At 38.8% G+C, this 72,089-nt stretch overlaps 1 pseudogene; it reads left to right on the forward strand.

Moving 5' to 3' along the window:
• The first annotated feature begins 8,722 nt into the window (after positions 1 to 8,722).
• On the forward strand, positions 8,723 to 53,780 carry LOC149141501 (pyrophosphate-energized vacuolar membrane proton pump 1 pseudogene; annotated as a pseudogene).
• Positions 53,781 to 72,089: the final 18,309 nt, after the last annotated feature.

The raw sequence follows: 72,089 nt of genomic DNA on the forward strand, positions 1-72,089 counted from the left end.
GGACAAGGTCATGGAGGAGTATGAGGACATCTTCACCTCCCCCGTAGGGGTTCCTCTACACTATCAGGTCAAGCACTGCATCAATCTGACCCCAGGTGCACCACTGCCTAATGGACCAATCTATCGGCACTCCCTTCTGGAGATCAATGAAATCAAGAGGCAGATTCAAGAGCTGCTATAGAAAGGTCACTTCCGTTTGAGTTCATTGCCCTATGGGAACCCGATCGTGTTGGTACAGAAGAAGGATGGGACTTGGAGACTCTGTATTGACTATCGGGTGCTAAACAAGATCACTGTCCATAATAGGTACCCGATCCCACGGATTGATGACCTCCTGGACCAACTGAAGGGGGGAAAATATTTTAGCAAGATCGATTTGAAGTCAAGATATCACCAAGTACCAATCGAACCCTCCAATGTGTGGAAGACTGCCTTCAAAGCCAAGGAGGGCCTTTTCGAATGGTTGGCTATGCCTTTCGGATTGACGAATGCTCCTGCAACCTTCATGAGGCTAATGGATGACATCTTATGGCCATTCACCAACTCATTTGTAGTGGTATACATGGATGACATCCTGACATCAGCCAGAGTTGGGAAGAGCACATCCGACAGGTTCTCCAAACACTGCGGCAACACAAGTTATGTAACAATTTAGAGAAATGCATTTTTGGCATGACCCAGGTTCAGTATCTGGGATACATTATTGATGAACAGGGAGTGCATGTGGATCCAGCCAAGATCCAAGTCATTTGGGATTGGCCCTCTCCAACCACTCTAACGGAGCTCCACGGCTTTCTAGGTCTTGCCAACTTCTACCGTAGGTTCGTGTTGGGATTTTCTCATATCACTTGGCCCTTGAGTCAAGTCACTAAGGGAGGAGTGAAAGCAAAATTCTTTTGGTCTGAATCTCAACAGAAGGCATTCACAGAGTTGAAAGATCGCCTCTGCTCGGCACTAGTGCTCGCATTGCTAGACTTGCAACAACCATTTGAGGTCGAGACAGATGCCTCTGACTATGCTATTGGGGCGGTCCTTACTCAACACAGGCATCTAGTGGCATATCACAGTTAGACACTTTTAGACACAGTCCGGAAGTATCCCACTTATGACAAAGAGATGTATTCCATTGTGCAGGCCTGCTGACAATGGAAACATTACATTTTGGGGAAGGAAACGATCAGAGACACAGACCACCGACCCCTCCAGTTCATACATACCCAAGGGAAATTACACAATGATCGCCATCAAAAGTGGTCCACATACCTGCAATAGTTCCATTTGAATATCAAGTATAAGAAGGGCAGAACCAATAATGTTGTAGATTGCCTTAGTCGACCACCGATCATGTTATTAACCATCGTGCTCAACTCTTGTGGGCACGAGACTTCTGATTGGCCACTTCTCTATAAAAGCGACCCAGACTTTGGCCACACATACCAGGCACTCTTGGAGGGTCGGCATGTTCCAGATTTTCACCTTCGAGATGCCTTGTTATGCCACCTGGGTCACCTTTGTGTTCCTTCAAGCGAGCGTTCCAAGATGATTTGGGAAGCACACTACAATCGGGATGTTAGGCATTTCGGGGTCGAGAAAATGGTGGCAGTACTATAGAAGTATTTCTACTGGCCGAATCTTCGACAGGATGTCGGGAAGTACATCAGATCATGCACTGCCTGCGTCATTGCCAAACTGACAGTCAAGAAGCAAGGCCTCTATACCCCGCTGCCTACCCCTAGTCAACCTTGGGAATCCATCCCCATGGATTACATGTCAGGCCTTCCTTCCACTAAGCATGGAAACGACTGTGTTTTTGTGGTCATCGATAGGTTCTCGAAGATGGCCATTATGGTGGCCTGCAAGAAGAATATCACATTAGAAGCCACTGCTAAACTCTTCTTTGAACGAGTGTGGGTGCACTTTGGGATCCCACGGTCTATCATCTCAGATTGGGATAGTAGGTTCCTCAATACATTTTGGTCCAGTCTCTGGTCGATGCTAGACACCAAACTCACTAACTCCATAGCCTTCCATCCTCAAACTGATGGCCAAACAAAGATTGTCAACAGGATGATTGTACACATCCTGCGTATGTACAACTCAAAGCATCCACGCACATGGGATGAGAGCCTTCCCTATGTTCAGCACAGCTACAACCGAGCTCTCCACAGCTCGACCAACCACAACCCTTTTCAGGTGGGCTTGGGATTCCAGCCACTATGTCCCATTGATGTGACCATGCCATTTGCAACTACTCACGCATATTCGGCTTATGTCCAGTTCAAAACAAATAAGGAAAACAGCTTCATTGAGCACATCCAACATATACGCCAACAAGTCCATGACATTCTAGAGAAATAAAATGCCAAGTACAAGTAGCGACATGATCAACATCAGGTGCCACACAAGTTTCAGGTGGGTGACAAAGTCTGGTTGCATTTGCAAAAGGAATTCCTTACCGAAGCCTATCGGAAACTCAGACCACTCCGATATGGTCCTTACACCATTACCAAGGCTGTGGGAGACAATGCATTTGAGCTTAGCATTCCCCCATTCCTTGGCCTACTCCCAGTTTTCAATGTGGACCACCTTCGACCATACTTTCCACCATTACTAGACACATCCGACATTGTAGAACAGCTCACACCCACAGAGTTAAATCCAGATTTCATGGAACAAGCTGCAACTGATCGGATCATGGACACACAAATCAAGCACACTCGCCAGCAGAACATCCAACTGTATCGAGTTGTCAATGCAGGCCAACTCCTTCACCAGGGACCAAGTTCAGCAAAAGTTTCCTCATCTCATGGAGGAACTCAACGCAATGGGGACCATTGCTTTCTAAGGGGGGAGGAATGATCCAGGTGGATATTGTTGGCCACCCGCAAAGTCCACTTGGACCCCCACCATTGTTTCTTTTATCTTTTCAGTTTCCCTAATTATAGCACAATTTATTGTTTTTAGCAGTTTTTCGGGTCCTAAACTTCCGGAGCCGTTTTAAGGCCCTAAACGACGTTTTTTGGGAAAATTGTGAGCAACATAGATCCATGGACCGATGTTGCTCTTGCCAAAGTTGTAGTTCTCGGATAGATCTTTCTAACGAGATATTGTACGCATCAAACGGAGATCGTATGCCAAAGTTACGACCCCGAGAAGTTGATGTACCAATTTACCCAAATGAGGCCCATAGTTTGGTGTTTCATCTTCTAGGATTAGATTTTTGGATGTTTAGGGTTTTCCATTGTTTCTCAACAAAAATAGGCCTTCTAGCCTCATTGTAACATAGTTCAGAGGCATGTAACCATCACATCTCTTCTCAGAGATAAGCTACCATTGCCCTAGCTGTTTATTTCCATTTTCTGTTTGTAAGCATATCTCAGTATTTTACATTAATGAAATGAAGTATTATTTCCGCTACATCTTTGTGTTTATGGTAATCTCTATAATTTGTTGTGTTCCTATTTAAATCTGGATCAGTCACTTTACAAAGCTTTCTAGATAGGATTTGAGCCAGATTTCAGGGATTTGAATTATCTTTTAATTAATTCAAGTATTTAGGCTTAGTTGAGATTCTTGAGGAGAATATCATGCAAATTAGATATTATCTAGGATTAAGCAGATTCGATCCATTGATTTAGGATCTGATTGTTGTATGTACAGGTATTTATGTAAGTTTTGAATTAGTAGAATGGGATTTTCGCTGAGGAGGATTGGAATGTAAAATTTGGAATCTTTCTGTATCTCTTGAATATTGTGCATGGATGGTCAAATCCTGGGTTCTCTAAATTTCCTTCAAAATAGTTCTGAAGTTAGTTGATTTCAAAATTGAACCTATAGGGTTGAATTCACATGAACCCTGTGATGTTATTTCTTGAATTTTTCAATTACAGTGAACCGTTAATAGTCTAGATATGTTTCAAGATCACAGAAATACAATTTAGAGATGGGATAAACTTGGCGTAAATGCTAAGTTTTGCGGAACGAGGAAACCTAACAAATTAGCAAGAAACCCAGGAGAAGATAAAAATCGTCCGATCGGACAGATCCAACATATATAATGGTCATCGCGTGCCAACAAGAGCAGATGTTAATTCCAAAATCGGACGCGATAATTTATAGAACTGAGTTAATAGCTCAATTAATCGTGACCATCTGCTTGAAGGGGTCAGATCTGATGGTGATCACGTTGGAAGATGCACGTGAGTTAATCTAAATTTCGAACGCGATAAGGTTATGAACTGGGGTTTTAATTCCTTTTGGTTCTGTGGAAAATTTGAAGGTTTGCGATATACCAGGTAAATTAAATAGTTCTATTATTTTAGCAGAATAACTAAAATTGGAGGTTGATGGTTGATACTCCAAAGGAAAACTGAGAATAAGTTCCACCTAAACTTGAAGGAATAGTTTCTAGTTTTGAACGATTATCGTTAACACCTACAACCAGCTCACCAGCTTAACTATAAATTACTTAACAAGGGTGGTTTATTAAGTAATTTCTCACAGTGAAAGCAATTTTACTATGGTAAAATTGGCTTTACATGGTGTACTTCGACCAATCTAGTAAATTAGGCTAGATGATCACTTTTTTGGTGATAAAAGTGCATATGAAATTTGACCAAATGAATGGCAACATCATCTCCTTTTTCATCTTTGAATTTTGGCAAGTAGGTTTACCAATCTACACTGGGCATTCAATTTGGAAATCCTGGAATATGATCTCGATTCATGGGAGCATACCTTATGGATTGTGAATTCATATTTGTCCAAGGGAGTTTCCAGTAAAACCCTAATTTCTAAATCCTACTGCCAATGGAGTCTTTGGATCACGTTGAAACTTGGTTGGAGTCGATAGGTGAATCGTACAACCTTTATGTGTCTGACTGCTATCCACCATCAGCAATTAGATATGAAACTTTGATGATCTTTCCCAGGGAAGATGGAACATTTCACTCCCTGGAAATGGTGCTAGAATGTTAGCACTCTGTAAATTCCCTAGGGTGAGGAGAGAAATTGCAGAGGTGTCCACAAACCACTTCTAGGTCGGAATCTAACTCTTCTGTCCTTGGACAAGGATCTCTCACTTAGATTATTCAATCTATTTTATATTAGGCTAGGTATAAAGTTAAATAAAGGTCTGTTTTCAAAGGTCTTTTAATGAGAAAGGAGACAGATCCATTGGGCAGAGTCATGTCAAAATATTTTTTTCCAATGATATGATGGAAAAAGAGAGGGTTTCTCCACAAGGGCAAGGCAGGAAACTTTGGTGGTGGAATTAGGTTCAAATTTTTGTAGGGGGTGAATGTATAAAAAGTGAAAGACAACACATTATAGCATCAAACCGTGGATGAATTCTAAAATGTTGCTTTAAGCTGAAAACATTGATAACTTGGCAAGACTAAAACAGAGCACCTTTAAAATGAATTGTGAATCAAATGTCTGGTTTTTCACAAGCAAGAAGATACACATTTAAGGGATGTAAACACACAAGATAACTTACAAGATCAAAGGATAACAAACCACCAAAATTCTGACACATGAATCCCTACAAATTACCTTCTATTTCATTGATTCACTGGTAAAGCTTTCAGAAAAATATCGTGCACAAAAGTATTTCTTCTCTAATCTAACCAACAACCAACCCTTTCTACATTCAAATTCATGAATTATATACAATATGATCTTCCTAAGTCTAAGGGGGTTGAAATCCACCTATTCCCCTAATAGATAAAACTAATTACATGAAAATAGAAAACAAAACCACTTTCCTAGGTACTAGGAAACTACCTTTGACCTATTTATTATAACTTTCCTAATACATCATCAACTTGGAATATTTGCAAATAAACATTAACTACACCTCCTAAGACAATAATCCACCTATCCACATGATCTAAACTACTTCTAGAAGCCAAAAAATCAAAATTTGAAATGAAATGGTGTTGATTGTCCAGACTTGCAATGCATTAGCTAGATTCGCAACAAATTGAAGTAGCCCTCCATGTTTTGTATGGTTGTAGCCTTCCTTCATCGAAATGGAGCAAATGGGTATGCTTCAAATACCTATGTGATGGTATTGAACCTCTTAGATAAGATTAAATTTTTTTGCAGACCTCCTTTTGGACTATCCCCTACTTTCGCAGCAAAATTGTCAACTTTTGCAGCACGATTGATATTTATTTAATATATCCTAAACGGTGAATCATATTGAGGAGAAATTTGGATAGAAGATTAATATCATCATAATGCTTCTCCACACTAAATTTGAGACAAATCTGACTCACAGATTTCGAGAAAATCTTAAAAATGGTTGTAGGTGACAGTAGCTTGTTTCTCAAAAATCGTGAAGCATTTTGGGCTGAGGTTAACTGATTTTATTCATCTCATCTGCATACATCTCTTGTACAAATTTTAGGGAAAATTGGTATAGGCTCTAAGAGATATGGTGACTGTGTGAAAACACAGTGCAAAAGCGCAACGCTCCATGGTTGAGATACCTCTGGTCACTCCCTAAGTTGCTTGATGACTTCAACAAGTGTAAAAAGGCTTGAACAACATCATCTTCCTCCTTAGAAACTTTATTTTATCTTAGAAAACATAGTTACCAATCAAACGGGAATTATTACCTCAAAATGGGTACTCTAGCCCAAAAACCCCAAAAAAATATGAAAAAATAGGTTGAAAACGAAGTGTTGATGCTAGAATAACATTTTTTGGGGGGGTACATTTTCAAAAAATTTTAAAGATGGTAGTAAAAACCAACATTTTTTGTGCAAAAAACACCCTGAAAACGAAAAGTGTTGATGCTGGAATAACATTTTCTTTTTCAGGGTAAATTTTCAACATTGTTTAATAATGATGTTAAAAATAAAATATCATGACTCTGAAAAACTTTAAATTTCCAACTATTTTCAAGCATGACATTAAAGATAAAATATCACGTCTTTGAAAAGCCTTAAAATTCCAACGTTTTTTAGGCATGACATTAAATTTAAAATATCACATCCTTGAAAAACCTTAAAATTCCAACAATTTTCAGGCATGGTGATAAGAAAAAATATTTATCATTGTTTTCAACCATAACATTAAAGATAAAATATCATGACTTAGAAAACATTAAAATCTTGACAATTTTTCAACCATGGAATTAAAACCAAAGATTATGACTACAAAAAAATCTTAAGTTTTTCAAAATATTTCAAGCATAACATTATGGAAAAAAATTATCACTAAAAAACCTTTAAAAATGAACACATGAATGAAAGAGTTATTATACCAAGAGAAATATATGTTTTTAAATCCTAAATGTGTAATGATTTTAAAATTTTAGCCTAAAACAAATTGATACGTTGCAAAAAAAAAAATTAAAAATCAACTATCAAAATTGACACATGGTGTAGGTGAACTCGACCCATTGTAATGAAAACTTAAAGACCAACCATGAAATTGACACATTGTGGGGCAGACTCGATTCATTATAACGAAAAATTTTAAATCAACTATCAAATTGCACATAATGGGATCGGCTTGCTAAACAAGCATTGACACGGACCCTGCAAAAAAAATTATATATCTATATATATATATATATATATATATATATATGAAAAATACAAAAGAAAGTAAAAATTCAAATATAGAAAAAAATAAATAAAAACAATAAAAAAACACAAAAAATAATACAAAAGAAACAAAAATTCAAATATTGATCTACAACATCTTCCTGGCGCCTCCTCCTTCAAGGATATGGTCTCTGGCTGGTCGCCAGACCAAGCTTCATTCTTCACAAAATTTGTCTCCAACTCTGTCTTTTGTACACCACCAGGAGGAAACTTTGATAAAGAAGAAACTACTCATCCACAACAAAACAAGCTGCCAAAAAGGAACGAAGACACACTGAAAATATCAACCAAGGATACTCGGGCAAACAAGGGCAAGGTCGCAAACTCACCCTTCACTACCAACATCAGTCCTTCAAAATCTCAAGAGCAGACGCAAGATCAGGGGGGAAATACCAAGAATAACTATAATCCAAAAGCCAAGAAAATCCCAGAACTAGAAATCCAGGACCCTGGGGTAGCTGAATACAGAGAATACACGCAGGAGCATGCAGCTATATGCAAATTCATGGGAATATGGCCAAATGAAACAGTCCTGAACTGGTGGATTCAGAGAAAATGGAAACCCAAAGGGGAGATCAGACTTCAGTTGGGCTCCAAAGGATTTTTCACAGTCATATTTAACCTCTTAGAAGATAGAGACAGAATTTTTGAAGGACCCTATTTCTACAATTCAACCAACCTATACATGAGATTCTGGAGGGAGAACTTCACACCAGAAAAAGAGGATTTCACTAGGGTTCCAGTCTGAGTACACCTCTACTCCTTACCAAGTAATTATTGGGCTCCTTTAGTCTTAAAAGGAATAGGAGACCAGCTGGGGCAGTACATCAAAATGTCTAGGCACTAGAACAGGTCACTATGTTTCCTACGCTCGAATCTGCGTATATATAGACGTCTCTTGTGCCCTGCTAGAAGCAATCAAATTAATCTTCAGGGATAAACTCTGGATGCAAGGTATAAACTATGAAAAAATTCCCTTCCGATCCAGAAAGTATCATGAGCATGGGCGTCTTTTCCGAGACTGTCCCATGAATAAAACCCCTCAAATGCAAGAGAAGGAAAATAAACAAAAAGACAGCGAAGGGTTCACCCAAGTAATCTCCATGAATAAGAATAACAGGAAAAAAGTTATCCCCAAGAAGAACTTATTCAAAGAAGCAAGCCAGAATCAGTTCAAGGTACTTAACAGTACCCAAGAGAAAAGAGACGCTAACGAAATGATAGTAGATGAAGCAAGAGAGGAAGAAATGCACCCAGTAGATAGCGAACAAGATGAAAGGGATACAGGTAATACCAACATAGGAAAGGAACAGGCACTAGAGGATACAGAAATGCAGCTAGTAGAAACAAAGGACATGCTAGAGGAAAATGCAATAGAGGGAGCTTTGCAGGGTTAGACCTTGCAACAATCACAGAGGAATGGAAACAAAAAGGGATAAATGCCACATCAGAACAATAGCTACAAAAAATCAAAGGAGCTTATCTCTTCCATAAAGAACTAAAACTCAAAGCTCATTATCCATCACAAGAAAGTACAGCTTCAAAAGGCATATTAGCCAACATTCCAGTAGAAGGACTCAACCTCAAAGGCTCAAGAAGAAAGCAAGGACGAAAGACCACGAGTCAGCTCCTTCAAGAATTGGGAGCCAAGCTAATCAATGAAGGAAAGGTAAAGGATCTAGCTCTATACCCATATCCATGTCAATGAATTGCATCTCTTGGAATATTAGGGGATTTAACAGTCCTGAGAAGAAACGCATCTTAAAAAGCAGAGTCCTATCTGATCATCCTGACATCCTTCTCATTCAAGAAATGAAACTAGATTCGACTCACCCTCCCCTCCTGCTTCACTCATGCTTCAAGCCTTACAGCTCCTTGGCTAATATGGCTACTGGCACGGCGGGGGGCATGATGACTTTTTGGAAAAATTCCAAACTTGATCTTATTTCCTCTCTGGCCACTCACCATTCCCTAATAGTGATCCAAAGAATCATAGGCACCAACAAGACCTTATGTATAACCAATGTCTATGCCCCGCACAAGATGACAGACCGCATCAAAATGCTCCAAATCATATCCAATCTCCTTGACCCTCTGCACCACCCTATCAGAATCATAGCAAGTGATTTTAATATGATAACTAACTTATTTGAAAAGAAAGGAGGAATCGGGAAGTTAGATAAGGACTCTGAGGATTTCCTCGCCGCCATTGAAAAACTCAACCTCATTGACATTCCCACTAGCAATGGCTTATTCACCTGGAATAACAGAAGAGGAGGAGACCGTTAAATAGCCTCCCATTTAGACCGCTTCCTTCTTTCTGAGGCAACTTATCTCACCTCCTAGGAAACAGAGGTGAGAATCCTTCCACAAGCAAGCTCTAATCACTAGCCTATCTCTCTCAAGATTCAAATTTCCTTGAGTCTGAAGAATAAGCCTTTTAGATTTGAGGCCTTCTGGTTGAATCACCCGGATTTCATGGAAAAAATGAAACAATGGTGGACTTACTCTCCCATCAGAACTAGAAACAAAATGTATACTTTCAAACAAAAGTTAAAACACATCAAAGAGGAAATCAAAAAATGGAACAGAGAAACATTTGTAATATTTTTATGGATAAAAAAAAATTGGAACACCAACTAGAACTTCTTCAACAAATTATAATTGAAGAAGGGCTAATGGAGACTAGTAAGCAAGAGTAACAATGACTACAACAAAGTTGGGACGAAAGAACCATTCAAGAAGAAAAGTTATGGCAACAAAAATCCATAATAGATTGGCTGAAATGTGGGAAAAGGATCACGACTTTTTTCCATAAATCAATGATACAGAACAGGAGTAACAATAGAATTCTAACTCTGAAGAACCAAGAGGGTCATCTCATTCACTCTCAAGAGGAATTGGAAACAGAGCTCAACCATTATTTCAGCTCTCTACTCAAAGATCCAAGCAACGATTAGGATCAGAATATCAAAAAGACCACCAAGAATATTCCCAAAATCCTCACGGAGGACCATAACAAAATGCTCCTAAGGAAAGTCTCCCTCCAGGAAGTGGAAGATGTGGTCATGGGAATTCCCAATGGAAAATATCCAGGGCCGGATGGGTTCACCATTGATTTCTACAAAGCTTGCTGGCCTATCATAAAGCTGGATGTTTATACCCTGGTGGAGGAATCCTAAATTCAGAATTCTGTCCTCAAATCCCTTAACTCCACCTTTCTGACTCTGATATCCAAAGGAATCTTTGTGGATTCCCTGGACAAATTCAAGCCCATAGCCCTCGGCAATGTCATATACAAAAAAACCTCCAAAGTTCTTGCCAATTGAATTAACATCATCCTCCCTCTCCTCATCTCCCACCAACAATCTAGCTATGTGGAAGGAAGACAAATCATGGACAGTATCATGCTCTCTCATGAGCTCATTCATTCTCTCAATTCCCAAAAAATACCTGGTATGATGATTCAGCTTGATATGTCCAAAGCCTTTGAAAAAATTATCTAGAACTATAAGAGACAGGTATTGGCTGCATTCGGCTTCCACAAAGAAAGCATCAAGTGGATCATGGCTATGGTGTCAGGAGCATTCTTCTCCATCCTCGTGAATGGATCACCTTCACAACATTTCAATCCTACTATGAGTATCAGGCAAGGGTATCCAATCTCTCCCTTCCTCTTTGTTATAATGGCAGAAGGAATAAGTTGCTCTATCATTGTTGCCCTGCATGACAATAAACTCTTTGGTCTCCAGCCCCATGCCTCTGCCCCCCTACAACTCACCAGAAATTTGTGGATGATACTCTCCTCATGGGGGTCCCATCTATCAAACAGGTTGCCTCATTCATGTCCATCCTGATGGACTTCTTTGCTGCTTCAGACACCTCCATCAATCCCCTTAAATCCAAGTTGTTTTTCTTTAACACTCTGCTGCCCATTTGTAGGAACATCACCAGACTCCTAGCCATTCCTATTAGCACTCTCCCCTCCACCTACCTTGGTGTTCCCTTACAGATAGGCCTCTCTCCTGGGCCACTTGGTAGGACCTGATAAACAATTTGGAGAAAATAATGGCCAACTGGACCTTCAGATCTCTTAATCTGGCTAGTTGTCTTATCATGGTTAAATCTTTCCTTTAGACCATTCCGCTTTGATTGTACTCGGCTCTGGAAGCCCCAAAATTGATTTCAAACAAAATTAGAAACCTTTAGAGGAACTTCTTATGGAAGGGTGCAGAGGTCAAAAAAATGGGCTCTTGTAGCATGGGAAAAAATATGCAAGCCCAAAAAAGATGGCAGCCTCAGTCTTAGAGACCTAGACCTCCTGGGAAAGGCCCTAAGAGCCATTAGATATGGATTCCGAACCCCACCTCCCCCTGGGGTACCCTCTGGAAAGCAAAGTACACCCCCTCCTTAACACAAGAGCAAATCATCAAGCTCAATGGGAACATCAAAGGTTCAGCCATCTGGAATCGCTTGGGAGAACAGGGACATCATTCAAAGACATAGTTTCTAGGAAATAGGTAGTGAGAACAAGACCCTTTTCTAGGAGGATGCCTGGCAACAAAGGCTGGAACTTGATCAAGAAAATTTTCAACATATCAAGGCTGAAATGAAAAACAGAGGGAAGATCAAAGTCAACGAAAACTGCAGAAAAAGTAAAGAAAATGACAGATGGAAAAATTGGATTAATCAGGAGGAATGGACTTCCCATATGAACCCCCAAACCTGGTTGGACCTCTCCTCAAAGTTACAAAAAATACAAATCCTCCTTTACTTTTCCGAGGATAAACTTAGATGGGAGAAAAACTCAGTAAGACACATCAACTTAAGTTAAGCCTACAGATACATAGCAAAGCACGACCAACTCCAACCAAATTCGAAGTGGAATGCAATATGGGATAGGAAGCACTAGCCAAAAATTTCTATCTTCCTTTGGTTAGTCATGCACAGAAAAGTTTTAACGTGGGACAATCTAAGGAAAAAAGGCTTTATTGGCCTCTTGAGATGACCCCTCTGCCAGCAAGAAGAAGAATCCCCCAATCATCTATTAAATATCTACCCTTTTGCGTCCAATTTATGGAATTGGTTTTCTTTGGTCTTCAAAAGCTCTGATCAGGACCCCTCTTCCATCCAAAGTACCTTCGAGAACTAGAGAAAAGTCTTTTCCCCTCCTCCTCTGGTTAACCGCACTTGGAATTTAATTCCTGGTTTGATTTGTTAGGCTCTGTGGAAGGAACACAATGCGAGAATCTTTCGCAGCCTCTCCATCCAGGAAGAATTCGTTATCATGAAGATCAAAAGCACGCTCCACGAAACAATGACCTCTCTACCCACTCATGTTGTCAAAGCCCCTCCCACCCTCTTCAAAGTGATAATTCTCTCAATGCTGGATCTCCTTCATATTAAGGTCTGCGAAGTCACTCCCCTCCCCAGGCATGAAAATAAAAATAACTCGTGGTGGCCGCCAAAGAAGGGGACCTTCAAGCTCAATTATGATGACACAGATAAAGGGAAACCGGGACCAACAAGTTTTGGAGGGTTCTTTAGAAACTCCAAAGGTGAGATAATCTGGATTTATGAGGAAAATTTAGGCTCAACCACCAACAATGTTGCAGAATTTCATGCCCTGGAACATGGCATCGCCATAGCACACAACCTAAACCTCAGTCCTCTGATAGTTGAAGGAGATTCCACGCTGGCCACCCAAATCAAAGGAAAAAAAAAACAACCATAAAAAACAAAAACTTCAGCAGGGTATCGAGGGTAGCGAATGATGGTATAGTTGGTACCCTACGCTTGGAGTCCCGAGCGTGGCAGGATCTAGAGGAAGGGGAGCTTCGTCAGCAATGCACATCAATCAATGAAAAATATAACTACTCTATTGAACAATAATTGTTCGTGTACCTTTCATCATTACCAGGTTGATTCTCTTCTCAATGGGAAGGACAGGTGGAGGGCGCCTGAGTACGGACTCATCCTTGGCTCGTCTATCTCCAGATCCCGTGATGCCACCTCCCCTCTCCCTTGTGTGACTGTCGTCTCTCAGTCTCATCCTCTCTGCTCTGCCATTACTCCTCCTTATATCTTCGCATGCTTCCCCTTCCACCCCCTCTCCCTCATTCTGGTCTCCCTCCTCCTCCTAGCTTTTATAAATTAACCCCTCCCCCTTCTCCCCCTCATTACTCTCACTAGCTTTGACCTACTATGTTGGCCCCTCTCTCTTTGGTTTCCCCTGCTCTCTAGTCCATCTGCTTCTCTCAAGGACCCCGAGGCATGGCTCCACCCCTGGTCCAAGTAGGGGAGGTGCATGCAGTTGCGCTGCCTTCCGCTGGCAGTCTCTGGGCTCGGCCCCTACCACTTGCGTGGAGACTCCTGCTAGGCGCACTATTCTCGGCTACGCGACAGCGGTTAATCTGGCTACTCAGCTACGAATTTTAGACTTAGAGGCCCAAGAAAATATTCTCTGTAGAGAGGTCACCATGGAGGAGGTCGACACGGAATTTACTTGGATTCCGAACCCTGCTCTCACCCGGGCACGCGAAAACCTCTACACACGTACCATTGAAACATGGTGGCAAACGAAGTCCATCATGGGGCTTTCTATGCAGGAACAAGAGGAGCGTTCCAAGGCTCTAGAAACTAAGATTGACCGGCTCACCGAAATGTTTGTAGTGTATGTAGAAGCCATCCACCATTGCAGATTCATCAGTGGGGACTGTTATAGACATTTTTGGGCACTGCAACCCCAAGCATAAATGTCCATAAACCAAGGGCTCCTAAGTCCCTAAAAGTGTTGTTCTAACCCCTAAAGGAACAAGGTCAACTGATTACAGCTTCTCATAGAAGTTCTCCTTGAAAAACTGCTCAGAACTGGTCAAAACAGCATCATTTCACCTGTTCCATAGACAAAGTGCATTGCATCTCACCTAAGTACACTCTGTGGGTGCGTTGCATTTCAAAAAGCCCTTCTATGGGGTGCGATGGGTGAGAAGTGACAAATGGCAGTGTCATTCCGCGAGGTGGAGAGGCATGGAATCTTCCAGAAACTTCTCCTGTGACACTTGCCTCTCTGAACTCGACCAAGGATGAGTAAGAGATCATCAATCTCCAAGTGGAAGCAAGAACTATCAGAGGGAAGACACTAATCAAATCACAAGCTGACTCATCTCCTTACAGAGATCTATATATGGATCCCTCATCTCAGAGATCCAGGAGGCTGGAATTTTGCATCTTGTAAGGAATTGTTGTTGGTTTCTTGAGGCAACATCATAGTGTTGGGTGATCTAAACTTTGCATGAGGTGAAGAAGGGCTTACTTGCTGAGAGGATGATGCTGGGTCAGAACAACTGGTTGTAACTCTCTTGGCTCTTTCTTGATTATCAATAAAGCTATTCAAGTTTTCCTCCATACTCTTGTGTCGTTTATGTTTTATGCATTTGTATGGTCAATTTACATCTGATCCTAGATTGTTTATGATAATAGATCCATGTTCTTGTATAGTGTTATGCTACTTTGATTCTACAGGTACTCTATGAAGCTGGGTGTACAAGGAAGCAAGTAGCAAAGGACTATCAGAAGAGAGAGGAATCGAACTAGGAGCCAAGCGCAAGACAGAGGTTGGTCTCCTTTATTCTTCTCTCATCTATCTTTCATAAAGGAAAACGAAAGTAGTTTTACTTTGTTTGTTTCTAAGGTAGCTACCACACCTTAGTGGGATTAGCAGTTCTGCATAGACACTTTTCCCTGTAACAGTGACGCTCTTAATTACACTGTCATAAAGAAGAAGTCGACGACGAAGGTACATTCAACCACTAAAGGATCCTCTAGTATCAATAAAAAGGATCATGGGGCATCCACGAGTCATCGGGTCATCACCACGCAGCAGGAGGGAAGCTCTCAGGAGACTCCCATTCATCTGGATGAGGATCGGGTCACCACCAACCAGGAGTGATGCAGTCAGTTTCCTTCCCTATTATTCTTCCCTTGTGTATGTTATTTTGCCTCCGCGAAAGGTTGTCTATCGCGGAGGTCATCATTATCTACATGGTCGGCCGCCATAAGGCGCTCTTCTCCTTTCTCAGCTTCTATTGTCTCAATTTTGAAAATGTTGTAATGAGAGCACCTCTCGGCTCCACTTTTGTACTATGTTCCCTCTTTTGTCTGGGTAGTACTGTAAATATAGCCTTTTCTATGACCAGCACTAGCTCTTCGGTTGGGTCTTGTGTCGAGTTCCTTCCCACACAACCCTTTTTGTAATCTGTCAGTTTACCAAGCAATATATTATCTTATTTACAAAAAAAAAAAACATAAAACACATGACAAAAAAAAAAATTAACTTGTAAAATTTAAAAATTTAAACAAAATATAAAACAAAAATATATATATATAAATAAATAAATAAATAAGGGAAAATATTTCAAAAATACACATAATTTAATAAAGAAAAAAAAAAGTTAAAAATTAACCCAAAAAAAAATCAGAAAACAATTTTTTTAAGTTAAAAAAATAAAAAACCAAAAAAAAAAAAACAAAAAATTTAAAAAGTTACAAAAATAAAACAAAACATTAAAAAAAAATTAATAAATTAAAATTAAAAACCCTCAAATTATATATATATATATATATATATATCGCGGGCCAACGGGTCGGTATCTGCCCTTGGCCACCCCGGACTTGTTAGGCCACGGGGTGGGCAGGGAGGGAGTTGCAACTCCCTCCCCGGAAATTTTTTTCTTTATTTTTCATTTTTCAAATTTATTTATTTTATTATTTTGAGTTTTTTTTTTTTCGTTTTTTAAATTTATTTTAATTTTGTTGGTAATTACTTTAATTTTTTTAACTTTGAAAAAAATTGTTTTGGAATCCCCCCCCCCCCCCCGGCCTTACATTATGATTTGTTTGTTCGTTTTTTTTCTTTTTTCTTTTCGGTAAGCTTGGTGGGGCTACATCTTTAACATGTCCAATATATCACCCTGATCGGGGCGGGTAATTGAACTGGTGTCTTCACATCAACGAGTGCCCTAACAAAGCACCCAATCATCATCTATCCAAGACCCCGTCGAAAAATTATATGTTTTTTGAATTATTTTCCTTTTTTATTTTATTTTTGTTTTTATTTTTGTTTTTATTTTTATTTTTATTTTTTTAAAGTTAATTTTTTTTTATTTTTTTACATTTTTATGGTTTTTTTCTTCTTTTTTATATATTTTTTATATTTGATTTTTTTTTGTCATTTTTTTTTACCAACATGAAAATGACCAACATTTAAAAAAAATATCCACGCTCAATACATTAGAAAATTTAAAGTTTAAAAAATAATCCCTCTAAACAAAAAGGGTTGATGTTGCATCAACACTTTTTAAAATCAACACGAAAATCACTAACAAAAAAAAAATTGTTCATACTTGATACATAAAAAAATTTAGTGTCAAAAATAAGTGATCTAAAAAAATGTGTTGATGTTGCATCAACGCTTTCAAAATTAGCATGAAAATCACTAACATTTAAAAAAAATGTTCATACTTGATACACAAGAAAATTTAAAGTGCCAAAAATATGCTCCAAAAAAAAAGTGTATTCTGAATCACCACTTTTCAAAATCGAGTGATTTTTTGCTACCTCAAAAAAACAGGTACTAGGTAATTTTCTCGTTTTATCAGTAACTATGTTACAAAGCCCCCAACTCTCTAAATTTCACTTTCATAAAAAATGCAACACCACATGTCCTCTATAGGTTACAATCAACAATAATGTCTTTGAATAAGATGCACATCCTTTTCATGATGTTGACATAATGCTAACCATGTTGGAGACCCCTTTCAAACCTTTCTTCATCAAAAATACCAAACATTCATTTCCACACCCAAAAACGCAGCGAAGATGAGTTTTTTCTCTTGCAGGATTTCTATGATTTTTTGTTGGTTCATACATGCAATTGAGGATTCATTCAACATTAAGGGACAAGGATAAACTTGGATTTGCACCTGTGAAGGAGAATTAACCACCGGTATGCGAGAATTGCAGCGTTGTGTGGATTCGCAGCGCCCCTACCTCCCTTTAGCAGCAAATCAAAACAAGCATACCACAGCTTCCGAAAGAAATGGAGAAGGCATGAGTGATGTGGAATGAAGAGGAAAGTTCAAATAATCTTGCAAAATGGCCTAGAGCGGAAATGATGATGATAATTGTGATTGGGAATGGAAATTATGAATGCGCAACACCTCCTGGAAAACACAGCGCCTGGGGAAAAGGAAAGGATTGTCCTTTTAACCATTATCTTCCCACTGAAATCATAACTTGTCATTGAAATGACATTCAAACTAACTCACCACAACCTCCAAATTTGTGCCTAATCCATCTCATGATTGCTTTGATGTAGACTTAACCTCTAAACTTAGGTGACCCACTTATGATACTCAAGGTTTGATGATATGAGCCCTAGACTCCTCTATAATGACAAATGACCCCTCATGATTGCCAATTCAAATCATGACTCCTTGTGACCTTATAGTTCGAATTATGGCAAAAAGACTCTTTTTTGACTCAACATATTTACAATGACACTTTGACAAATTTGGCCTCTTTGTACAAAAAACCCCTTTAGACCATGACACTCATGAAACCAAGACTAATATTTACAAAAATGACCTCAAATGAAATAGTAAGATAAAAGTGACTAGGATTCCTATATTATAGGACCCTAACAACACCTACAAAAATAATGACATTTACCAGTTCACATTTTGCATATTAAACCTCTACAATATTGTCTCAACATATTTCTTCTAATTTAACCAAATTTTCATATTTCCCTGATCACTTTTAATTTCCATTCCCAAAATAAAATTTGCAACACCAAGATCCTTCATGTCAAATTTAGAGGAAAAATGAGTTTACACTTCTTCGATGATTTCCCTTTCATTTCCAATCAACATATCATCCACATGTAAGACATAATAAACAAGATAATCACCAAATAATTTTAAATACACACGGTGATTCACTTTGCTCCTTGTGAAGCCAAGTCCCAATATATAAGTATCAAAATTTTCATACCACATACTAGATGATTGCTTTAACCCATATAGGAACTATTATAGCATGCATGTCATCTCTTTTTTTCCCTTCACCATAAAGCCTTCTAGTTGCTTCATGTAGATTTCTTCTTCCAATTCCCGATTTAGGAATGTTGTCTTCACATCCATATGTTCTACTTCAAAATCAAAAATAGAAGCAACAGATAAAATAAATTTAATAGAAGTTAACCTAGCAACATGAGAAAAGATCTCACCAAAGTCAATTCCCTTTACTTGTGAATAACCTTTTGCTACTAATCGAGTTTTACATTTCTCTGCTTTGCCTTTTTTATTCAACCTGTTCTTAAACACACATTTGTTACCAATGGGCTTTCTTCTAGCTGTAAACTCCACTAAGTACCAAGCCTCATTTTTGCATAATCATTCCATTTCTTCAACCATGGCCTTTTTCTAGGGTTATCCATCCTTTGAATTCACTACCTCCCTAATAGTTCTAGGATCATCATTTAATAAATAAAGCAAGAATTGAACAGAAATCATGTGGAGTATACCTTTTTCTCGAACTATTCTCCTTAATACCAGAGTATGTGGGCTTCTTCTTCTTATTCATATTCTCTTGTAGAGTCTAATTCACCATCCTTCAATTTAAACTTTGTCTTCTTTAGTTCTCTCTCCCTTAATAGGACTTCCTGTTTCACAACATCTTTGATTTCTCTAAATACTACATCTTCATGATACACAACCTTCTTATTTTTTGGATTCCAAAGCTTATAACCTTTAAGACCGTATTTTTATCCAATAAATATACACGTTTCAACTCTCTTAAGGTGTGTATGGAGTAGTCTTCTACTTTGCTATACTACACTTCTTAAATAATTATTCGAATTCATACTTGCGTAATTTTCCACCATTATCTACCTTAACACCTTCATTTTCTTCTCTGTCTATTTTTCCACAAGAGCCTCAAACCGTTTGAATTTGTCAAAGACTTCATGTTTCTTCCTGAAGAAATAAATCCATGTATTCCTTGAGAAGTCATATATAAATGAGAAATAGTACACAAATTTTCCAAATGATCGAACTAACAAAAGTCCAAAAACATCACTATGCACCAACTATAATATTCCCTCTCCCCTTGCACACTAGAGGAGAATATTACTTGATTTTTCTTTCCATATAGAAAATATTCACGAAAATCAAAATCCAAAGATAAATTAGACATACCATCTACCACACCATTACAATGTAGTACTCGAAGGCCCTTCTCTCTAATATGTCTTAGTCTTTGATCCCATATCATATTTTCTTCTTTAGATATCGTATGAGTATTTATTTTTTCATCTCCACTCTCAGGAATAATGGAATTGTTGCACCCCACTAATAGTGTTTTTCAGCATCGTATACAGAGATCCAATCCAAACTCCCCTCAACAATACCATTTATCATTGAACCATCTTTCAAGTAGCCTTTTCAAACACTATTTTTACACCTACATCACTTATCTTTGTTACAAAAGTTAGAGTTCTGGCCAAGGATGTATAGAACACCAGGGAATATTTTAGTCATTCCACTCATGAGCTTCAATTTCACTTTTCCTCATCCTATTATTTTGGTCATCGAGTCATCTCCTAGAAAAACGTCACCACCATCATATCTTTCATACTCATAAAACCACCCTCTATGATGAATCATATGGAAGGATTCCCTTGAGGTTACCATCCATACCTCATGATCTACATGTGTACTTGTAGAAGCCAAGTACACATCCCCTCCTTTTTCTGACGAGGTGTTTACTTTTGTAGAAGTAGCATAATCAAATCTAGTCCCTTTCCCTACAATTTTGGATCTACAGTCTTTCTTGTAATCTCCTTATTTTCTACATCTTCAACATACCTTTATAATTTTTTCTGAGGATTCAAATCTTCCTTTGATTTTGATATACCACTTGAGGACTTATTTTTATTGCTATTTTGGGAGCATCATTTTACAAACAAGGTATTTGCATTATGACTTTCCATGTTTTTCTGTCTTATCTCCTTTGATAACAAGGATGACACTATATTGTCAAAACTTAAAGGAGTTGCATTACTACCTATGGAAACAACTAAACTATCCCATGAGTCTAGTAAAGAACACAACAAATTGATACACCCATCTTCATCTTAAATCTTAACATCAACAAATAATAACTAACTTATCATAGTTTTGAATGTGTTTAGATGCTCTGCCACTGAGTCTCCATCCTTCATCCTTAGGTTATACACTTTTTTACATAGGAACAATTTTCTCACCAGGGACTTAGAATAATACAAAGTCCCTAATTTGTTGCACAATGCCTTCATTATAGATTCTTCTGAAACAGTCAATATTTCTGAATTTGAGAGACACAACCATATTGTGCTCTTTTCCTTTCGATCCAACTTAGTCCGGTCTTCTATATGCATCCTCATTGGTGCAATACCCAGATCCATAGTGATCCACTGATCTTTCTCCACCAACTAATATTCCATTTTGAGCTTCCATAGCTCAAAACTTTAACCATTGAATTTATTGATCTTTATCTTTGAACTACTTGGAATTTCCTTTCACCACAAGAATCAATTTTGTGGATCCCCCACTATAACAGGGTCTGCCACAGGATCGAGCAAAACCCTTTAGCCATAAAAGCATCCCCTCGAAGCCAAAACTGCTATAATACCAAATGTAGATTTTAACCATGTGCAATTAGTTGTTGCAAACATATTCTTAACCAAATACAAAAGATATGATAACACACACATTCACACAGAAATTTTACCCTAAAGATCTAAACCATAAAAGCCAACAAGAATTTTCAGTCTATAATCTTTAATCTATATATATATATATATATATATACATAAATCACCAAACAATTTACGCTAGATCATAATACAAATGTAGTTCCTTAACTAAAACTACAAAACCATGTGCCACAAAAACCATTAAAAAGTGAAAATTGTGTGTTGAAAATATCCAAAAGAAAATGCAAAAACTCCCTTGCAACCCCCTTGAATAGGTGGGAACCCTCCCTTACCTCCAGGCCCAATGACCCTCCAACTACGCCCAGTGCAACATACAACATGCGGGCATATTCGTACAAAGAATATAACATATATCAGCTAACAATTTAGGCTTCAGCAAATAAGGAGAAGAAAAGGGGACACGAAGATTGGCGGTGCAAAGTAAAAAAAAAAAAAAATAGAGTTTAGAAATAAGAAACAACCAAAAATTAAACCATGTATTTCACCACTAGAAGTAAAATTTACATGAACAAATCTCTACTAGAGGGAGGTCCGATTTAATGGCTCCATACACCATTTCTCATGCCAAAGACTATGGTACTTGAGGAGCTTTAAAGATGGATGGTTTATGTTAGACACCTAATCCGCTAAGGGTAAATCCATGAATCAATTGTAGTGACATCACAGATTGACAAATGACCTGATTATAGTGAGAAAGCATGCTCATAATCTACCTCCAGTTTGAAAGGATTAAAACATTATAGAATTATAAAAGCATTTAGAAAATTATTAACACCATAACTTTATTCTGTCCAGAGTTATGTGCATTGGTTTATTTCGGGTGCATTATTAAATATATATAATCCTCTGTGTAGAGAGTTAAAAGACTTGTTCGTTGAATCTCTGGTATATATGGATAATGAGTTATATGCTTCATGGGATGGAATGTATTTGGTTTATATGCATACACTTCTGCCTTACCAAGCTCCATCGTTGAATAATCTCTTGAATATATGCATTAAAGCATATCTATTCTGCACTGATTGGAGTCTTGCAATTGAATGTAATTTGAATCTCTGCTTTGGATGAAGTGAGTTGTGAGATGAATACATTGAATTGGTGTTGCGATGTTTCTCTGTGATGAGGTGATCTTGTAATGGTGTGTGCTTTGAGCTATCTTATCTCTAGTCAAAACTATGTCATATGCATTGAGTTTACATCTCTCTGTTGGTTGCATAAATGTGTTGTAGTCCATTGATTTAAGTCTTGGTATGCGTGCCTTGCTTTAAAACATCACAGTGTTGAATTGGTTTAAATTTTCCTTATTATATGGTATGCACATTAATCTTTGAAGTGTGTGCTTGCTTAAGGGTTTATTCATTGGATTGGTTTGTTGGTTGTTATACAAGTATGGTAAAGACATATTTTATGTTGTTGAGATAATTACAATAACAGAAAGTTCTTTGGAACTATTGCCATTATCAGTAGATAGTTCTTTTTAAATGGCTAAAATTAAAAATTTATTAGAGTTATTGAGAACTTTAATCATGTCTACTGTTGAAAACACAATCCAAATCAGCAAAGGCTCCCTCTCTCAAATTTAAACCTGTCCACAATATGCAAAAGAAAACAATTTATTTTTGTAGCTTGAGCCACAGTTTACAGCGAGAGGAGCTACAACATCATAAGCATCATTATGAACTTGTTTTTGTTCTGAATAATCATCTCTTTGATATTGAGACAAAATCCCATCAATTGCCAAAAACTAATCAAGTCATTGAAAAACCAGTTTTGCATAAACATGCAAAAGTTCAAGTTCCACTTCCCAAGCCCATCATCAAACCTTGGGAAGATCTTGTCAACAATAGGAACAAAATTTTTCTTGGATATGACAAGGAGGTGTCCTTTAATATCCCAGATTACTCAAAGCCCATTCAGTTTCAAAGTGTTGGATTCCTTCAAGACGGTTCATATTCACTTGTTCTTGCTCCACATTCACAACAGATTGTGAAATGCCAACATTGTGACCGAGTTGGCCATGTGAAAGATCATTGTTTTGAGCTTCACATGTGTAAGCATTGTGGTCAACACACTCATTATTCAAACAGATGCTTCAAAAACAAGCCTCCTGCAAGAATGAATATTCAACTTGGATGGATCGCTTCTTGGCAATGAGCTTCAACAGCCAAGAAGATATTGTTGAAATTTCTAAGCATTACTTGTTAGAAATTATATATATATATATTCTTTGGTTTATCTCGCCTACTTGTTTAATTACTGAAAAGTTATTTAATCATGTAAACACTGAAATAAACATAATACAGTCTCAACCATATACAGATCAATAGATAAAAGAAATAGACAAACACACAAGTGACATCGTTATTTTTGGACAATCGTCCCCGGAAAAACCCAATGCGGGAAAACCGGTGCAGCAATTCTGAGGGTTATATTATTATGTAGTCTTTCTGAGTACAATTGGGTGCCAAAACAGCTCACCCGACAGAGAAAAATAATCCAACAATGATACCTCTCTATTCAGAAGCATATATTCGGAAATTCTAACTCACAAAACCCTCTCCAGCACAATATGAAGCTCAGCATCAGCCCTCCTAGCCTCTGTGTCAGCCCAAAACCCTTTGCGTCAGCCCTCTGAGGCTCTGCGCAACTAATATGGCCCTCTATATCACTCCTGCATCCTCTGCATGGATGACGTAGGCCCTTCTGGCTTCTGCATAGTTTCTTCTGCCTCTGCGTGGCTCCCTCTAGCTCAGTGTCTGCCTCTCTACCTCTGCACTAGTCTTCCTACACTATCTTTGCCTCTCTACCTCATACTCACTGCCCCTCGCTGCAAAATGATCACAAATTCGATTTCTCTTAGCAAACCTCTCTCTAGAAAATCAAATCACTGATCACTCTAGTGTATTCTCCAACTGACCCTCAAGCCTCCTCTTATACTTTTCTTGTTGGTCCTTCAAAAGCCGAGATTACATCTCTAATCAATGGCTAAGATTATATTTGGCTTGATCCACGTCATTTAGAACCTTCTAACCCAGATTAATACGCATTAATATTTTTTTTTCCTAACTTTAGAGGAACTCCATTAAAAATATTAATTATTTTAATATCTCCTTAAAAAGGTAGAAGCTGCCCAAACCATTTCTGGGTCTTGGAGATCTCATGTTCTTTAGCCTCTCCACCAATTTTCATGGCTAGAGCACATACGATGCTACCCCAAATCAACACTCCCTCTTAGCGAGGATTGTGCTCTAGTAATACTCCACACTGAGCATCACTTTGATTATACGGCACCGATACCTGTGTTGATGCTAGGCCTCCCTCCCCAACATCTTATGCATTGTTGCAGCATGTATTGTTGCCCATGGCTCTGCCACTACCACTTCTACATCTGTACTGCAGCTCCCTCTACATCCATGTTGTTGTTGGTCCTTTCTTCCAACACTGCATCTACACTGAACCCTCCTCTCATCATGCTACATTGTGCTACTGCATTGTAACTCAATTACTGATAAGTAAGTAACTGATCCAGCCAACTACTAACATCCTTTTCCGGCTAGAAACACTCAATTTTGAATCTCTCTCATTCACTATATTGTGCTCCCTCTGCTCTCTCTACGCTTCTGCAACAAACTTTGTGCCTCTCGCACCGTTGCAAACACCTTTGTGCCTTCCTGCATTATTGCAACCTCCTATGTGCCTCTCGCACTGCTACAACCCTCTTTGCGCTACTAGGGACTACTACACTCTAGCACTCTCTGCTTCTCCATCCGCATCTTCTTCTACCGACATCCATCATCTTGCTACTGTCACTTCGGGGCTCCCGTAGCCAGATATGATCCAAAAGTTTGGGTACCTCAAGGATCTTTCCCCTCATCTCCTGTAGTCCTCCTGACTACATCTCGATGTCACCCCACCTCTTCTCTAGAGGTACATGAGCACTCATGGCAAAATCGTCATCCTCCTCTACCTAATTTTTTCACATTCGCTGGCATTGCCTTGGATCCAAACGCCTCTCCCTTATTCTTCTTCCTCGGACACTAGTTCGCATAATGCCCCAGTTCCCCACAATTGAATCACTTTGTCTTGGAGAGGTCATTTTTCTTCCTCTTCTCCCGCTTCCCCACAGATGCTAGAGTTGCATCCTCTTCCTCCTATTTCTTGACCCAGACTCCTTTGCTACTATTTCCCATCTTGGTCAGCCGTATAATCTCTTCTTGGTACAGAGCTTCCCACAATTCTTCCCAATCTAGAAGATTCAATTTGCCCAGAATGCTCTAGACGAATGTCTCCCACTCCTCAAAGACTACGTTTAGGGCAGTCCTCACCATCAAATCCTGATCCGGCGTGGCCCCTATGGAAGTTAGTTGGTCCTGGATCTTATTCAATCTGTCGAGGAAGTGATTTATCTGCTCCCCCTTTTGCATCTGGTATGACCGCAGCTGATTCTCTAGTAGCATCTTCCTCTGCAGGAAGTATGCTGACACAATGTCTTCAAGGTGTCCCACATTTCCTTTGTCATCTCCTTCTCAACATTATGTTGTACCACATGATCCTTGACCCCATCAATGATTATGCATTTCGCCTTGGCCATCGCATCGTCATACTTTTCATTGTCAGTTGGGTCAACTGGGATAACCACAGTTCTCAAGGCAAAGGCCTTGATGTAATGTCTATCTAGAATGGACAAGATCCTGGCCTTCCAAACAACAAAGTTGGATGCCCCGTCCAACCTGTCCTGATCCCTCATTTCATTCATGGCCATCTCTCTTCTCTTCCTTTCGACTCCTTTGAGTCTCTACTTCCCTCTGGAAGTTCTCTCTTCAACTCCTTCTGAGTCGCTACTTCCCTCATGGAAGCTATCTTCTAGACTCCCTCTGAGTCTCAATTCCCTCCTGGAAACCAACCTGCCAGCCATCGAGTCGCACCTATTTGATCTCCTATGCACCTGCAACACTGATCTTGATTTATTGGGTATAAATTTGCCTAGGTAGCGACTCCCTCTACCTTGGTTTTACCCCACTAGATATTGTTCTGTCTCGGCAGTAACAACACCCCACCAACTTCACTCCCAGCAACTGAAGGACTGAGCCTCTAAGCTCTGCGCAATCCCGACATTGGCTTAATTTCTCCACTATCCAACTATGTCAACCCTCCTGGTCTCTGTGTGGCTCTTAGTAAGTCTTTTCTGCCCTCCTTAGCCTCTGTGTTGACCTCTCTTTGGCTCGAACTGATGACGCAGTCCCTTTGCATCAACCCTTCTCTTCTGCTTTCTGGTAGGAACAACTTTTGTCACTCGAGACAGTTGTTTTCGCTACAAATGCTCTGATTCAACTGGTGCCTTCAACTCTCCTGTGATCTGCAACGCCCTAATACCATGTTGAAATATCTAAGTATTACAATTAGAAATTTTATCTGTGTTATATGGTTTATTTCACCTACTTATTTAATTACTAATAAGTTATTTACTCATGTAAACACTGAAATAAACACAATACAGTCTTTACCATCTACAAATCAACAACTGAAAGAAATAGACAAATACATAAGTGACACCGTTATTTTTGGAAAATCATCCCCGGAAAAACCCAATGAGGGAAAACTGGTGCAAAAATTCTGAGGTTTATATTATTATGCAGTATTTATGAGTACAATTGGGTGCCAAACTGGCTCACCCGATAGAGAAAAATAATTTGGTTGTAATACCTCTCTATTTGGAAGCAGATATTCAGAAAGTCTGCCCCACGAAACCCTCTCCAACGCAATCTGAAGCTCAGCGTCAGCCGTCCTGGCCTCTATGTCAGCGCGAAACCCTCCGTGTCAACCCTTTGAGGCTCTCCGTAGCCTCTATGGCCCTCTGCGTCACTCCTGTAGCCTCTACGTGGATGATGTAGGCCCTTCTGGCCTCTGCGCAGTCTCTTCTGCCTCTGCGTGGCTCCCTCTGGCTCAACGTCTGCCTCTCTGCCTCTACGCTGGTCTTTCGGCACTATCTCTACCTCTCTACCTCATAATCACTGCCCCTCGCTACAAACTAATCACTGATTCGATTTCTCTTAGCAAACCCCGCTCTAGAAAATCGAATCACTGGTCACTCCAGTGTATTCTCCAACTGACCCTCAAGCCTCCTCTTATACTTTCCCCGTTTGTCCTTCAACAGTCGAGATTACATCTCTAATCAACGGCTAAGATTAGATTTGGCTTGATCCATGTCATTTAGAACCTTCTAACCCAGTTTTATATTAATACCCATTAATATTTTATTTTTCCTAAGTTTAGACTTAGGAACTCCATTAAAAATATTAATTATTTTAATATCTCCTTAAACAAGTAGAATCTTCCCAAACCATTTATGGGTCTTAGATATCTCATGTGCTTTAGCCTCTCCACCAATTTTCATGTCCAGATCACATACGATGCTACCCCAAATCAACACTCCATCTTAGCAAGGATTGTGCTCTAGTAATACTCCACACTGAACATCACTCTGATTATATGACACCAGTACCTGTGTTGATGCTATGCCTCCCCGCCCAACATCCTCTACACTTTTGCATCTTGTATTGCTTCCCATGGATCTGCCACTACTACATATGTACTATAGCTCCCTCTGCATCCGTGTTGTTGTTGGTCCTTTCTTCCAACACTGCATCTGCACTGCACCTTCCTCACATCATGCTACATCGTGCTACTGCTAACTGCTACTGCACTGTAACTCAGTTACTGAGAAGTAAGTAATTGATCCACCCAACTATTGACATCCCTGTCAAGATAGAAACACTCCCGATGTTGAAGCTCTCTCTACCTCTATATTGTGCTCCCTATGCTCTCTTTGCGCTGCTGCAACAAACTTTGTGCCTCTCGCACCGCTTCAAACACCTTTGTGCCTTTCTGCACTACTGCAACCTCCTATGTGCCTCTCACACTACTACAACCCTCTCTGTGTTGATAGGGACTACTACACTCTAGCACTCTCTGCTTCTACATATGCATCTGCTTCTACTGACATTTGTCATCCCGCTATTGTCACTTCGGGGCTCCCGTAGCCGGTTATGATCCAACAGTTTGGGTACCTCAAGGATCTTGCCCCTCATCTCATGTACTCCTCCTGACTACATCTCAATGTCACCCCAACTCTTCTCAAGAGGTACATGATCACTAATGGCACAATCGTCATCCTCCTCTACCTCCTTTTTCCGCCTTCGTTGGCGTTGCCTTGGAGTCAGACGCCTCTCCCTTATTCTTCTTCCTCGGACACTAGTTCGCATAATGCCCCAATTCCCCATAGTTGAAGCACTTTATCCTGGAGAGGTAATTTTTCTTGCTCTTCTCCTACTTCCCCGCAAATGCCAGAGCTGCATCCTCTTTGTTGACGAGGTAAATCCCCTCTGCGGACAAAGGCGATCCCTACTAGCCCAGACCGGGTCTAGCAACAATCAAACAATGATACCACGCAAGTTCCTAATTGAAAATTAAAGGTGGATGATGAGAACCTACTTGGATTCCAACGCTAATATTCATAGAAGAGTCGCCGCTCTCGTTCCTTTGCTCCGGCCGATCACGATCCCCACGATCTCCGTGAATGGACACCTGCACATGCAAAGAACAACACAAATACAAGCATAAAATCCAATAGATGCAATTATATACCGGTCAGAAAAGATATAACTCAAACATCATTACAATGAACGACAAGAGTGGAACCATAATGATAGTCATCTATTATTGATAAACAACAAAGAAGAATACAACCATAGTTCTGACGTCAAATCCTCCTTTGGCTGGGTGATCAGCTACATATGCCTTGCAAAGCTTGTCGGGATTGGGAACAAGCCTCTCTCTCTTTGATTATGAATGCAAAGAAGACTCTTACAGCAATCTCTTAGACTTCTGAAAGTATAATTCTCCCTATGCTCGAACTAGCTTGTCAAAGGCAACAGAACAAGCTTTTGTAGATGGAGGAGAAGGAGATAAGATCAATCACACCATCTATGGGATTGGGTTTATCCTCAAAAAGCTATTATGGATAGAGGAAAGGGAGATAAGATTAATCACGACATCCATGGGATTGGCATTATCCTTAAAATGTTTCATGGGTCGAAAGGAAAGAACCTTCGTGCGTGCGTTTGTTAAAAAGCTTTCCCAAACTCGGTTGGCGCGAGTATATCTCTGAGACAGAGCGCCAACTGGCGCGCCCTCTTTGGAGGATTTCCCCTATTGGCGCGAGTAGTACACTGTGAATCCGCGCTAATGGAAAAAGGGAACTTTTTAAGGATATTCTGCAGGAGATGTCTTCAGGGCATATGAAGTCCATACTTAGGGGAACATAATGCAAGTGTTTTCAAGTTATGTCACTTCTCACAGGTCCCAGAATGAGTCCTCCAAAGTGCGGGAGAGGGGTGACAGGGACGGTGACAAATGGTGACAAATTACTGTGTAACAGATGCCCCCTAAAGCATGAGGCTCGAGAGAGAGAGGGGTGAAATGCTTTACAAGAACACATGCAACTGAAAATGCTGCCGCCAGAGAATCTGCATAGAGAGGTACAACTGATATCTCAAGTACATGATATATGTGGTATGGGCGCAGCCATCCATAATAGAGTACATAATAATCTAGATCCAAGGTATGGGCGCAGCCATCCAGTGAGGATCGATGAATAGACTCAGGCATGGTCGCAGCCATCCAGTGAATGAGTCATGTAATAATCACAATAATCCACAAAATCGCAGCCTGGATTCCAACAGACAAAATCCAAGGTCTTGCGCTCCATCTCGACCCGAACAAAAGTACAAGTTCAAGCATGCGAATACATGAGTTGAAGTCGAACATGCATGAACATCGTCTGATTACCAGTCAATAATGAAAACTGTTAACAGACGCGAGAGGTACCACCAATAATGACAATGGCCCTCAAGGTACTATAGGTACAATCTACAGCGTGCGAATCAGTGAGCTGGCGTCGAACACCCGTAGAATCATTCGATCGGAGGCCAATGATGAAAACCTCACGTCGAACACGAAGAACCTGCCATTGAGGCATGCAGGCTCCAAGGCACCGGAAGGGAGTCTCTAGATCAGCTTCCTGGATAATGAGCTGAAGTCGACAAGAAGTGACCTTGATCGAAGGTGGGCCATAGTGTTTCCCACATCATCGACACGAGACAGAGGAAGAATGTTGTGGTGAATCAGAATTATGTGAGCTATCAGAGGGAGGTTGTTATTCTGCAGAGGTCAACTTCTCTTAAACATATCGGCGGCACGACAGTGGACTTGGTTGTATTTGACATCAATGGATCAAAGGTCATGGTGACGAGGCAATGAGCAAATGAGAGGTCAAACAGGATCACCCAAATCCACGGAGGCAAGTGAAAAAAGAGATGAGATGTCCCCACCCAGACATGAAAGCAAACAAGTGCCATATTCAAGAGCAACATACTGCCGACACCACAATAATTATGGTTCCATTTTCCCTCACCATTTCTGGCGAGTACCCCAGTTATTTTTATTAACAAGCTTGACGGGGATAGCATATGCTTGTGAAGCGTCATTTCAACAGAATCCGATGTCATCAGGTTTTAACGAGCCTGACAAAGGAAGAACTCGGCGTCTTTTCATGTTTAGAGAGTTTGAAAAGACAGCAGAAAAGAAAACTCCAAGGGTGTCCTTTTTCATAAAGTTGTGTCTCTCGAGCCCGAAAAAGTATAAAACAATGCTCGAAAAAACCGCCCGACCATTACGATCGAGGAGTACTTTTCATGAGTAATGATTTCGACCTGAAAAAGTAAAAAAGCGATCGAAACCATGTCGTTCTGTAACCGTTAACGAGCCTGAAATGACAAGGGCCCGACAATCTTTTCGTTTTTACACGGTTGGAAAAGATTTGAAAGTCGACCGCCTCTTATTTACGTTTAACGAGTCAAGAGGGATAACTCGGCAATCTTTTCGTCTTTAAACGGTCGGAAAAGAGCTGAAAGCAGACCTCCATTTTTATTTTCTTTAATGAGTCAAAAAGGGAAAAATACTCGGCAATCTTTTCATCTTTTACGAGTCAGAAAAGAGCGTAAAGGCGACTCGTCCTGTAGGAACAAGTGGTATAAAGGGTAGCAACTGGTTCCGGTAATGGTGGAACTGCTCAAAACATATAATGGTCAAGAGGCTGGCTAATAAAACCACTCATCGCTGCGGTTCCTCAGGAAAGGATAAACAACCAAGTGAGAGCATATGATCGTCCAAAGAGATGGTGGCGATGGAATGAAACAACCAAGGCTCATCTAACAGAATTTAGCAGATAAAAGGCAATCACGAGATGTAAATCAGGTATGGGTTCATTTTTACACAAGCTTGAACCATGGAGAACTCTACTTAGATTCGGTTTCATGTTTACACAAGCTTGAAACAAAAAACTATGCTTGTTATCAGTTCGCATGCCCCCAGCATAATAATGCAAATCGAGGTACATGCCCCCCAAGCTTCATTGCATTCAACAAAGTGGATGGAATGAAGGTTCACTCTCGAGATCTAGGAAAGACTCGACTTGTATTTTACGAGATCTTAATCAAAAGACTCGATTTGGAAAGGGAGTTGTTTCATTTTTTAATGAGGTTGACGCAGTAAAAGAACTATCCTCATAACCCTTGTTTCATTTTTTAACGAGGTCGCCACAAGATCAAAACTATCCTCGGCCAGACCTAGTTTCATTTTTTAAGGAGCTTGACATAGGAAAACGAACTATGCTCCGCCAGACCTAGTTTCATTTTTTAAGGAGCTTGACATAGGAAAACGAACTATGCTCTGCCAGACCTAGTTTCATTTTTTAAGGAGCTTGACATAGGAAAACGAACTATGCTCCGCCAGACCTAGTTTCATTTTTTAAGGAGCTTGACATAGGAAAACGAACTATGCTCCGCCAGACCTAGTTTCATTTTTTAAGGAGCTTGACATAGGAAAACGAACTATGCTCCGCCAGACCTAGTTTCATTTTTTAAGGAGCTTGACATAGGAAAACAAACTATGCTCCGACCGAACTTCATCATAATGAATAGGAAGTTGGTGCTTCCAAGAATGCCACGCTCGATGGAAGGCCAACATCTTAGAAGTCAGGGCCCAATGCCCCCAGGACACTATGCACGACGGCAGCATCACTGGATCCAGGCACGGGATAAGTGGCCACGTAATTGATCTGTGGTGGGGCAGATGCATCTGGTCGATGAAAACCAGGAGGGGATGACAACTGCGCAGGAGGCACTCGGGGACGAACGAACGATAATTGATCTATAGTCACGATTCTTCCATCATGCGGAAAGCAAACCACACGGAAAAGTGAAGAGACAAGGACCCCCATGGCATAAACATAGTCACGGCCAAGGAGAAGACTGAAATCTAAAGCACCTTGGGTAACCGATACGTCTATATAGACGGTTTTGCCTCCCAAAGTAATAGGGAACTTTGGATGAATCCCTAATGGTTGACTAGTTCCTCCGTCAAAAGCCGTCAGATTCGGCGCGACTAGCACAAGCTGTGGGGAACCCAAAGCTTGCCAAGTAGTGGCAGGCATAAGACTGACAGATGCACCCTCATCCAAAACAGTGCCAGGTATCGCCTTATCATAGGCGTGTACCGTGACCCAGAAAGGCACATGGGATGGGAGGCGAGAGGTAGTCAAACGACTCCAGTCGAAGGAAACGACTGAACTACTTGGTGGGGAAATCGTATGATTGCCCCCCTGCTCTAAAGGGACCGAAGCAGGACTCTCGGGAGCAGCTGGGATAGGAGAGTCATTTCCAGACTCAGGAGAATCTGAGGAGACGAGAAGAACATGGGAATGATGCTCTTCCGAAACAGAGTGGTCGACGGGTGGTGAACTCGAGTCGACACTCTTTTCGACCAATGGTTGGTCTGGAACAGGCTTGGCACAGCCAGGTTCAGGAAGAGGGGCCTGGACACGAGAAGAATTTGAATCAATCTCTTTGTCAACAGGGGGACGATCTGCGGCTGCAGAAAGACGTTGATAGCCAACGGGTAGTTGGGGTGAAGGAGCTGTGAGACTTTCCAAGACAACGGAGGCTTTATCCATGAGTGGACAAAGGTGAAGGGGATGATTGCCTTCACAAATTCTACAAGGGATTCGAATCTTCCCTTTTCCCTTACCATTTCCAGCTAATAGAGTAGCATCGCCATGAGCTTCAGAGGACGATGAGGGGCGGGCCGGATCGTGAGACCATACTTCTAAGACCTTGGGGATGCCAGGACAATCGCGCAGAAGATGGTCATCCTTGCATAATCTACAAGGAAATTTGACTTTCCGTGGAGGAGCAGAAGGTGGCCCGATGGGAGGTGTACTCGAGGGACTAGCTGCAGTTTTAGCCTCTCCCTTAGGATACTTCTTCTTATTCGTCTTCTTCTTCTTCTTCTTAGTCACCTGGTTACTCGAATCTAGACTTTCACCAGGCGAAGTAGAAAATGAGGACATAGAAACAGGCGAAGAAGGGGAGAGGTCCACCTTAGAATCAACATGACGTTGTTCAGGTGGAGGGACTGATTGACCAGAAGTTGAGACGGCAGGGACCAAAGAGGTTGGGAACAACCAAACAGGCAACCCAACAGTTAACTCTGGGAGGGACAACGTTGCCATGTAAGGAGCGCCAACATTCCCAAAAGGAGTGAAAAGACCAGGGTTTCCGTTAGAGGGGATCCCTGGGTTGGTGAACCCCGAAAAAGTTGCCATCGAAAAAGAAACCTACTCAAGCTAACGCAAACGAGATCTAACCGGGTAAATGTGAATCGTGGCCGAATAAATTTTAAGACAAAGGAACCGAACTTGACCTTTTCACTTTTTAAGAGTCGAGAAAAGGACAAAAAGATGACTCTAGTCTCCTTCGAATGTTTAATGAGCCCGAAGTGACAAAATGCTCAAATGAGCCTTTTCTTTTAAGGAGTCCGAAAAGGATAAAAAGTGACTACTTTGGAGAAACTAGGCAAAGGGTTTACCAAACAAATCCGTAAAACTGCATATACACCTTGGTAATCATATGAAAACAAAGGACTTTCCGTACGGCAGTCAATCTTCCCGAATGCTGTGTTCAGTGCGTTACGGCTTGTAAGGCGGCAGACACGGCTTCCTGTGGATAAAGGATGATAACCTAGTGGGGTCTCCCCATATACTCGACGGTATTATGGTTCCATTTTCCCTCACCATTTCTGGCGAGTACCCCAATTATTTTTATTAACAAGCTTGACGGGGATAGCATATGCTTGTGAAGCGTCATTTCGACATAATCCAATGTCATCAGGTTTTAACGAGCCTGACAAAGGAAAAACTCAGCGTCTTTTCATGTTTAGAGAGTTTGAAAAGACAGCAGAAAAGAAAACTCCAAGATTGTCCTTTTTCGTAAAGTTGTGTCTCTCGAGCCCGAAAAAGTATAAAACAATGCTTGAAAGAACCGCCCGACCATTACGATCGAGGAGTGCTTTTCATGAGTAGTGATTTCGACCTGAAAAAGTAAAAAGCGATCAAAACCACGTCATTTCGTAACCGTTAACGAGCCTGAAACGACAAGGGCCCGACAATCTTTTCGTTTTTACACGGTCAGAAAAGAGTTGAAAGTCGACCGCCTCTTATTTACATTTAACGAGTCAAGAGGGATAACTCGGCAATCTTTTCGTCTTTAAACGGTCGGAAAGAGCTGAAAGCAGACCTCCATTTTTATTTTCTTTAACGAGTCAAAAAGGGAAAAATACTCGGCAATCTTTTCATCTTTTACGAGTCAGAAAAGAGCGTAAAGGCGACTCGTCCTGTAGGAACGAGTGGTATAAAGGGTAGCAACTGGTTTAGGTAATGGTGGAACTGCTCAAAACATATAATTGTCAAGAGGCTGGCTAATAAAACCACTCATCGCTGCGGTTCCTCAGGAAAGGATAAACAACCAAGTGAGAGCATATGATCGGCCAAAGAGATGGTGGCGATGGAATGAAACAACCAAGGCTCATCTAACAGAATTTAGCAGATAAAAGGCAATCACGAGATGTAAATCAGGTATGGGTTCATTTTTACACAAGCTTGAACCATGGAGAACTCTGCTTAGATTCGGTTTCATGTTTACACAAGCTTGAAACGAAAAACTATGCTTGTTATCAGTTCGCATGCCCCCAGCATAATAACGCAAATCGAGGTACATGGCCCCCAAGCTAACGCAAACGAGATCTAACCGGGTAAATGTGAAACGTGGGAGCACAAATCCGTGCTAGAACACTATTGAGTCACAAAAGGAGGAATCACCCAACCTTAATGTGAAACAACAGTGACTAGGTTTAACGACGCCGGAACACGTCTCTAGCCTAGACCTCTAGATGTATGCGTTTAGTTCCAATGCGTTTTTAGATTCATTCAGTTCATTTTACGGTTGATCTTTTATCAGGTTTCAGTTTCCAGGTCCTACCGTATGTAATCTCTCACAATTTCCTAAATGCAAGCTATATGCCAAAATATATCCTTTGGTTCAATGAATGCTAACTACGAGAGGGTTGAAAGCTTTCACACAAACAAAAATGACCATAAAACAATCAACAATGACTCTAATGCAGCTAATGGCAATAAACAAAATTTTTCTTTAAAGTCACTAATCGCTAATAACAATGAAAAGCTCTAATTTCCATTAACTACTGCAACGCAAAAGAGATTGTTCGTTTTCTTTTCGATGGCAAAATGCACTAAACAAATTTTGAGAGATAATAACAAAGAGTAAAAGAAACAAATTTCACTCAATGAAAACACAATCAAGTCCCTGAAACACCAAGACAATCTTTCAAACCAAGAAAAATCACAAAGACCTCAATGAGCTATGTAATCTAAGCCCAAACGAAGCCAAGCGAAATCCAAACGCAAAAGAGGTAAATTGCTCGAAGAACACAATAAAAAGTTTTGACAACCACTAGACAAGTGCAAAAAGTAGCCAAGAAGTCGACTGGACAATCAAAGAACCAAAAACTCCCACGGAAGGCTCGATGCACAAAGCCACTATATGCCCTAGGGCTGGAATGTGAAATCGATGCAAAGAGGCAAACACCCGAAGGATGAAGGTCAAAACCAATCAAACAAAGCTCTGACACACTCCAGTAGTTGAAAAATAGTATCCAGACACAAAAACCAAGCTTGGAAGGCTCAAAACAAGCAAACTCTAAAAGTTTCCCTGAGCTGGCGCGACTTTCAGGCTAAAAGTAGCGCCAATTGAGGATTGGCGCAGGCTGTACATTGACAAGTGGCGCCAATTGGCGCGACTGTCATGCAAAAAAGAGCGCCAATCAAGTTTTCTATGCTAAAATAAAAAACAAGCAATCCAAGACTAGGCCAGCAGTATCCAGACAGACCAGGCAGCAAGAGACAGCAAATAATCCAACCCAGAAAGCTATCTAAGCAATCAAAACAAGAGAAACCAAAGAGACAAGACAAACTCCAAGTTGTTTAGTTCGTAAACCAAACCGGAGATTGACTGAAGTGGCGTTGATCTACTTCGCTAATGCAAAGCAATAGCGTTTCGAAGGCTATCTGGCCGTACTTCAGGCTCCATCTAAAGTTTACAAATCAAACAACAAGCTGGCATCCCCAGTGGAGTCGCCAAACTGTTGACGAGGTAATCCCCTCTGCGGACAGAGGCGATCCCTACTAGCCCAGACCGGGTCTAGCAACAATCAAACAATGCTATCACGCAAGTTCCTAATTGCAAATTAAAGGTGGATGATGAGAGCCTACTTGGATTCCAATGCTAATATTCGTAGAAGAGTCGCCGCTCTCGTTCCTTTGCTCCGGCTGGTCACGATCCCCACGATCTCCGTGAATGGACACCTGCACATGCAAAGAACAACACAAATACAAGCATAAAATCCAATAGATGCAATTATATACCGGTCAGAAAAGATATAACTCAAACATCATTACAATGAACAACAAGAGTGGAACCATAATGATAGTCATCTATTATTGATAAACAACAAAGAAGAATACAACCATAGTTCTGACGTCAAATCCTCCTTTGGCTGGGTGATCAGCTACATATGCCTTGCAAAGCTTGTCGGGATTGGGAACAAGCCTCTCTCTCTTTGATTATGAATGCAAAGAAGACTCTTACAGCAATCTCTTAGACTTCTGAAAGTATAATTCTCCCTATGCTCGAACTAGTTTGTCAAAGGCAACAGAACAAGCTTTTATAGATGGAGGAGAAGGAGATAAGATCAATCACACCATCTATGGGATTGGGTTTATCCTCAAAAAGTTGTTATGGATAGAGGAAAGGGAGATAAGATTAATCACGACATCCATGGGATTGGCATTATCCTTAAAAAGCTTCATGGGTCGAAAGGAAAGAACCTTCGCGCGTGCGTTTGTTAAAAAGCTTTCCCAAACTCGGTTGGCGCGAGTATATCTCTGAGACAGAGCGCCAACTGGCGTGCCCTCTTTGGAGGATTTCCCTATTGGCACAAGTAGTACACTGTGAATCCGCGCTAATGGAAAAAGGGAACTTTTTAAGGATATTCTGCAGGAGATGTATTCAGGGCATATGAAGTCCATACTTAGGGGAACATAATGCAAGTGTTTTCAAGTTATGTCACTTCTCACAGGTCCCGGAATGAGTCCTCCAAACTGCGGGAGAGGGGTGACAAGGACGGTGACAAATGGTGACAAATTACTGTGTAACACTCTTCCTCCTCTTTCTTGACCCGGACTCCTTTGTTGCTACTTCCCGTCCTGGTCAGCTGTCGGATCTCTTCTTGGAGAAGAGTTGTCCATAATTCTTCCTAATCTAGAAGATTCGCTCTACCTAGAATGCTCTAGAGGAATGTCTCCCACTCCTCAGAGACTACGTTTAGGGCGGTCCTCACCATCAACTCCTGATCCGGCGTGGCCCCTATGGAAGTTAGTTGGTCCCGGATCTCCTTCAATCTGCCGAGGAAGTGATCTATCTACTCCCCCTTCTGCATCTGGTATGACCGTAGCTGATTCTCTAGTAGCATCTTCCTCTGCACGGAAGTATGCTGATACAATGTCTTCAAGGTGTCCCACATTTCCTTTGTCGTCTCCTTCTCGGAAATATGTTGGACCACATGATCCTTGACCCCATCAAGGATTATGCATTTCGCCTTGGCCATCGCATCCTCATACTTTTCATTGTCAGCTGGGTCAACTAGGATAGCCACGGTTCTCAAGGCGAAGGCCTTGATGCGATGTCTATCTAGAATGGACAGGATCCTGGCCTTCCAGACGACAAAGTTGGACGCCTCGTCTAGCCTATCCTGATCCCTCATTCCTTTCATGGCCATCTCTTTTTTCTTCCTTTCGACTCCTTTGAGTCTCTACTTCCCTCTGGAAGTTCTCTCTTCGACTCCTTCTGAGTCGCTACTTCCCTCCTAGAAGTTGTCTACTAGACTCCCTCTGAGTCTTGATTTCCCTCTTGGAAACCAACCTGCTAACCGTCGAGTCACACCTCTCCAATCCCCTATGCACCTGCAACATTGATCTAGATTTCTTGACTATAAATCCGCCTAGGTAGCGACTCCCTCTACCTTGGTTTTGCCTCGTTAAGTATTGTTCTATCTTGGAAGCAACAACACCCCACCGGCTTCACTCCCCACAATTTTCCCACATCTTCCTATGCCCCAGCAACTGAAGGACTGAGCCTCTAGGCTCTACGCAATCCCACACTGGCTGAATTGCTCCACTAGCCAACTGTGTCAACCCTCCTGGTCTCTATGTGGATCTTAGTGAGTCTTTTCTGCCCTCCTTAGCCTCTGTGCTGGCCTCTCTCTAGATCGAATTGATGACGCAATCCCTCTGTGTCAACCCTTCTCTGTTGCTTTCTGCTAAGAACAACTTTTGTCACTTGGGACAGTTGTTTCTAATGCAAATTCTTTGATTCAGCTAATGCCTTCAGCTCTCCTGTGATCTGCAATGCCCTGATACCATGTTAAAATATCTAAGTATTACCGTTAGAAATTTTATCTGTATTCTCTGGTTTATTTCGCCTACTTTTCTAATTACTAATAAGCTATTTGCTCATGTAAACACTGAATAAAACACAATACAGTCTCAACCATCTACAAATCAACAATTGAAAGAAATAGACAAACACACAAGTGACACCGTTACTTTTAGAAAATCATCCCCGGAAAAACCCAATGAGGGAAAACCGGTGCAACAATTCTGAGGATTATATTATTATGGAGTCTTTCTGAGTACAACTGGGTGCCAAACTGGCTCACCCGATAGAGAAAAATAATCTGACAGTAATACCTCTCTATTTGGAAGCACATATTTGGAAATTCTGCCCCATGAAACCCTCTCCAACACAATCTGAAGCTCAGCTTCAGCCATCCTAGCCTCTGTGTCAGCCCGAAACCCTCTGTGTTAGCCCTCTGAGGCTCTGCGTAGCCTCTATGGCCCTCTACGTCACTCCTGCAGCCTCTACGTGGATGACGCAAACCCTTCTGGCCTCTGTGAAGTCTCTTCTGACTCTGCGTGGCTCCCTCTGGCTCAACTTCTGCCTCTCTGCCTCTATGCTGGTCTTTCGGCACTATCTCTGCCTCTCTACCTCATAATCATTTCCCTTCGCTATAAACTAATCACTGATTCGATTTCTCTTAGAAAACCCCGCTCTAGAAAATCGAATGACTGATCACTCTAGTGTATTCTCCAACTGACCCTCAAGCCTCCTCTTATACTTTTTCCATTGGTCCTTCAACAGTTGAGATTACATCTCTAATCAACGGCTAAGATTAGATTTGGCTTGATCCATGTCATTTAGAACATTCTAACCCAGTTTTATATTAATACCCATTAATATTTATTTTTCCTAAGTTTAGACTTAGGAACTCCATTAAAAATATTAATTATTTTAATATCTCCTTAACTGGGTAGAATCTGCCTAAACCATTTATGGGTCTTGGATATCTCATGTGCTTTAGCCTCTCCACCAATTTTCATGGCTAAAGCACATCTGATGCTCCCCCAAATCAACAGATATTTCGCTCATATCAAAGGATTTATTCTCAAGTATTGAAAAGTCTTGCAGTTGAGATCCCTTCATCTTCTCACCTTGTATCTAATAGGGGGGAATTGATGGTCATATATAAGTTTCAAAGATAAATCAAATGAGACTAAGCCACAACTTAAACCTACTTCTTGAGCTTATAGCCAGATACAACCATACCCAGATTCAGAGTTGTAGCCAAAGACAGAGAAGCCCCTAAGCATGCCTTTGGTTGGTGGCAGTCCTTAAACCACTACAGGTTGAAGACCTCCCTTTTTCCATGTTGAAGGTCTCCCTCTTCAGAGCATTAAATAACACTTCCTCTAGCAGAAGATTTCAGCTTCTTCCCAGATTTGGAAGAGTTTCGGGAATCACACTAAGCGTTCTAGGTTGAGACCCAAAGGTATCCCTTTTCAAGACAAAAAATTGAGAGCACTTCATCTAGCAAAAGACTTCAACTTCTTGCCATATTTGGAAGAGTTCCAGGAACTGCACTAAGCGTTTCAATGTTGGTGGTCATCCTTAAACCATCACTAGTTGAAACCTCGAGGTTCTCCCACCTCATGCCATCATTTCAAAGAGCACATTCAACCTAGTGTTGTCTTGCATTGTTGTATTTTTGTTTTAGAGATCTCTTCTTGGACTCGTATATACCCCTTCGGATTAAGGGGGGGAGTGTCGGACATCTAATCCTCTAAGGGTTAAGGTGTGGAAGTTGAACAATCATTGGAGTCCAAGAGACTTTGGAAGATGAATCCAATGGTCATGTAAAATGTATAAAGGTATATCATTGTGAATAATAAATGTAATGAATTCTTATTCTTTCATATCTTGTGTATTCCTTGTGTGAATTTAACATTCTATTACCATTTTGCATTGAATTATCATTTCTAGATTGATCATGGCAGAAAATTGATGTTGTGTGAAGTGACAAGCAAAACCTATGTTGATTAAACCTATATTTGACACACCATCCTCCATATGTTATATACTTGATGGTTGTTGAGGAGATGGCATAACATGGGGTTGGTGATTACTTTGGCTTGTGTTGGTCATCACCCCATGCGAGGGTATTTAATATATTATTTTGACTTTTTCCATTGGTCATAGATTTTTTCACTTGTTTTTATGTTTTATTTTAATTTTCGTTCAATTTTGATCTTTCTATTTTGGTTTGGATCTTTCTTTTATGATTTTTTGTGTTTCTAACTTAGTTGTCTTAGCTTACAAACCACTCTATTTTTAGGAGGTAGATATAATTTACCATGCAAACCTTCTTCAAACATTTATTGTTTTTAGACACATTTTCATATTAAGATGACTATGTATAATTAATTAATAATTATGTCATGTGTGTGTGTGTGTGTATATTTGGTTTATCTCGGGTGGTTGGGAGGAATACTTATTATTCTCCCCACCAAAGTTCAATTCTCATAAGTGATATGATGAGATTTGTTCTACCAAAGTTCAATTCTTGTAAGTGACATGATGAGCTTTGTTGTAATGGCTTTGAGCTTTGTTGCTAAGTTTGAGAAATCCCTCAAGGACCAAGACATGTATATTTCTCATATAGAATATAAAAATATTTCTCATGGAATATATATATAGAGAGAGAGAGAAAGAGATAAAGAGAGTGAAAATGTACCAAATTATATTATATTCGAGTATGTTATACTTCAAAGTCAACATTATCAAGTTATATGTCATTTTTTGAAAATCCTTGATTCTTAGTTTTTATAATAGAAATTCATGTTCTAAATCACTTATAGCTATAGTCAATGAAAATTAACCTTTACGAATGTCATTGATGTGTGAAAGAAAAAAAATGATTTTTTGAAATCTCTAATTTAATAATTAATGAAACCTTATCACCACAAAGATGTTGTCAAACCAATTCTTATTCTTAACACAAAAATACTTGATATGTTTAACCCTTTTTCTATACCATATCATTGAAAGTACATTTAAAGAGGATATTAAAATAATATATACTTGGTTAATACTAAAATCAAAATTTATTCTATTTCTCTTATAAATATAATCTAAAAAATATTACAAAATTATCCATTAGGTTAGTTATTCCTATTCTAATAAACGTTTATACAAATATTTATAACGTTATACATAACCCAACTTATAATAATCATTTTGAAGTGGTTATTCCAAAAGGAGTGAATACAAAATGAAAAGCATTTAAAAATTAAAAACAAAAATAATAAATCTAACAACACAAAATTTTACACCATACACTCATTATTATTAGAAAATTTCATCACGAGGGTACTTAAAGTGTCCATGCATTCCTCCACTACCATTGTCAACCACAAAAACATATTCATCCTTGCTCCCTAGTCGTATTTTCTCAAGAACATTATGTGCGGACTCTCGATATTCAAAGCTTCGGTGGTGAATGTGGCCATTCACAATCTCATCCATCCAAATCACGAGGTGCAATTTTCATGAAGGTTATAAATAGTGAAGGATAAATTTTTCATATGGTTTTCGTTTAATGGTTTATTGATAATCGAAAAGAGTATATAATTTATATAATTTATGGGCAGAGGTTTGCCATTGATTTATTGTGTTAAGAGGTGTTTTACAGTTTAGTATGGCAACAATGTTGTAAAACGTTATGTAAGACATTACGTAATGCAATGTTATGTTTGACTTAGTGAACATTAAAATTACAAATTTTTAAATTAAAATTAAAGTTTGAGTTAGTCATTTTATGGGTTTACGGATGATGGTTTACAAGCCCAGGTATTTGTATGATGATGCCTATTTAAAGGCTTGAGGAATTCCATTATGGAATGCAAGGGTACCAACTTAGATCCATCTTAACTCCAAACTCGATCCCCCTCTGCGCTTGGTAGATCCAGATTTAAGATGGATCCAAGTCGGTCATTAGGGAAACTAGACAAATAGTAAAACATCAATCTTCTAACAACATGTTGTTTTAGAATTAAAAAGAATATAGTCGACCAGAGTTTATACATTTGAACTTGGGTTTTGAAAAATTGGCCCAAAACTAAAAGTTGTTATAAAAAGTCAATTTAGCACTAATAGAAATCTAACAAAAAACATTAACTTAAAGCTAGGGAAGGGGCAAGGTTTCCACCTTAATAGGTTTGGTTGCTACATTAACTGGAGAGATTGGGGTCGACCCAAGAGTCAAGTTTATCTTAATGTGAACGAGCTTTTTTTCAATGCCTATTAGTTGGAGTTGATTTCCTCGAGCACCACTGGAGCTTTTTCGTGGGCTATATGATAATCCAACAAGATCCTGCTAAGTAATGTCTTCAAGTGCCAATACAAATCAACTGTGTGTAAATATTGGTTCTGGTGTCCTCGCATGTGTATGGTGTTCAACACCTAGGAAACGAAATATCCTAATAAGTTCGAAAGTTATTGACATCAAGCATTATCTCGTCCTTTACAACTATTATTTATCTTTGCACTTTAGGCAAAGTTTTTTCATGATAGAGTTGAATATAATAGTAGACGTAAAGATGAGCACATGTATCGTCTACGGATCCACTATCCTTTCTACCTTGTTTGTACCTGGTGTGTTGCCATGCCATAGAAACAAAAGGAAGGAACAAAAACATTGGACATCATGACCAAGTTGTTGAGGCGATGAGGAGACACAACTAGACAAATATATTATGCCCTCAAAGAAAACTAATGAACATGAAGTTTTGAAGCCTAGGAGTAGAACTTGTGCAAATCGTTGGGTAATTTAATTGTTGGTTAAATTACTTATTTAAGTGTATGTGCACTCTATATGCTAGGAAATCTATTTTTAATCGAAGAGAATGAATTTAACTACAAAATGTAATCACATGTTTTGTCTATAAGGCATTCAAACTTAAATAAACTTCAAAGCAAACTATGCTAATGTTTCAGGAATTCAAATTTATTCTAATGAACATAAATTGAAAGCTATTATATTTGAGCATAAATTGAAGTATATTCTATTGAGTAGGAAATGTAAATATGATCTAATTGACTTGAAAATAGATTATTCTATTCTAATTCTAATTTAAAGAACTTGAAACCAATCTATTCTAGAGACATGAAAGGAAATCTAGCTATCCATTCAAAAGCAGTATTGAAATGGAACTAAATTAAAAAGTAGTGATCAAAGAGCATGAACTAAATGAGATTCGAAATGTAAAAGCCTTCATATTATTGTTGTGTCTATTCATAATCAAAACTAATCATAACACTTAAAGTATAAATCTAAGACTAAGCACAAAAGAAATGTTTTTAGAGTTTTTGTTTTACTACCAAGTGCTTGATTTGTCATGAACCAAGGATAAATGAGCAAGACTAGAATTGAAAATAGATCATCAAAAACATCTATCTATTTTGAAAATCAAATTGAAATTAATGTTGATCTAACTGTAAAGAAGTAAAGAATGAAATTAAAGGAACAACTATATTATCTAACAACTCCACAGGGGGGCCTCCTGGTGAGCGCAAGGAACTAGAAATTCAGATAATTGGATTTAGATTACCAACACATTCACAATTGCGCCATGAAACAAAGTATTTATATTGACTGTAAAAATAAAGTCTTCTTCTCTAGAGAATAACGATAATTCCAAACTTAATAAATGTCCTCCTCGCTTCCAGATCGAAGCATTTTATAATGTTTTATGAACTAACAACTTCAAAAAATTAATGCCTAGAAGTAAGTCCTTAATTCGACATCTAAGTTCTAAAATCAAAATAAGAAATTTTCTCTCATGATTCACTATTGAAAGAGTGAATCATGAGAGAACTTTTGATTGACACATCATCAATTAAAATTATAGATTCCAAATCTTGCTCACTTGATGATAAGGTTGACTCCTTGACATTTTGCATGAGAACAACATTCTATAACCATGTTTGACTCTTGGTTTGACCAACAAGATTCACACATCTTGTAAACTTCCAGTTGCGCCCAATAGGTGGATGTCCATGTGGCTGACATATGGAAACTGTGCATATGTCATGTTTGTCTTCAAACTCGTGTGAACATGTTCAACTTAGGATTTGGCTGCAGAAATGCTAGTTAGTTGCAGAATATGCATCTTTTGGTAGCTATAGCAAAGTTTCAATCAATTTCACAAAGAAATCATAGATTATGAGCCGAGAGTGGATGATACCTTTTTATTTTAGTTGTGCATGACTTGGATGACCATAATTCATGGATGAAGTAAAAATGTGTACAAAATGGATGAAAGAAAGGAAAAGGGTTTGTCAAAAGAGGACAATTCAGAGGTTCAACATTCCCCCACATTGAAGGTGTTGCATGTCCTCATGCACAATATTTTAAAACTTGGAGAGATGCTCTGTTAAAGATATGTCTATGCTTCTTGGATCAAAACACCTAAGTCTATTGGTGCTCCTTTGCTATGTACATTCTATGACCACCTTGGTTTCCTCATTAAAAAATTTCCATGTGATCCCTTGATCTTGGGCTTAAGAATCTTATTATTTTCCTTGAGTTTCTGATTATTTTTGTACCAATTGCACATTATTAATAACATAATGTCATTTTGCTCCTTTACTACTTCATTTTCATTTTTTATATGCCTATTCAGTATCTCTAATTCATAGATTACTTGTTTTAAGGCATTAACAGTCTCTTGCTCTTTATGGGAAATAGTATCGATTTATGGTTTAGGATTAGATATAGGAGCATCATGATGTCAATAATATTCATGAAATTCATATTCCAAAGGAGTATTTACCTTTTTCTGCACCTGCTTTTCTAAGGTCTCCAGGTAGTTTTAGACTTGTTGTTGAGCAAGATCAATTTCATGGGTATTCCTTGCAGGACTTTGGCTATACATAGGTTTTATTGCTATTTTTATCTCAATATTATTTCCTTCATCGAGATCAATAGTCTTTGGTGGCTCCTGATTTAACTACTTGCATGAATTCTTGGTAATCCTATTGCTTCTTCTCGATTGTTGTTCAAGCTCCACTGTTCTCTGAATGTTTTTTCTTTTGTTGCTCTATCTTTAAGCCTTTCCTCTGCTTTATTTTGGTGCCTCTGATTTTTCTTCCTTTTTGTTGGCTTTATCTGCTCTAACATTTTTAAATTATCATTCCTTCTTCTCTCCTTACTTCATGAAATCGTTGAGTGGGATGTTGTCTTCTACCTCATTATTTTGAATTTCTATATCTGTCAATTCATTTGATGTCAAATTTTCAGCCTCCTTTGTTCCAGACTTGGGGTTAGGGTTTTGAATAAATGTACATCGGCTTCTTCTAGTCTTCTTTACCTCTTCCTATTCAGATATTTCCACAAAATTATTTCTAATAAGAAAATTCTGCCAATTGTCACTAGTGGTTTTCAGATGCACCTCTACAAGGATCTTCACTAGCCCATTGATGATATAGGGCTCTGTCAATTTTCTTGGAATCTATTTGTACGTTTAATGCCATATTTTTTAGACTCCACATCAAACAGTAGGAAAATTCAACTCCTTACCCTTAATGAAATGCATCAGAAGTCTGGCATGATAAAAGAGCAATGTTCCATGTCTACCTTCGCAAGTAAGAAAATTTTGAAGAACTAGTAACAAATTTCTCCATTTAGATTTAAGTGAAGTCATTGGAGTTCCCTTTTTTGAAAATTGAAACATCCATACCTGGATTGTGAAAGAAGGTTTTCCATTGTTAATCTTTGACTTTTTTTTATTTTTGAACCAAATTTCGCCACTTATTGGAATCTTTGTTGCCTCTGCTACAAAAGACTTTGTAATCATCAATCTTATGTCTCTAATTTTAGCTTCCACACCGTAAAAATCCAAGCAAACACCCTGGTTACTTCAACTTCATGCCCATTGAATTTCTTGAAGAACTTAAGCCACCCTACCTTTTGTAACTGGCCTCAAAATTGTGGGTAGGCATTGAGAAAACTTACTCCATTCGGCTCATATCGAACAATTACACCCATCGTTGTGACAAAGAAGTCTTACCTCTGAATTATCTCTTTTGACAAGGTTTTGATGGAAAAATGGACGAGGAGCGATTTGGTAGTAGCAGGGTTAGAATGACATGGGGTTTTAATGCAGTGGCATAATTGTAAGAAAAATCTCCCTCTTGAGATAATGATTTCCCACGATTCTATAGATCCGATCTTATAGGATCGTTGTAATTTTCCAAATTCAGGTTATTTGCATGCAATGAGGGAGATTTTCGACATGATTGAATGATATATGGGATATGAGTGATGGAATATGGTTATGAATAAGGTCATAATTTAGGTCATTATTTCCAAAGGTGTATCATAAATATTTAATAAGTTCATCAACTCATAAATCTATTACTTCCTTTAATGAAAATTGATTCAACATTCTATAGTCACCTTATAACGCATACCTCTTGGTGTACTAATTTCTCCTTTGCTTGCAGGTTCATAATGCTTCTTGGAAGAAACCGGCTACAAAATGTGAAATCAACTGCAGAATGTTGTAGATTCTGCAATTTTGTCTTCGACTTTGTTGTTTGCTTTGAAACTTGTTGTTGTTAGATGTTGATAATCTTTGATGATGTTGATGATTGTTGGAGGTTCTCTTTTAAAAGAGAAACAAATTCTTCAAAGAACTTATTTGAGCTTGAAAATTTTATCCTTACAAAGAAAAAGATGGACAAAATAAAATGGGAAAAAGGAAGGGGATTGTGAAAATCTGAGCTGCCAAGGATCCCTTGGTTTTCAGCTAAGATTTTCTGCATTAGTTTTAATACATGCTTTTGTTTTTATTTATTTATTTATTTTAATTTTAATTTTTTTAATTGGAAGAAATAAATTACATTTCTTTCGGTAGTAGGGGAGAAAAATATCTCTTTCCTACCAACTTCAAATTAAAATTCTCTTGTAGATGTCTAACAAACTGTTTCATTGTCAAAGGCTTATGATTTAACTTTAATCTATGTCCATTGACAAGGAAGGTGATTCCTTGTTCATTAATAGCCTTGATTCTAACTACCCCATTATAATAATAAAATAAAATAATAAAAAAATCTATTTCATAGGGACGAAGCTAATGTATCTGCCTTGAAAATCCCTAAATGTAGAATAAAAAAGAAGAGTCCAATCTCCTGGCTTGAAATTTTTTACTTTTATGAATTTATCATGACATCTCGTCCTTTGTTGTTGGATTATGCTTGTTCTTTGTATGGCATCCTGTCGAAACTCATCTAACTCATTCAATTGTGCCAATCTCTATTTTTGGGCTTCACAGAGGTCAAGTCCCAACTTCATTGTTGTCTTGAAAGTTTTCACTTGGAATTCAATTGGAAGCATGACTTGCTTTCCATAGACAAGCTCATAAGGAGTATGTCCAGTGGTATTTCTCCATGTGGTATGATATGCCCGGAGTGCTTCTAGAATCTTATCTTCCCAATCTCTTCTATGCAAATGTATAGTGTTGGTCGGTATAGCCTCAAGGACTTTGTTGGTGGATTCCACTTGCCCATTTACTTGTAGATGGTATGGAGTATACTTGCAGTGTTTGATTTTGTATTGGTCCATAATATTTTGTACCAATTTTGATGTAAATTAAGCACCTTGATCTATTACAATTTCTCTTAGAACACCAAATTGATTGAAAATATCCTCAAAAAGAAATGTAACTACAACATTTTCAGTAGAAAAATTTAGTGGCTTAGCTTCTACCCATTTTGTAACATAATATGTGCAAACATGAATGTACATCTTTTATCTGGATGGAGGGCTAATTGGACCAACAAAATCTAGAGCCCATTTTTCAAAATGCTCTATTAGTACCTGGGGTTGTAGAGGCATCTCATCTGATTGAATAGGTCTCTCCATTATTTGGAAAATATCACATCTTTTGACATATTCCTTGGCATCCTTGAAAAGGGAAGGCCAATAATATCCCAAAAGAAGCATTTTATATGCAGTGCTTCTATATGAAAAGTGTCCTCCACATGGTTCATCATGACAAGATTTTAGTACCTTTGGTACTTTATCTTCTCAAACACATCTTCGAACGATCAGATTAGGTCCTATTTGGTACAATTCTCCCTCTATCCATGAGTAGGGTGCACTGGCTTTAATGCCTTTTTGTTTTTCTCTAGCTGACAATTGTCGAGAAAATTTTCCTGTAGCCAAATAATTAGCAATATTTGCAAATGGAGTTTTAGTAGATACTACAAAAAGATATTCATCAGGAAAATTATCTACCACTGGAGTATCAATATTACCAATTTGTATTCTGGAAAGGAAATCAACAACTGTGTTTTCCTTTCTTGGTCTATCTAAAATGGTAATATTGAATTCATGTAATAATAAAAACCATCTAGTGATCATGCCATTAGTAATTGGTTTATTCATTAAATACCTAATAGCATAATGATCTGTATGAATGAAATTCTCATAACTAGTGATATAATGCCTAAACTTTTTCATGGCATAAATAATGGCTAAAAACTCATTCTCTGTAACCGTATAATTTCTGTATGAATGAAATTCTCATAACTAGTGATATAATGCCTAAACTTTTTCATGGCATAAATAACGGCTAAAATCTCATTCTCTGTAACCGTATAATTTAACTCTACAAGAGTCAAATTTTTACTTGTATAATAAATATCATAAGGAGTCAAGTCTTTTTGTCCCAATACAACTATTGAAGCTGTATCTGAAGCATCGGTTGAGATATGAAATGGGAGAGACCAGTTTTGTCCTCTCAAAATTGGTGCTTCAGAAAATTTCCGTTACAATGATTCAAATGCTTTTTGGCAGTCATAATTCCAAACAAAATCACAATCTTTTGTAAGAAGTTTAAAAAGTGGTGAAACTATTTTTGTGAAGTTTTCTATGAATCTTTTACATTAACCTATAAAACCAAGAAAACTTCTAACATCTCGTTGACATGTTGGTACCAAAATTTTGGAAATGACTTCAACCTTTGATGTGTCCACCTTGATCCCGACACTTGAAATATGATGGCCCAAAACAATTCCTGACTTAAACATCATAAAACATTTTTCATGACTTAATAAAATATTTTCTTCTTTATATGTAATGATAACTTTTTCTAATTTTTCCATAGCTTCTACACATCATGGATCAAGTCAGAAAAGATACCTAAAACTACTCTTTGAAATGTAGTAGGTGCATTACATAAACCAAAAAGAAGTACCATGTAAGCATATGTACCATGTTACCCACCACATGTGGGTAGTATCCATAGGAGAAAATATTTCTCCTAGATGGTCCTAATTTAGAAGTCAGCAACCCTTTGTAGCCACCAGATAGATCGATGTGCCACTATCTCAGCCACCTGAGCCAACCATGTGGTCCCTCTTCGATTTGTCATGATTGCATGTTTGAAAGGGGGCCTATCAAACCCGAAGGTATGGATTTTCATTTTGCAGTTGGGTAATTTTGTTTCCTTATCATGGACACTTTGTGCATGGATTGGTGGGGGGATTCAGTGGAAAGAGTTGGTTAGGTTTGTATTCTTGTCTCCTTTGTCCAATTTCATGGTTAGCCTTGTATCCTAGGGCCTATGGGATCTCCTTTGTTGGCTATTAGATTTAAGGGTGGCACTACATGGGAAACCCTGATTTTGGTTGTGTGGTCCCACTTCCCGAAACTAAATACATCACTTCCCTTCACTCATTATAACCCCATTCATTATATTTCCCATCCAAGTCCACATTTGTCCATCGGGTCCACAAGGAATTAGCCTCCCCTGCCCCTTATCCACACTTTGGGTGAGGCTTGGAATGATGCCCATAAGGTTGATGTAGCTAAAATAAAAAGAAATAGCATAATTTGGCCACTCTCAATAGTAAAAGTACCATAAGATGCAACAGATGGTCGAGACATACACATTTAGTACATGGGAAAAAGCCAAACATGAGCTCTACCCCTTTCATTAGGGTCATCACCCTGATTCCTAGGGTCCCTCATATTGACCCCTTTCATCATTAAGGAACCCATGATTGTCCCAACCCCTAGTGGGATATGAACTACCCCACCTTAAAGGGGGTATCCATTGCTTTATCTTACACATCATGATCTCATCCCCTCGATCCCCAAGCAGTTATAAAAGAAAAAACAATAAAAGGAAAAAGGCATATGAAGAAGGGTAGAAAAACAAAGGTTGAGGTAACTCATGTACCACGATTTCTCCTTCTTGCATTCATACTGTTATCACTGAAAAAATTTTAATGCCAAATGTCTTATATTTGTTTGAATCCTTTTTATCAGTCTCGCAGCGCTACATGTTTAGGTGGTTTCGTAGCGCGCTACGAAACTGGGGATTTGTCCTAATCCATAGCCAATATTTCGCAACCGACAAAGCACCATATCAGAAAGTCCACTTAGTAATTCTGTTGGGTTTTTCTTCGGATCAACACCACCAGACAATCATGGGGAACAATGGCATCCTCAAAGCTTGCATCTTCTCCTCATGGATCATGTCTTGGTAGTGACAGTTTTAGTGATTGCAAGGTACTACCTCAGGTTAAAGGCACCCTTGTTGTTTGTCCCATGGTAGTTGTTATTCAATGAAGGAACGAGATTGCTCGGTTCACTGCTGAAGGAGGCACCAAAAACCTGACCTTTTGGTGCAGTACATGGAGAATATCTATGCACCTGTACTAAGCATACCAGCAGTGAAAGTTACAGTCCTATTGGTGTTCAGTGGTTTTGCTTCTGCAAGCATTGCATTAACTACAAGGTTTCAACCAGGTTTAAAGAACCAAGTGGTACTTCCAAGAGACTCTTATCTCCAGGACTATTTCAATAACATATCTGAGTTTAGGTTCAACATATATCAGAGTTTTCCATTCAAACTCAAGTAAGGCAGTTAGCACTCGTCCTGTACCTTTCCATTAATGTTTTCAAGCTCTATTATGGAAATGAGGGCCTTTTTGAGGCCATCATTGGTTATGGTCTTGGCGGGTCTTCAATGGCTCTTTTGGAAGAGTTGGTGGAGGAATTTACACTATAGCTGATAATGTTGGAGACATAGCTGGCATGGGCTCAGATTTGTTTGGATCTTATGCTGAAGCCTCCCTGTACTGTTCTTGTGGTGATATCCATCTCATCATTTGGCATTGATTATGATTCTACGGCCATGTGTTTCTCCCTATTTATCAGTTCAATGGGTATTGTGATCTGCTTGATTACAACACTGCTTGCTACGGACTTATTCGAGATCAAGGTTGTTAAAGATATTGAACCTACTCTGAGGAGACAGCTGATAATCTTTACTGTGCTTATGAGACATTGGTGTGGTCAGCGCTGTTGGATTACCATCAACCTTCTCCATCTACAATTTTGGTTCAGTGAAAGTAGTGAAGAACTGGCATCTATTTTTCTGTGTTGCCATTGGATTATGGGCTGGATTTGTGATTGGTTACATTACTGAGTATTACACAAGCAATGTCTATAGTCCCATCCAGGAAGTGGCCTAGTCGCTGCAACAAATGTCATATTTGGGCTGCCTTTGGGATACAACTCTGTAATTATTCCTATCTTGCTATTACAGCAGCCATATTCGTGAGTTTCAGTCTGGCTGCGATGTATGGAATTGCAGTTGCTGCTTTGGGAATGCTCAGTACCATTGCGACTGGACTTGCTATAGATGCTTATGGTCCTATTAGTGACAATGCTGGTGGTATCGCGGAGATGGTCGGCTTTAGCCATAAGATTCGTGAAAGGACTGATGCTCTGGACGCAGCAGGAAATATAACTGTTGCAATAGGCAAGGGTTTTGCCATTGGCTCAGCTGCATTGGTGTCTCTTGCATTATTTGGTGCATTTGTAAGCCGAGTCGAAATTTCAACAGTTGACGTCCTTACACACAAAGTGTTCATTGGTTTACTCGTTGGGGCCAGGTTACTTTACTGGTTTTCAACTGTGACAATGAAAAGTGTAAGAAAAGCAGCATTAATAATGATTGAAGAGATCCGCAGACAGTTAAAAAACTATTCCAGGTCTGATGGAGGGCACTGCCAAACCGGATTATGCAACCTGTGTGAAGAGATCAACAGATGCCTCACTTAAAGAAATGATTCCTCCCGGTGCCTTTGTAATGCTCACACTCCTCATTGTTGGTACTTTGTTTGGAATTGAGACTCTGTCGCCGGTGTACAGTTTGCAATATCAGCTTCCAATACGGGCGGTGCTTGAGACAATGCCAGGAAATACATAGAGGCAGGGGCATAAAAAGCTGCGAGGGATCTTGGACCTAAAGGGTTGATTGCCACAAGGCTGCCGTTATTGGTGACACCGGGGACCCATTAAAAGATACATCGGGGCCACCTCTAAACATTCTTTGGTGATTAAAGGTCTTATTGAGGATGCCTGACGGTGATGTCGACGGATCCAGCTCTCAACAGATATAGCTTATTGAATGAAGGCCGAGGACTAATCCCGGGATACCCGCAGTTTATGCTTGACTAATTGAGGAGATGCAATGGTGAACTCTGGTCAAATATCAGTCATGGGTTATGTTCGTATCACTAGCACAGAGTTGAATTGAGCTTAATAAAACCTCTGCATATTTTGTGTGAAGTTCTGCGCAAAGGATTTAAGATGCCAGACTAAGCCACAGAACGGTATGCTATCATTGAAGGTAGTATGGTGGGATCGTTCAATTTATGCAAACATTCAGAAATTCATTCAGTTTTAACTCACTTTAAATGATAAGACAGCCCATGCAACCAAAGTGAGAAACACTGTAATTTTTTAAAATGCCTTTGTCTTTGGCCAAATATTAAATGAATTCGATTCAAGGAAACCGGATCAGATAAATATCTTTCGAGGTGGTGCATGATTCTTTCATCTCAGATACAGAGCATTGGAAAAGGGTTGTAAGCAAGTCATACCTTGTGGGAATGGGAGTTGATTGATCTGTTGTTCGGAATGTTATGGACATGAAAGCAGTTTATGGAGGATTTGCAGCGGTTCTAGTACCACAGCCAGTTTGGGTTATGAATGTTGTGCCAATTGATACTCCAAACATGTTTACAGTTACCTATGAGCATGGTCTGTTTGGTATATATCATGACTGGTGTAAGTCATTCAGTACTTACCCCAGAACATACGATCTTTTGCATGCTGATCGCTTGTTTTCTAAGGCACAAAGACAAAGATGTCAGGCTCATTGTTGTTACTTGCATTAGTGAGAATCACACTGAAAACGTATCTGCTTCAATGCAAACAATTAGGAGTTCGGTTTGAATGAAAGAAAGACTGTTTTTTTTGAAATTACACAGCAGTTTCGTAGCGCGCTACGAAACTGTTGTAGGTGTTGTTTTTAGCGCAGACAAACAGTTTGATGAAGTGACCGGAAATTTTCAAGGGAAACACCCAAGGGACATATAGGAAACCAAATGAAGATAGCATAGCCATTCAAATGATGACAGGTGTACCTTTGTAAAAGTGTAATGTTTTGGTTAAAGTTCAAGTTTTGCTTGTAAAGGCACTTTATTATGGGTCATTAGGGTTTGGAAGGAGCTGCATGCGGGGAGTTTTGGTTGGCACACCTGTTCATCAATGAAGCTTCCAGCACATCTGGAAATATGGTGATGCTCATCATTTTTGGGATATTAAAGAGCTGGAGACATGCTGCTGCATTTTCGAATAAATGGTGGAAGACAGGGACCGGAAAAACAGGGGTTTTCTCCTAACATCACTGAACCATCAAAGCATTCAACATCCAAAGCTAGCGTGGAACATTGCTCTCAGTCATCTCGGCCAAGCTAAAAGGAGACAGGTGTCAAAGAACAAGAAGAATCATTCTACGAGGAAGATAGAATTAGAGATTTAGTTTAATTAGGACTCTTTGTAATTCCAGTTCAGCACTTATTGTATTTAATGAGTCAGTTAATTAGCAGATAGGGGTAATTAGTAGTAGTCATCGAGCTCCCCTCATGCTGGAGGAGGAAGCTCAAAGTAGTTAAAGATATGTTTCTATATATAGATGAAACTTTGATGTAATGGGGGTTGGATATTTGAGAAAACAGAGTATTGTTTTGGCTTGTGTAAAAACTCAGTTTCAGTAATACAATTTGCTGCTTTTCTTCTTAGGATTCATACAGTGTTTCAATGCTCAAGATATGTGGTTTTGCTTTATCCTTTATGTTTTTACAATTCTATAAATACACAATCACTCAGAATTCACTTATGCTGCTCTGATTTCCTGTGTGTATTTGTAAACTGAGGTTTTCTATGAGATGTTATTTTGAGTATTTAAACATCACATCCCCTGACTTCTATGTATGAGCAGTGTTATAGTTTACTGAAGTATGATTAACTCCATAAGCCCAATGGAAGTCTTTGTAATGTCTATCCAGCCAGCATGTTTGTTAAATTCACTTTACAAGAGTTAGCCATCTTATCAATAGTCAAAATCAACAACCTTTTGAGAGAGCCCTCTCAGGCTAAGGAGGCTAAGCCTTAGCTAAAAGATTGGTCTGAAACAGTTACACATAGTCTACCTGATCAGCAGCCTTTCAGTGCTTGATTTTGTGATAACACATACACCCAAGTGTGGGCTTCCATTATTACAGCTACCCTTGTACTATGGCATATGGCTTGGATCCTTACCCTAATTCCCCATTTTGTTCCACCATTATATCACATGCCACCTAATGCTTGATGGATGTACCATGGACATGTCACCCGCTTTATCACTATGTCTTGAGCCTATTCTCTCACCTCGACACACTTTGGACTCCACTAGGCCTCTTCAAGGGACCAACTACTCATTGTATTTACTATTTTTCCCTCTTGAGTGAATTATCTTTGTATTATGGAGCTACATTGGTTAGCTTGTCACCAAGTCATGTCATTATTGTACATTATTTTATTATTTATGGCTTAATTAGGCCTAATTAGGAAAATTGAACTCTTTAGGAAGGATATAAATTGATGAGAGCTCATTTGAATCTCATCATCACTTGGATTTAGATCATTTGTTTCTTCTGGGAATTTTGCTAGGCCTTTTGATGGATGAATTGGAGATTTAATGCATTTCAATGTTTGGAAGAGCTTAAATTTTTGTCTTGGAGTTTCGATCTTCTTGTATCTTGATGATTGGAATAATTTCGCTATACATGTGAGTACTCTTTCATGTTTATCTTGTAATTTTGTCTCATGAAATAACCTATGAAATATTTTCATTCATGAAGTTGGTGTAACTACTCTTATTCTTATGTTGTTAGGCCCCTATACTACTAGTGTAACCCCGTATTGTTATTAGTATAACCCACTTATTATATTGATGTACCCATGTAGTGCCCATATTGTTACTATTGTGCCCCATAGAAGCCCACTATTGTTATTATTGTGCCCTTACATTATTATTGTTATGTCAGCTCTGATTATGTTATGACCCCTTAGACTCCTATATATAGAAAGGAGGTCTTTTCATTTGTATCATCCAAGAATTGTTCATTTATGTAATGTAAAGGAGGTTGCCCTCTCGAAGAGGCTAAATTCTAAGGTGTTGATCTATCTTTTCTATCTTTTCTTGAGTTGGTTTCATAATATTTGGTATCAGAGCTTTGGATTCTAGGGTTTCGCTGCTCCAAACAGGTCATCGTGGCATTTTCGCTATAACTTTTTTTCTGTGACGTTTCAGAAGTCACAAAAAAAACCCATTTGAGAAGAAATCGCGCTGAACCTTGGGTCCAAATTTCAGAGCTTTTTGCGTGACATTTGAGGAGATATGATCTGTGGAAGTTGGTATTTTTGCAGACTCCTGAATTACATTCAAAACAGGTGACCTGGGGAAAATCGTCATAACTTTCTCTCTGGGGGTCGGATTGAAATTTCGTAAGAAGGAACAAAAAGAAGATGGACTGTAGTTTCTTGTATGCATTTTTTAGATCCAAAGGTCGAAACAGTGACACGTGGCACTTCATACAATTTCGCTCTTCTGGAAAGGTCTATAATCAGGTCATCTTGGGAGATTGTGCATAACTCTTTCTTAGAGAATCCAATTTGGATCATACTGGTGGCATTGGAAAGAGGACACAGAGGGCTACTCTATGTCGTAATTTCAGAACTTAAAGATCTGAAAGTACAGAGTTACAGTCGTTTCAAGGTCGAGCTCCTAAAATCAAGAAAAAGCAAGATGAGGAAGTTTGATGGCAAGGATCTGGTAAATTGGATACTTCAGATGGAGCAATATTTTGATCTACATGGTGTACAACTGTTAAAAAAGGTATGTATTGCATCTTCATATTTAGAACCAGATCAATTTTTATGGTACGAAGGGCTTTTTTCTCGTAAACAACTTGTTACATGGTCAATTTTCACGGAGGAAATGATAGCACATTATGAGGATACAAAGAGCAACACCTTCTTTAAAGAAACACCACAACAATTTGAAAGAGTAAAAGGGATTTGTGACATAGTGGAAAGAAAAATTATGGAAACCAGGAAGCGTACCCCTCACAACTATAAAGATGGAAGTGTTGTTTCTCCTAGCCTTCCACAACCTACAAGGGTTACACCACAACAATTGGAAGAAAAAAGAGAAAAAGGGCTTTGTTACAATTGTGATAGCAAATGCACTAAAGGTCATAAGTGTGCTGAGAAGAAATTATTTTACATAGAATATGAAGAGGAGGAAGAAAAGGATCAAGAAACATCAAAAGAAGAAGATATACGCCAGGACCCTACCCCAGAGAAAGAAGAAATGAATCAGACCATATCTTGTAAAGCATTGGCAAAAATTACCACTCCTCAAACTCTCAAGATAGAAGGACATATCAAGAAGAAAAAGGTGCAAGAAGTGAAAGATCACATCGAGAAAGAAGAAATGAATCCAACCATATCTTGTAATTCATTGTTCGAAATTACCACTCCTCAAACTATCAAGATAGAAGGACATATCAAGAAGAAAAATGTTCAAGAAGTGAAAGATCACATCGAGCATCAGGAAATGAATCCGACCATATCTTGCAAAGGTTTTGAAGAAATTGCCACTCCTCAAACTCTAGAGATAGAAGGACATATCAAGAAGAAAAATGTTCAAGAAGTGAAAGATCACATCGAGCATCAGGAAATGAATCCGACCATATCTTGCAAAGGTTTTGAAGAAATTGCCACTCCTCAAACTCTAGAGATAGAAGGACATATCAAGAAGAAAAAGGTTCAAGCAGTGAAAGATCACATCGAGCATCAACAACAAGTTCTCCAGCTTTTAAAGGATAATGCCACTTCAGTGCAAAATAAAACGAAGCAACAAGTAGATCAACATCATAGTGAAAAATGTTTTGATGTAGGTGACTGGGTATTTTTACTGCTACATCTCAAGCAAGCTATTTATGAGAAGGAAATGTTGACAATACTACATGCACTTAAAAAATGGCGACCTTACCAAATGGGAAGACTCTTCAAGGATGAGGATGTGAAGCATTGTTTTGTGCTATTTATATTATCCAAACAGATTGGATAAACGAAGCAAGGGATGAATGGAAGAAGGACGAAGAAGTATGGCCACTTATTCAAAAGTTGCAAAAGATCCCAATTCAAACAATATTGCCAGAAATTGAAGAGGAAGGAAAAATCATATTGGAACCTGGAGCAGTCATAGAAACAAGAACCCGACAGTTACGAAATTGATCAATTTCAGAGTATCTCATCAAGTGGAAGAACTTACCCGCTGAATATTCCACATGGGAGGACAAGAATTTTATACAGAAGCATCAAGAACTACTCAAGTGTTGAGGACAACGCTTTTTGAAGGAGAGGGGCATGTTAGGCCCCTATACTACTAGTGTAACCCCTTATTGTTATTAGTATAACCCACTTATTATATTGATGTACCCATGTAGTGCCCATATTGTTACTATTGTGCCCCATAGAAGCCCACTATTGTTATTATTGTGCCCTTACATTATTATTGTTATGTCAGCTCTAATTATGTTATGACCCCTTAGACTCCTATATATAGAAAGGAGGTCTTTTCATTTGTATCATCCAAGAATTATTCATTTATGTAATGTAAAGGAGGTTTCCCCCTTGAAGAAGCTGAATTATAAGACGTTGATCTATCTTTTCTATCTTTTCTTGAGTTGGTTTCATAATATATGTGAAGTTGCTAATTTGTTTTTATGAGGGACTTTTCATGTGATTATTGTGAAGTGTGGTGAATTATTGTCCTAGGGGTACATGATTTTACATGATTTTCCTTGATAAGTCATTATTTTGCAACATAAAGAAGTATAAATTTCCTTTGTAACATAGTTGTTGCTAAGGCCATACAAAGTTTTTGGGGAAATCCTTGGTTGGAATTAAGCCTATGTAAGCATTGATTTCATTAGATTCCATTCTCCCAATTAGCTAGGCATTGGTCTAGTCCTAAGGTGATCAGAAAAGAATATTCTTCTCACCTCTCTTCCTCTTTTATAAGCCCTAACCTAGTAGGCCTCCTAGGGCATCATCTAAAAATCATTTCTAGCCATTGAAAATTGGTCAGCTACTGTGCCGAGGTCTTCTTGATACGTCCTCCATATTTGAGGTCAATCCCACGGTAGAATATCAAGATATTTCAAGTCCTATCTTGAACATCATTCTCCTCCCTAGGTTCGTTTTGGTTAGTGGCTTCATTGGGATCATTGCACTCAAATTCCAAGGGAAATCCAATTCCTTTGATCTTATTCTCTCCCTAACTTGGTCAAGACCATCAATTTGTTGCTTAAGTCCAAATCCTTGAGCTTGTTTGGGCCCACTTGGGCTCCTTTGTGGTCCCACTACCTTATAACTTCAATTCCACAAAGATCACTCAGGAACCCTATTATTCTAGGATTCCTTGACCTCGAACACATCTTTTCATGTAACACTCCTCAAACCCTAGGTCTAAGTATCCTCTTAGCCCTTCTAAGATAGTCATACATCTTGCTTCTATAGCAAGTAAGCCCATTATTTGAGCCTCTCTTGCGAATAAACTTTAGGAATCACTCTACATCCTATCATTAATCTATCTTTCCTATTGATTCTTCTCATATCAGTACTCCTCCCATCGATGAAAGTTTGTAAAGAGAAGGGAGCTTTAGTTGAGATGGCAGTGGGCTATTTCTCCATTGTTTCTACTTGACCTAGTAGTTGCTCCATAGAAACCCCTCCTAGGACCCCTACTAGTCTAAGCGGTAAAATACCCCATGGACATGTAAAATTTGTTTTTTCTTAATATTATGGTGCCAGTTGAATTTAGTTATATCCACTGAAACCATCAAGAAATGAAAAATATTTGTTCCCTACTAAAGTATCTAATACTTGATCAATAAAAGGCATTGGAAAATGATCTTTTAGAGTAGCTTTATTTAATTCTCGATAATCTATGCATACTCTCCACTTTCTTTTCTTCTTAGGTGTGATCACCAAAGGTGAGACCCATTGACTATCTGAAATTGGGTAAATGAAATTCACATTAGGCAATTTTTGTAATTCCTACTTAACAATTTCTCTCATATTGGGATTCATCCTCCTCTAAGGTTGTCTTATTGGTTTGGCATTTTCTTGAATATAGATGTGATGCATACATGTATTAGGATCAATTCCTTTCATGTCAGTGCATTCCTATTCATATCCAGAAGAATGTTTTTGTAACATCTTTACCAATTGTTTCTTTTGAAATTCTTCCAATTTATTTTTAATGTTTAAAGTTTTACCTGGATGAATTTCTACTAAATAATTTCCAAAATTTTCCATAGAATGTAAACCTACTTTAGATTGTCGAGATGTGAAATACTCAATGTTGCATTGTTCTTGAAAACTTTGATCTCGTTCACAATATGAAGAAGAGTCATGATTATTCATCAAATTTATTAGTTGATCTTCTTCATCAATTTGTGAAATAGTAAATACTGGTTGAATATTTTCAAAGTCTTCATCATCATCTTCAATCCAAAGTTCACTTTCTATTTTAGTTATTGTTTTTGTGGATGGATATAACGTGAATTTCTTAGTAGAATTTCCATTAGAAATGAAAATATCACCAAATATACAATTTATCAATGCATCAATTGTAGCTAGCCATGGTCTACCAAGGATCAATGGATGTCCTCCTAAATTATTCTTGGGAGTTAAAATCATAAAGTCATCATGATACTACCATGAATCTAAGGATATGGATACATCTAATAATATACCATCAGGTTTAATAATAGATCTATCTCCTAATTGCAATAAAGATGGGGTATATTGAAGATTAGGTAGCTTCAATTCATCCATAGTATGTTTTCTCATGATATTAGTGGTTTCTCCTAAATCAATCAAAGTGTTTTGGATTTTAATACCATTGATGTGAATTTTTACAATAGAGCTACCTGGATCTAAATATTTTTGAACTATTGGTTTTCCCATGGACTATTGGTTTCCCCATCATAATATCTACAATTTTTCCTACCAATTGATTTTTTTTAATGTCTTTTCTCTTTCTTCCTGGTTTTTTTATGCACAAGTCCTTTATTGTTTTTTCCAAAATATGTACTTCCTTTAAATCTTGAAGTAAAGGAATTTTATATCATAGCATATTATATTCAAGAAATATTATATGTCTTTATATTCCCTTATCAATTTGAAGTCTTTCAGAAAAAGGAGGATTTTGTAAGGAAACAGAAGGTTGTTTAGCTGGAGGAATTGTAGGAGTTGACTTTATTTGGTTGTCATCTAATTGTGTAGGAATATATTCCTTTGGAGGAGTCTTTTCTTCGTCAAGAGAAGCCTCTTTTTCAAAAAAAAAAAAATCCTCCTTATATTCTTGGATGACAACTGGTGGAAAAACATGGCAAGGTCTAATTTGGACATCATTCAAACCTAGAGGAGCTATCATAGAAGCTTGAAATTTTTTACCCTCAACATTATAGATGGGTTGTTAAGGAGTTTTATTATTTAGATTGGGAAGTGGTTGTGCAAGTAGTTGGTTATATTTCTGAGGGAATGGAGTGGATGGTAATGGAAGTGGTTGACTTGAAGTCAATTGAGGTTGGAATTGTGGTTGACTAGGTTGTGGTGGGGAAGGGGAATAATACTAAGGTTGGTATTGGAGATATGGTTGTTGGAAAGTTTGAGGATATTGATGATTCCTACCATAAGAACCTTGCCAACTTTCTGACCAAGATGGGTTTTGTGGTTTAGGTGGCCAAGTTTTCAATGGTAAAGATGTATTCCAATTGCTTTGTGGTTTTGCATATGAAAGATATTATACATTGGGATATTGTGCCATACTTGTTTGTCGAGGCTGCCAAGGCCTTCTTGGAGCAACATAAAAAAGTGGTTCAGTTTGACTTGTCCCAGCTTCTTCTTGGGAAACAGCTTTAAGTCCAGGAATTGAAGGGAACTCCTTTGTAGCATGATTTTTTGCACATGTAACACGTATTTCAACACTGTCAAGAGGACATTCCCGTAAAGCATGTTTTTTTCAACATCTAGGACAAAAAATTGACAGTGCAACATTCTCAACTTTTTACTTGTTTTGAATTCTTAGCATATATAGTTGTTCACTAAGATTTCCAAGAACATCAGTTTTAAAATTATCAAACAAGTTTCCTAATTTTGCTTTACTTACCATACCAAATGCATATTTTCTCACCCGTGACATGATTAGATCTCTTGGATTATTTCCATATTTTGATTTTCCTCTTGAGATGTGTTTGCATAACTCACAAATTTCTTGAAATGACAATTGAGAAACATCTCCTTTTCCCATTAGGTTCAAAAGATCAATCCATTCATCCCTTATGGCTTTTAGCAAGAGAGTTTTTAATATGTCATCTTCTAAATTATGCAATTTAACTCTTTTGACATTGTAGACAAACCTTTCCACCAAATCCTCGAGGCTTTCTTCCTCCTTTTGGGCCATTTTAAAAACTTAATATTTAAGGTCACGGTGTATGCAATAATCTTTGTATTTTTCTAAGGATATTATTTTCATATCATCCCATTTCTTAATAGAATGTGCTCCCATACCCATGAACCAATTTAAAGAACCATTTTTTAAAGTGCCAGTAAATAATTTCAATTTTTGAGTATCAAGTAAATAATCATATGATTTGCACAATACCTCGAACTCAAAAATAAATGTTTTTAGATTCTTAGTTCTTAACCCATGGAAATTAGGAAGGATAGATGGTGAAATATTTTTCATGGTAGTGGTGGTATATGTATCTAAATAGGAAATACAAAAGGATCCTCTTCATGAAAATCTCCATCATCTCCCCTTCCACCTCTACCACCTCGACCACTTGTACCACCTCCTCCTATCCTACCTCTTCCTTCACCGATTCTTAGTCCATCCTCTCAATTATTTAATTCCCCTTCTCCTTCTCCTATCATTGTAGATTCTTCAGAGCTAATATAAGGTTCAATGATAAGGTTGTCTACCTCTTCTTCCTCTGGTTCCTCTACTAAGGGTAATTAAGAAATATTTTATTCTTCCACTTTTTCCTCCTCAATGGGTGCTATTAACTCTTTTCCTATGATTTGTTCACCTATTGAAGAAATAAACATGACTCCTTAAGTCGAGGATGTGAGTTCTTCAACTACAACTTTTGTAGATGAGGTTGATGAGTCCCTGGGTTGAATATCAAACTGTGTACTTTAGGGAGTCTTGTTCTACCTGCAAATGATGGAATGTATGTGTTGGAATGTGGTTTGGCACTATTATGCTCTAGTGGGGGTGGTTGGAGACATTCGTATAGAACTACGTACTCTACTTACAAATCTACCCCTAGAATATCACTCTATACATGCATTCTAAATTATTTTAATATGATTTTTAATTATGCATCTAGAAAATGAATGCATCTATTACAATATGCAAATCTAGGTCAAAAATAAAGTTATATATACACTTCTCTAGCAATGACGCCAAAAATGTTGGATAATTTAATTGTTGGTTAAATTACTTCATTAAATTATTGACCAAGATTTGTGAACTTGTGAAGTGTGTGTACATTGTATGTGCTAGGAAATCTATTTTTAATCAAAGAGAATGAATCTAAATACAAAATGTAAATTTAACCTATTTGTTACTAATTCTCACTAATTATACACACATGTTTTGTCTATCAGGCATTCAAACTTAAAAAAACTTCAAAGCAAACTATGCTAATGTTCCACGAATTCAAACTATTCTAATGAACAAAAATTGAAATCTATTCTATTTAAGCATAAATTAAAGTCTATTCTATTGAGCAAGAAATGCAAATTTGATCTAATTGACTTGAAAGAGATGAATCTATTATAATTCTAATTAAAGAACTTGAACTCAATCTATTCTAGAGACATGAAAGGAAATGTAGCTATCCATTCAAAATAAGTATTGAAATGGAACTAAATTAAAAGGTAGTGATCAAAGAGCATGGACTGAATGAAATTAGAAATGTAAAAGCCTTCATAGATTACTGGTGTGCATATTCATAATCAAAACTATGTTGAAAATAGCAACAAGAAATGATAAAAATAGAAATGCTAAAAATAGCATTGCTATAAATAGCATTTCAGGATATACTCCAACTCTGTTGAAAATAGCAAAAAATAGAAATGCTAAAAATAGCATTTCGGGATATATTCCAATTTTGATTTGTCCTTGAATCAAAATTGAGAATTAAAATTCGAATTTAGTCTCACCAACTGTTTGAAAAATAATTAATTAATTCATCTTGAGTTAATTAGTTGGAGAAATTCAAACATGAAGTCTTTGTGAAGACATGCAACAATTATCCCTTTGATTGAGGAAGTTATCCCTTAATTAAGGAGATAAGGATGATTTGTATTTGATTTGTAATTAGTTAGCTCAGTTAACTGAGTTAAGTCCAGTTAAATTAGTTCCAAACAGTTGGAGGAACTAATTGTGAGTTCAGTCAGTTAATGCATGCATGCATGCAACTAGTGTTCTCCAGATAACTGAATATTCTCTCATAAATAACTTATGCATGTCAGTTCAGACAGAGACCCAGTTGAGATTACAGACAGGGACATTGTACTAGTAGTTGGAGGAATTTTCCTATAAAGGAAACTCATCCATGTAGAAGGAATTCACTCCTTCAGGATTATGCAGTTATTTCATAGGTCAAAGCAGTGTGTGAGGTGATTATCACACAGGTGGAAGCTGGAGGACCCAGGAGAAACTACGCAAGGAAATAGGAGGCTTGGAGGACTGAAGGAAGGCATATGTGTTGTCTATTATGTCTATAAGCAACAGTGACGGATTGTACTAAGAGCTAAAGCTTTGTGTAATCTTGAGATATTTCCACTTGTATGATAATACAGATAGCCAGGTTTTTAGCTGAGGCTTTCCCCAGAGTATTATTTTGTGTTTCATGTGTGATTGAATCTTCTTCTCTGTTATATGTGTTTTATTTAAACTTGCTCAAAATCGATTAAGCTTCCACCAGTTTGATAGTTGTTATAGACATATTTGGGCACTACAACCCCAATCACATATGTCCATAAACCAAGGGCTTCTAAGTCCCTAAAAGTGTTGTTTCATGCCCTAAAGGAGCAAGGTCAGCTGATTACATCATCTTCCAGAAGTTCTCCATGAAAAACTACTCAGAACTGGTCAAAGCAGGACCATACAGACTGCCTAGTGCTAAAGGTGCGATGAATCTCACCTGCCACATGCAAAAAGTGCGATGCATACTGGAAAGCCCTTCTATAGGGTGCGATGAGCGAGAGCAGACAAATGGCACAAGCAGTTTTCTAGGTGGAAACCCAGAGAATCTTCTAGAAACTGCTCATTTGACACTTGCCTCTCTGAGTTCGCCCAGGGATGAGTAAGAGATCTAAAATCTCCATGTGGAACCAGGAACTATCAGAGAGATGACACTAATCAAAATCCTAGAAGCTGACTCACCCCCCTGCAAATATCTATAAATGGATCCCTCATCCAAGAGATCCAAAGGTTGGAATTTGGTAATTTTCAAAGAGGTACTACCGGTTTCTCTTTGAAGACATTGTTGGGTGATCTTGCTTTGTGTGAGGTGAAGAGGGCTTTCAAGCTGGGAGGATAGCGTTGGGTCAGACCAAGTGGTTGTAATCCTCTCTTCTATGACTTTTTACTAATAAAGCTATTTGAGTTTTCCTCCATATTCTTGTGTATCTCTGAATGTTGTGTTGTTATATGCATTTATATGGTCAATATATATCTGATCCTATATTGTTTACAGTGAAAGATCTCTATGATTTGATGGTATTATGCTACTGTGAATCTACAGGTGCTCTTTGAAGCTAGACAAGTAGGAAGCAGTGGTGAGATTCTGTCAAAGGGGAAAGGAAACAAGCAAGGAGCCAAGCAGAAGACTAAGGTTGGTACTTTCTGCTTATTTCTCATCTCTCTCTCGTAAAGGAAGAAACAAGTAACTTTAATCTGTTTATTTCTGAGATAGTTACCCATCTTAGTGGGACTAGCAGCTCTACATAGACACTAGATTTCCCGATAACAAAATGGCGACTCCATTGGGGAGCGATTAGTTTGGTTGCTTGTCTCTATTTGTTTGATTCATAAACCACAGATGGAGCCTGAAGTCAATCCAGCTAGCCTTCGAACTGCATTTGCTATGCAAGTGTAAAGTAGATCAACGCTGCTTCAGTCAATCTCCGAGTTTGTTTATGAACTGAACAATTGACTTGCAAACATCCTAAGTGCCCTAGAGGTAGCTTGAGTAACCTCATTAGATCAGCCCTATACTTTGTAGTTACTGACTATCATTTGCTCGGCCTAAATCCCTGGACTAAACTGCAAACTGTGACAAAAAACCAAGTTAAAGTCTCATTCCTTGACCATTGCACCCTCTCCTTTAGGAAATCTGGATGCATCGCACCTCTCATGTGCAGTAGGTGGGATGCATCCCTATTTCCCTATGTTACAGGTGCGATGATCAGACAAGACTAGATCTGCCTCCAGATTTTGGTTTTTTCTTCACTATTTTTAGTTTTATTCAGGAGTTTTGTTGTCTGTGATCAGTAGACCACTGTTGAAACCCCCTTCTTTGCATCATCCAACCTCTATTGTACAAAGAATTTTGAATGTTTTTTATGTATTGTGCGCCATTTACAGTTCTCTTTTACAAAGAAGTAGCTTAATCGAACTGTCGTCTTTTGATTTGGAAGTGTCGCAAGTGTCGTTTTCAGTCAAAGAAAAGAATCCCATTGTTCTTGATAGTCGATTGTACTGTTACTCTTGTATTTGATCTGAATTAGTAGTATTTCAAGTGTCGAAAGCAGTTTTCAATTCAAAATCGCAAAGTGTCGTCTTGCCTTCTTGTCGTTTTTTGAAAAGAAAATCGTTAGTACTGTCGCTTTGAAAGAAGAAATAATTCAGATTTGTATTTAGCATTCTTTTTGTCATTCACACATTAAGAAAGCGGAAAACAAATACATGCACATGCATTTTCATTTAGACTGCTTGTTGATTTTGATTTAGGACAGTGCATCTAGTGTGTGCTCTCTGCTCTATGTTTAAAGGATTCCATTTCTCTTTCCTTAGTAGCTAGGATTTTCATTGCAAAAAGAAGATTAAACAACTGTTTATCATCTTAGGTTGCATTTTAGGAATTGTATATCTACATCACGCGGTGAACCTGAAAGGAAAATTTCTTAAGAAAGATCAACTATAAAATAAATTTAATGAACATAAAAACACTTTGGAACCTAACGCACAACATCTAGAAGTCTAGGCTAGAGTCGTATTTCGGCGTCGTAAAGCTTGGTAACTATCACTTTCATCGTAGGTTCGGTGATTATTCCTCTTTGAGACAATAAGTGCCAGTACGGACTTGTGCTCCCATGTACCGTCGAGTATATATTGGGAGACCACAATAGGATATATCCTTTATCCTTAGGAAGCCGTGTCTACCGCCCTATCAATCGCAATGCACTGAACACAGCATTCGGGAAGATTGACTGTCATACTAGAAAAACTATTCTGCAGTTTTGCGATTGGTTTGGTAATCCCTATGTCTAGATTTCCAGAGTAGTCTCTTTCATTCCTTTTTTTACTCCTTAAAGGAAAAGGTCCATCTGAACACTTGTCACTTCAAGTTCATTAAAAATCGAAGGCGACTAGAGTCATCTTTAGCTTTTTCTCGACTCTTAAAAAGTGCAAAAGCAAGTTGTGTCAAAGCGTCTAAAATTTATTTTAATCAGAATAACGTCACTGTTTCCTCGTTGGTCTTAGGTTGAGAAAATGGAGTCCACCAACCAAGGATTTCCCCTTGGGGGAAGTCCTAGTCCTTTCTCCTCTTGGGGAGATGTTGGTGCACCTCATATGGCCACATTATCGCTTCCAGGACTGACAATTGGCCTGTCGGTATGGATTTTCTCGACCTTTGTCGTTCAAAGCACCGTGATTCCTAAACAATCAAATCAGCAACTAGATGATACCAAAGTTCCCCCCCAACCTTTTACTTCGTTTGTCTCTCCCTCTCCTTCTTCCTCTTCGCTTGGTAAAGATAGTAAAACTAAAAACCAAGTAACTGAGAAGAAGAAGAAGGGGAAGGAGAAGAAGAAGAAGAAGAAGGAGCCAACGGCAAAAAGGGGCAACCACGCATCATCTAGCGAAAATCCACACACTGCACCGTCCAAACCTAAATCTCCATGTGTCATCTGCAAAGGAGACCACTATCACCAAGATTGTCCTTACATCACACGGATTCTAAGGGACTGGTCTCCCCACTTGCACAATCTGGTGTCATCAATCTCTGATGATCATGTTGAAAGTACACCATCAACTAGTGAAAGCGAAGTCATCAGACAAAAAGGAAAATCTAAATTTCCCTGCAGACTGTGTGAAGGCGACCATGCCCTCCACCGTTGTCCCTTCCTGGACGAAGCTAAAAGAGTCTTGGATAATTGTCCTGTATCACCACAGCGACTCCCTCCTGGGTACAAGAAACTCTTGCCGAATCCATCGCTAGTTGAAAATCCGACTGACCCACCTTTGGAGTCAGTCGAAGCACCTATCATTGAAGATAGACCCTCTGAATCCACATCGGACCAAAGTCAACAGGTCGAGACGGCAGTCAACCCCATCTTGACTTCAAAGGATTTACCTTCAAATGATACTATCACCGAAGAGAATGAGAACGACACTGTTCAAATTCTTTTCGTAAACACAGACTCCGATGAACATGGGGGCAATCTGCCCATTCCTTTACCGTAGGAAGGAAATTCGTCGAAGTTGTATCCGGCCATTTATTCGGTCCCACCTCCAAGCAACCTAGTCATTTCCTTCGATTGGAATCTACTAGGCAGACCCCATTTACCATCTAATGTACCATTTCGAATCATAGTGCAAACTTACAAAATGGTCATGGTTGGTACCATCATAGATGAAGGGGCTTCTGTGAGCATCCTTTTCTCAACTACTTGGAAAGCGCTTGGTTCGCCATCACTTTTGCCTGAGATGTGATATCTGACTAGCTTCGATAAAGGAACCAGTCGGCCGTTAGGGATCCTTCCAAGTTTACCTATAACTTTGAGAAGGAAAACTGTTTATCTGAACGTAATGGTAGTCCAAGGACCTTTAGATTACAATCTACTCCTTGGGCGTGACCACATTTATAGCATGGGAGTCATCGTCTCCTCACTCTTTAGAGTAATGTGTTTTCCACATGAAGGCAGAGTGGTCTAGCTCGTAGACCAGCTTTCATTACCCGGTTCACACATAGCTAATAGTTAAATGCCATCCCTTACAGGTATTTTTGCACAAGGAATCTCTCATCAATCTCCAGTCCGTCCACCTGACGAACACGAGTGATTTGTTGGTCAAGACTGAAACCCAGGGGGCATGCACCCTGGTCTGCTTCGGCAGGGAAACTTCAGGTATAGGGTAGGTTTTTGTAGAGGATATATGACTGTTCTAACACACCCGTCCATTTAGGAAAATGGGATTAGACCGGAATAAGATACCTCTGTTAGAAGGTAGGTCTTTCCTGATAGAACAAATGTTTTGTCTGCAAATTGAAGAGTAACCTGGAAAGGTAGGCCTTTCCCGATAGAACAAATGTTTTGTCTGCAAATTGAGGGGTAACCTAGGAAACTCTACTTTGCTATACCTGGGGGCATGCAAAATTTTTGCGTGAAAGCGAAAAGCGAGCATTTATTTTCTTAGTTTGTAGGTTCTTAACCCTTTAAACTCGTAGGATCGGTCACTCCTAGCTTACATAATGAAAGGAGTCGAAGCATAATCTCGAATGGTGCAAGCTCCCTAAAAAATGAACCTATCGATGAGACATGCTTATTATACGACTGGCACGAGCAGTTTTATGCAAAGTTCAAGCTCATTAAAAATTAAACCTAGTAATGAGCATATGTTCCACCAGAGTTTAAGCTCATTAAAAAATGAACCCATCTCCGGAAAATAACCATTGTGAATGCATTATCATCAGCTTTTGAGCCTTGGTCATGTTCTTACCATCACCTCCACTCTGTTGTTGCCGATCATTTGCCTCCATTTGATTGTTTACCCCTTTTGAGGAACAACTGCGACGATTGATCCTATTAGCCACCTTTTTACACTACCATGATTGGAAAGTTCCAAACCTTACCTAGAACCAGTTTCTATCTGAAAACATCACTCGTTCCTCAAAAAACGAGTCTCCTTTAAGCTCTTTTCATCTGACTCGTAAAATATGAAAAGATTGTCAAGCGATTGGCCTCTCCAGCTCGTTAAAGTGATTGGAAGTGTTATACCTCCTCTAGATTTTAATCTTTTTGGACCTGAGGGATTATTACACAAAAAGATCGAGCGTTTGTCTTGTTCGTCTCGTTAAAACTATCGAAAAGTCATCCCTTTCGCATTGTTTTATAATTTTTCGAACTTAAGGGATTATGTTACGAAAAAGGAATATTGGAGTCTTCTTTCCGTCTCTTTTCAGACTCTCTAAAATTGAAAAGGACCGAGTTATCCTTGTCGTTAAACTCGTTAAAACAATAGCGACAAACTTGTCCATTCAAACAAGAACGATTTTCACTGTCGCTAGGCTCGTTAAAACATAGCGACGGGTTTGCCCGAAGGGAAAATTATAGAACAAGCATATGTTATCCTCCTCAAGCTTGAAAAAATAAAGAGGTACTGGTCAGAAATGACTGGGGAAAATTGGGAAGAAAACTTGAAGAAACTTTATTGGTAGAAATTCGCTCTTGAACATGACACTCTCACTCCATCACCATGATTGAGTCGGGTTCGGTTATTCCGTTCACTATTCATATCACCATTGGTCCACCGTACCATCCACTTTTGGGGTTAACGCTACCAATCCATTTCAGTGTCGCCGATATGTTCAAGAGAAGTCGCTCAGAGAATTCATCTACCCAGCTTGTGTCTCATCCGCTACAATGCCTTCACGCTTCATTCTTTCATGACCGCCATCCTGAACCTTGTATCATCAGATCATTTTCACCTCTACAAAATCATTTGCTCCGTTCTGTGTCGTAGATGTGGGATCCATTAATGCCCTCCTACGATGGGTCACTTCTTGTCGACATCAGCTCATTATCCAAGAAGCCGACCTAGGGACAACCCTTCCAGTACTTTGAAGCTTGCATGCCTCAATGGCAAGTTTCTCACTTCCGGTAACAGGTTTACACTAATGGCCTTTGACCGAAAGATTTTGCATGGTGTTCAACAT

This window comes from Pinus tabuliformis, chromosome X (assembly GCF_031772625.1).
Source record: "Pinus tabuliformis cultivar Carrire ecotype Pingquan chromosome X, CPIR1, whole genome shotgun sequence".
NCBI lineage: Eukaryota > Viridiplantae > Streptophyta > Pinopsida > Pinales > Pinaceae > Pinus > Pinus tabuliformis.